At 37.1% G+C, this 72,089-nt stretch overlaps 3 protein-coding genes across 3 annotated transcripts in view; 1 reads left to right on the forward strand and 2 right to left on the reverse strand.

Annotated features, from left to right (window-relative positions):
- Window positions 1-341: 341 nt before the first annotated feature.
- Smp_067250.1 (putative fms interacting protein) lies at window positions 342-30,939 on the reverse strand. The gene is made up of 18 exons (XM_018794840.1): window positions 30,904-30,939; window positions 17,509-17,557; window positions 17,319-17,468; window positions 17,184-17,282; window positions 17,039-17,136; window positions 16,936-16,999; window positions 16,834-16,901; window positions 16,681-16,795; window positions 16,503-16,635; window positions 14,514-14,662; window positions 13,629-13,749; window positions 12,825-12,957; window positions 11,216-11,543; window positions 5,079-5,195; window positions 4,511-4,601; window positions 3,947-4,095; window positions 1,985-2,289; window positions 342-760 (listed from the first exon to the last, which is right to left on the reverse strand). The coding sequence occupies exons 2-18, from the start codon at window positions 17,551-17,553 to the stop codon at window positions 697-699; spliced, it is 2,229 nt and encodes a 742-aa protein (XP_018649212.1). The 5' UTR covers window positions 17,554-17,557; window positions 30,904-30,939; the 3' UTR covers window positions 342-696.
- Window positions 30,940-45,636: 14,697 nt separating this feature from the next.
- Smp_067260 (putative transforming growth factor-beta receptor type I) lies at window positions 45,637-60,793 on the forward strand (the record flags this gene model as incomplete). The annotated part of the gene is made up of 13 exons (XM_018794841.1): window positions 45,637-45,673; window positions 45,789-45,902; window positions 45,938-46,065; window positions 46,097-46,194; window positions 46,227-46,333; window positions 46,378-46,557; window positions 52,022-52,329; window positions 53,653-53,695; window positions 54,975-55,135; window positions 56,665-56,848; window positions 57,918-58,023; window positions 59,746-59,929; window positions 60,581-60,793. 13 exons carry the CDS (start codon window positions 45,637-45,639, stop codon window positions 60,791-60,793), a joined length of 1,863 nt encoding a protein of 620 aa, XP_018649213.1.
- Window positions 60,794-62,609: 1,816 nt separating this feature from the next.
- The window catches only part of Smp_158550 (semaphorin 5-related), a gene marked incomplete at both ends in the record, with an annotated part of 24,300 nt that continues 14,820 nt past the window's right edge, over window positions 62,610-72,089 (reverse strand). The window contains 5 exons of the mRNA XM_018794842.1: window positions 62,610-63,673; window positions 64,564-64,716; window positions 65,083-65,376; window positions 66,864-67,079; window positions 71,343-71,540. Coding sequence (XP_018649214.1) covers window positions 62,610-63,673; window positions 64,564-64,716; window positions 65,083-65,376; window positions 66,864-67,079; window positions 71,343-71,540 — 1,925 coding nt within the window. The remainder of the gene's footprint in view (window positions 63,674-64,563; window positions 64,717-65,082; window positions 65,377-66,863; window positions 67,080-71,342; window positions 71,541-72,089) is intronic.

The raw sequence follows: 72,089 nt of genomic DNA on the forward strand, positions 1-72,089 counted from the left end.
AACCTATCTTTTATATATTACCACCACTAAATTAACTACTTCTATGAATTCGGTGTTTATCTTGTTGTGCTAACGAGGTATGGCAACTTGGACCGATGCATATATGTGCCTAGTCCTACGTTGTAGCTGGCTGGCTGACTGATTAGATGGAATTTCGGGGGGTTATTTTAAACAATCACCTAAGTGAATTTCATCACTAACCCATCATCTAATAACAATACAAAAATTCGCAGTTTGACCTAACTCCAAAGGTCATATGCGGAAAATTTATTAATTTAGTTGACAACAAAAAAATAGTAGTTAACTGAATGAACAAATGTTATGAAGAAATTTAAAAATTTCGTAAAGGATATTTATTGATTTAGAAACCACCTAGTAGGAATAAAAAAAATTTTCAACTTTTCATTTATTTCTAGTGTTGTTAAAAACAAATGACACGTCAATCAATTTTCTATCAAAATGTTATGTACAAATAAATGTATATTTAGTTCATATTAACTACAAAATGAAATAAATGTTCCCTAATTTAGAGTCTATCAGTACAAAAGTTGTAGTTTATACAAACAAACAAAAACTAGACAATGAGGAAAAATTACTTTCTTTTTAACAGAATAAAGATTTACAAAAATATCCTTAGTGTTTAAGTACACTTATACAAACAATAAGAGATGAATGAAAAACAATCTATCAATATTATTAACGATGAACAAATGCACCGGGTGAAGGTAAGTAACGAAGAGGACGACTTCGTGTTGGATACCTATGAGAAGAAAGAATTTTTTTAAAAAAATAGTTACAACACAGAAGAAAATACTATCCATGAAGTATTCTGAATTCAATTTGATAAATAGAATATAGGTCATACATACACATATAAACAAATAAAATTGACATAGTAAACTACCAACCTAAAATGTGGAACAAAAAAGAGATTTCTATCCATGTATGATCAATTTAAATAACAGATTTTCTTTTTTAAGATAATAAGTAATTCTAAACCACAAAACCTACCATAGATAAAAAGGACATTAATTGGAGTACAGTATATAAGATTGTTTATTAAAATATAAATAGAGTAGGCTTTTTACACCCGATACATGAAGTCATAAAAATAAGTTCACAACTTTAACCCTCAAACACGGAAACATAAAATGCTTTGGACAAAAGTATACATTCAACCTCATGGGTTGTTCTGTTGAACTCAGGCTTCTTACTGTCATTGGTTCGTAAGAAAGGGAATATTGTTTAGCAGTAACTAGATGTAGTCTCTGCCTTCAACTCAAAAAGTGAATTCTGACTACCAGATTCTAAGGTATGTCTATACGTAGTGAAGTTGAGAAATCGTTCAAGGAACATTAAAGTATAATTTTAAACTTAAGAGTTACCACAGAGAAACTGACTGGTTAGAAGGAGAATATTCTGTGAATCAACGAGCAACTCTACTCGCTATTTTTAGAGCCACTTGTAAATGTAACGAATATTTACCAAATCTTTTCAACAGGCTGATAACAATCCTTGAAATTAGCTCCATTTAACATATTTTGGGAACAACTTTATTTGGAAAGCTACTAACAACTGTTTTGCTTTAATATAGTATATATATTGTACAAATGAACGGTTAAATAAAATAAAATTAACTAATCTTGTTCCATAAACGTGTTAGATTGTACCTAACAGATTAAGATACAAGATCCGAAGTTTAAGTGTATAACTTTCAGCCAACAGGCTGAAAGGTTCGAAATCAAAACTACCTATGAAATTTTGAGTAACCAAACAGTACTATCAGTCCTAAGACAAAATGTTGGACTAACAACTTCATTATTTAATCACATTCAACATGAAATATTCAAATTAATCTTAGACTTGATCCATAAATATCTAGGCTCGAGGAGTGGTTAAACAATACGAAAATTCGAAACTTTATCCCCATATCACCCAGAAGATATGCAAAATACCAAACAGAACAGAAAAAATGTTTACTTACCTAACAGAACGAACAGATGAACTGTTTGTTGATTTCAACGAATTTTTCCATATCATTTGATCACGATATAATGCATCGATGCAAGCAGCACATCTAGCTAACTGACAAGATAATATATTTCGACTCCATTTACTTAATCCGACGCATGGACTACCACTATAAAACGATTTATCGGAATTCACCATATTATTAGAAGTAATATCATTAGTATTACCAACATGGTTTACAACAGTATGACTATCATTTTGATTCATAGATGAAGTGAAAAATTCTTGCCAATAACAATTGACTTCAGTTTCTAATTCCTAAAGTAAAGGGATTTTTTCGAAAATAAAAAGGTTAACTTAATTATTTTAACAGCTTGAAAGTATTAGCTGGTTTTCATAAAAGAAAATCATAGAATACATTTACGAGGTGAATTCGTTCGTTTTTAAATATGTGCAGATTACATGAAATCACTTATTAAAAGCACATAATCGGCAATAATTTCCTTGATTATGACTCTTATTTTCAGCTGTTCATTTTCTACGTGATAGGTCGCCCTATCTTAACTGAATACTTCATACAAAAATGAAAACTCATATATATGGATATATAGAAATTATGTAACAACAATTTTTCCATAACTTTTACACAAATCGATCTATACTACTTGGATATACATGACAAACATTTACTTAGATATATGATAACATTTTTTTAACGCATGTTATCGCAAAGAGGTAATTCATAAATGGTAATATTAACTTATTCATTGGGGTAGTGTGACTACTGGCAAATTTCATTTAACATCACACTGAAAATGCAAACTTTATGAAGAAAGTATGTAATTGTTATTGGTGATTAACTGGAACTTTGAGACTTTGTTAACAATCTTAAGTGAGTTTAAAAACGTTGTGAATTTCTGTTTAACTCATATGTAGTTAGTATGAAAGATTTGTGAACCAACATCAGTTCATTTATTTTATTTATTTATCTAAACACATAAATATTGGTACAAAAAGCACCAGATAAATATGCGCCGCACAAATCTCATTTGATTTGTGTGAGGGCTGTGATACTGCCCAGGCGCCCAGACTGAAGCAGGTGGTTTTCTTAGGGAACCACACCCGGAGCCTTTGACCTAAAGGTCTGATCCACAAGGCAGTGGAGCATCGTGAGGAGATGCAGTCCCATGGTAGCCGGTGACCAACAATAGGTTCATACGCCATTCGCTCCATCAGGATCCTGGAGCCCATGTGCACCATTGGTTTGGAATCAGGGTTTTCCAACTCCCCTAGGTGGACCCTCCATTTCCACCAACCCGGTTAAAGCGCCGGACATTCGCTTTTCGTCCTCTCACTTTCGTAAACAACACCCCCGCCACGAGAAGGCAGTGAGTAGGACTTCCCTGGCAGAGGCTATATATTCGCGTGGCCATATGAGAGCATTTCGAGAGGGAGAGCAGACTCTCCCCACTCTCGGCCGTACCAGGGCATTTGGGGGCACATCAGTTCATGATTTCAACTGTAAAAATACTACAATCTCTGCAAATCCCTCATACTAATAATAACATCAACAACGTCGGATGTCGGCTCAGTGGTCTAGAGATCGAGCGTTCGCACCCACGATCGAAGGTCCTAGGGCTGATTCTTGCGTGCTAGTCCGTGAATGAGCACTGCTAAGGAGTCTCACATAATTGTCCAGATATCTATTAATGTGATAAATATACAGTCTTAGATTTATTTCTGAGTGTTGTAAGCCACATAAATGATATTGATGTAGCAACATATAACATAACAAAGGATGTATCAAATACGTAGGTAATAATTATTTACCATCCCGGTGACTAAGTATATAGAAATACAAATTTTAGTGTTCTGTTGTTGGGTCGTTTTGTAAAACATATTTTATAAAAATGGACCTCAACTGAAATGATATTCAGTCAGATTTAACAATAACTAATAAATAATTAGAAATTACCTGTACATGAAGATCAGATAGGTCAGTGACAACATCCTCCGTATTATGTGTACCATTGGGACTGACAAAATTGATTAGGCCATCCATAATTAGTAATGGCGCTTTATGTGGATACTGAGGTGGGATACAGACCCATACAGTGACAAAACCTGAAAAATTAAGCCAAAAAAATACATGCGCTACGAATTAAGAATAAGTTTTACAAATAAATTGGAGAAAGTCATACAGAAAGATCAGTTAAGATGAAGCTCAATAACAACCATGTAATACTCAGCTACAAGACATACTTATGTGAGAAAAAAGCGATAATGTTTTGCTTAACCCTATCAAAGTTAGGTTTCAGCCGAGAAGACGAGCGTTTAATGTCTTACGTTATCTAGTTAGATGTTCAAAGTATAAGTCTATCCGTTCCAATCCAATCAGTGAACTACGATTGTCAGCAGACAGAGGACTGTGACCTACACACTAGTGCAGGATTTAAATTATATGATTAAAATTCCTTAGTAATGAAAATTTTGGAAAAATATCACACGGAAAATGTAAAGTAAAATCATGTTGACCTACAGTTTTCATCTCTTCCAAAGTGACACTGGAATATTGAGTCTTCAGAACGAATTACATTTAAAGCTATCATAACCTGAGCACGAGGAACAGACTATAAACAAAAAATAAAAACGAAGTCTTAAAAGACGATAAATGTGAATTGACACTAACAAGAATGACGAATAACAAGTTAACATTTACATGTTGGACAGTCAGTTTCATCGAAATAATTCACGATAGTAAGTGCTAGTATGTAGCTATTCAAAGTTCTTAATCACATGAAATGAGTTTAAAAGTATGACCAAATGTCCGTAAACCGTACTTTGAAAAGTTAGTTGCAGTTATTTAACAATAACGAAGGTTACTGTTAGGATACTACTAAACAAGATTACAGTACTCTGAATAAGAAATGAAAATGTCTTAATTTTTGTAATTGGAGTTAAATATATTATAATTGATACTACCAAAACCAACACACAATGCAATACTATACACTGAAACAAAACATTTTTTCACGCAAAGTACTTAATACTTGGTTAACAGACGACTATCAAACCGAATATACAACAGCTTCATAAAAACAAATCACCTGTAATGTTTGAAAATCAGAATTCTTCCACCGAATAATGTGAAGTTCAACATCAGAAGGGACCAACTGTTGTTGCTCCGGTGATAACATCAAGTTGCAACGTTCAATTTCTGAAAGCTAAGTTTGCAAACAGCAAAATCAGTAACAATGAAGGCTTGAAGAAATATGACGTAAAACATTTTTATCTGAGTGTAGTGAAAGTAATTACAAAAGTCTAGATTTATCAGTATTAGTTCCTATTTTAACTCGATTGTTAAGTTTACATTTAAAATTTACTCTCAATATATATGGATTCGAGCTCCTAGTTTAATACCTCGAAATACTTATGAAATCATCCTATTTTAATGAAAATTTACGAAAAGTATTATCCTGAATCTATTGTATTTAAAATAACTCCACCCTTCAAAAAATGATGTTACAAAGTTAATTTAACAAGCCCGATAATGTCGTATTGAGTTAAATACCTTAATTGGCACTCCAACGACTAAATTAAAGTGGTACCTCAAATATAATCTGACCGCATCTCAGTTAATCATACATAAATAGTTTTTAAGCACTGAGCTACAATGTTTTTGAATGTCCAAGTTATTTCTAACTGTTAACATATGATTTCTATGATAGACCGTTCAAAATCGAAAAATATTATCATGAATATACAATAGTTTGTAGTGATATCTTAACCACAGGCGAACTTGTGAATCATATATACTACAAACATTTAACAATTAATGAATTGAATAGTAAGTAGCTACTCGTTTTTCAAGAGTCCGACATTCATCAAAAGCGAGAAAATCGACATACATGAATAAATAGTGAATTATTGTAATGATGAAAAAATATATCTAGTGGCTGGGAAAGCTCTTTAATTTTAGTTATTCATTTAGCACTTTAAATTCTTAAGTCTTCCGACCAAAAGTCTGTCAAAAACCAGAAATCAGAATTGCCTAAACAATGTTCACTGTTCTCTAATTAGCTGGTGAACTTTTCAACATGTTAATTCCCGAAGGTTATGCATAAACTACATAGTAGTTATGTAATTATTTTTCGTACCCATTAAACGGTACAAGCTTCCATGCCTTAATTTCTTACTACATGCATTGATATAAATACGATCCAAGTGGTGTAATGGTGAAAGTACTGTAAACTGGGTGTGTATAACCCAGACATCCTCCTCCAATCCTCTACCTACTAAGACGGAAAATATCACTAATCAAGTAGTAAATAACAAAAATAAGAAATAAAAAGTGACAGTAACACTTGGCCAACTGAAAACTTGATAAAATTAGATAATAAACTAACAGCTGTGTTTATCTCCAGATAATGCCAATTGAAATAAATTTTCAAAGTACTTGAGGTCCCTACTCACCACTTCTGTATATTTTAATTACTAATGCTCATGATTCCCTCTTAGGTTTAGAAATACCTTTGGACAGATAGAAACTACGTTCTGACAGTTATAATAAACGTGAATTTTAGTCATTAACGAATAAATGACTTCGTAATAAGCATAGTTTGATATGATACATTTCCGTACTACTTACTGTTTGATAGTAGCTTACACTTCGTGAAGAAAAATATTTTTAGCAGACTAATAAATCCCTGACTCCGCCTGTAGCTTTTCTAGAGTTATTGCCGGTCCCAAGTCTGAGTGAAGGAGGAGGGTTAGGCATGGGGTCGGCAACCCCAGCCCGTGGGAAAAAAATCTTGCTAGAAAAACGCCAACCAGAAAAAAACAATTTAAACCATGTGAACTCTGCCCTCTCATTTGAAGGAAGATTTATGACGCCTCAGGATGAAAGCCGAGATTCTTCACAAGTCACGAGACCGATGCCCCTTCTAACAACCACAGCAACAACCAGTATAGGTGTATGGAGTGTTTGAACAATGAGGGAGATCGGCAGGTTTAATCAAGCAGCTAGGGAAATGAGGAGATACAACTTGACGGTGCTCGGAATAAGTGAAACCCATTGGATCCAAGCTAGACAGGAAAGGTTAGATTCGAGAAAGGTGTTGCTGTACTCTGGCCACATACAAGAAGATGCTTCGCACACTTAGGTATTTACTCTGATGCTGTTCAAAGTAGCACGGAAAGCATTATAGGATGGAAATCTCATGGACCCAAGATCATCAAAGCATCATTCAAAACAAAGAAGAAATCACAATCAATGTTATCTAGTGTTATGTACCCACCAACGATAGCACGACGATGATAAAGATCAGTTCTAATCGAGGCTACAATCAAACATAGCGAAGTGTCTAAGGAAGGATCTCACCATCCTGATGAGAGATATAAGCCCCAAAGTTGGAATGGACAACATCGGATATGGAGATATCATGCGACGACATGGACTAGGAGAAAGGAACAAGAATGGATACAGATTTGCAAATCTACGAGCATTCGATAAATTGGTTATAGACAGCACTATATTCTCAGGAATTGCATACATAAGGTTACATGGGTCTCACCAGGCCAAACCACAGAGAACCAGATAGATCACATTTGTATCAATATGAAATTCAGAAGGACAATGTAAGATGTGAAAACAAGGAGAGGAGCTAACATACCTTCTGATCACCACCTGATTGTGGCCAATATGAGACTGAAGCTAAAGAAACACTGGAAAACTGGACAAACAGTATTACAAAGGTTCAATACAGCCTTCCTTCGAGATACTAACAAACTCAACCAATTCAAGATAACTCTCAACAACAGGTTCCAAGCTCTACACGATCCACTGAAAGAACAAGAAACTACGATGGAGAATAACTGGAAAGCGATCAAAAAAGCATTAATTTTAACGTGTCAGGAAGTTCTGGGTTGCAAAAAGCATCACAACAAGGAATGGATCTTTGTTGAAACCCTGGACAGGATTCAAGAAACGAAGGACAAGAAACTAGCAATTAACAACAGTCGAACACGAGTAGAGAAAGTCAAGGTACAAGCACAGTACGCAGAAGCAAACAGGCAAGTGAAGGAGAGCGTTAAAGCCGACAAGCAGAAATACATGGGAGAACTAGCAACGACGGCGGAAAAAATTGCAACAGAAGGGAATATGAAACAACTATATGATACAACGAAGAAACTAGTAGGGAGATATAGTAAACCGGAGAGACCAGTCAACGACAAAGAAGGAAAGACAATTATGGAAATTCAAGTACAGAGGATGAGATGAGTAGTATACTTTGAGGAACTGCTGAATAGACCAGCTCCATTGAATCTACCGGAGATCGAATCAGTACACACTGACCTTCCTATAGATGTCACACCACCAACGATCAAGGAAGTCAAGATGGCCATCAGACAAATCAAGAGCGAGAAAGCCACGGGACCTGACAATATACCAGCTGAAGCACTGATGTCATACATAAACGCAACTGCAAACACGCTCCCGTTCTTTTCAGGATGATTCAGGAGGAAGAGCAAGTGCTACTGACAGACTGGGAAGAAGGGAACCGCATCAAGATATCAAAGGAAGAAGATCTGAGCAAATGTGAGAACTACAGAGGCATCACACTGTTGTCGGTTCCAGGAAAAGTTTTCAACAGAGTGTTGCTCAACAGAATGGAAGGCTTAGTAGACACCCGACTTCGAGATCAACAAGCTGGATTCTGTAAGGATCGGTCGTGCACAGACCAAATTACGACACTACGAGTCATCGTTGAACAATCAGTTGATCGGGACTCGTCATTATACATCAGCTTCATTGAATATGAGAAAGCATTCAACAGTAGGGATAGAAGAACCTTAAGGAAACTTCTTCGACACTGTGTAGTTCCTCAGAAGATTGTCAACATTATCCAGAACTCATACGATGGACTACAGTGCAAAGTCGTGCATGGAGGACAGCTGACAGATGCATTTCCAGTAAGGACTGGAGTCAGACAGGGCTGTCTACTTTCCCCCTTCCTCTTCTTCTGGTGATTGACTGCATTATGAAAACCGACACATCTAAGGGAAAGCACGGAATACAATGGACATCTCAAAATCAATTAGATAATTTAGACTTCGCAGATGACCTAATCCTTCTACCCCATACACACAAAAAAATACAGATGAAAACAATAGATGTTGCTGTAACCCTTGGATCAATAGACCTCAACATACACAAAGGAAAAAGCAAGATTCCCAAATACAACACAGAGAACGCCAAGTCAATCACACTTGATGGAGAAATTCTGGAAGATGTAGAAACATTCACGTAACTGGGAAGCATCACTGATGAACAAGGAGGATTTGATTCAGATGTGGAAGCGAGGATTGGCAAAGAAAGAACAGCATTTCTACGAGTGAGGAACATATGGAACTCAAAACAACTGTCAACTAACTTCAAAGTCACAATCTTCAATACGAACGTCAAGACAGTCCTACTGTACGGAGCTGAAACGTGGAGAACTAATACATCCATCGTCAAGAAGGTACAAGTATTCATAAACAGTTGTCTACGCAAAATACTCAACATTTACTGGTCGGTTACTATCAGCAAGAGCGTTTTATAGGAGAGGACAAACCAGCTTCCAGCTGAAGAGGAAATTAGGAAAAAACAGTGGAAGTGGATGGGACGGAAACCACTAAACTGCATCACGAGGCAAGAGCCAACTTGGAATCCTGAAGAAAATGGAGAAGAGGGAGGCTGGAGAACACACTGCGTCGGGAATTGGAAGCAGACATGAAAAGAATGAATAACAGCTGGAAAAGATTGTCCAGGACAGTATTGAATGGAGAGTGCTGCCTATGCTCTTCCACGAGGGGTAACATGCGTAAATAAGTAAGTAAATGATAAATCCCAAAAAATAAGTTGGGATCCGTAGGAGTTACTTAGTACAATATATATTTAGCAATTAATAAAAGAGAGTTAATTTTGCCAAAACCTTAACATGGTACTTGCTTTTTTAAATTCAAATCTAAAAATAACATACCTCTTTAGTGCGTTAATAAAAAGTTTGTTGTAGTATAAAGATAAGAACCCAAGTAGTTTTACATTATTTTTATTATTAATTCGTTGCTAAAGATAGCCTTGTACACAGGAGCTAACATTCGTCAACCAAAAGATTGAATAGAATTTATGAGCTTCAGTTCCAATTTATACTTATCTCCCAAAAGTATCACCAACACTGAATCAACGTAATGTTAACTTGATTGCATCATTCTGTTCAATTGACTTGTTTACACTAAATCATTGTTCCGTACTGTATCCCTACAGTTATTTACAAAACGAGTAATAAACTATTCCAAATGTGATACACAGAATTTTCTATGTTTAATAGTCATGAAGCAGCTCAATAAGATCGTTTCCCAGTGACAAAATAACCAGTTGATAACTTTGAAGAGACAAATATAAATCTACTGTTTGAATGGAGCAATTAAACAATTTTATAGGACTGAGAAACAATATGCCAGTACCAAATATTTAAATTAGCTCTACAATAAACCCATACTTTCAGATTCTATAAGTCGGAACAGATTAATGAAACTTTCAATTCTAGACGAAATCATGTAAAAACTACATAATAATTAAAAGAAACAAGATCGTAGACAAAAATTCTTCATATAGTTAAACTATTGAGAAAAAGGTGGTATCCATAAAATGAGGATAACAAAAAAAACACCAGGGATGCAATTAAGTGTGAAAATATTTAAAATTTTATAAATTCACTTCAATTAATTATTGTTATACAATCAGTCTTAGTGAGAACAATGAACTAAATAGACAACTTCCCTGTCCATATGACAATACTAAAGGAATCATTTGTTGGAATCAACTAGTGTGTGCAGTCGACCATGACGAAAGTTATTAATTATGTTTCGAAAAGAGTTCCAGATTACATATTTGACTTTCACCAATATTGTAATAAGGTTGAATCTTAGTCACTGATCAACATGAATATAGCATTATTAGTTATCACTAAGATCTAACTTACAGATAGTATATACAATTATTGAATTATATTTAAACCACTATCAAGACTAATATTATAGCCAAGCAGTTACTGAGACCCAATTCGAAGATCAGAACTTTCTAGCTTATAATGCTCAGATTTTTTCCACAACCCCAACAAAAATCAGTAACTCGTAATATAAATGAAATTGAGATGAATAAGAAGTGCTGTGTGGTAGATCCGCAAAAATGTACACTCACCTCTTCAATAAGATATAGTCTGTCAATAATTCGCGATTGGAGAGATTTTAACCAAGATTCAATTTCTCCAAAATGTTCTGACTCAGTAGATTTTGATGATTGTTCACATAATTTATTATCAGATAATCTATCTGGAAAGCAGTTAATGCCTGAGAGTTGTTGAGCCCACGAATATGGTCGTCCAATGGATTCGCATGCATTCCATGTAATCGATTTTTGTGAGTTAGGAAGAAATAAAACAGGTATATCTGAACTACAACCACCGAAACCAATTTGATCACAAGACCATTGTAAACTGGACAAAAGCTGTTCAGAATTAAGCAAGCTGCTATAAAAATACAGTATAAAAAAGTGGATTTCAGAAAAAAGAATGAAACTAAATCTAACTTCGCTTTAAATTAAACAAACAAGGTACACAAACAAATCGTAACACTCTAGGCATGGTTAAAAAAGATCAGTTAAACATTACAGTTCTTTCGAACTCATACCTGGACACTAATGTTTAAGGAGAGAACATTGTCAGAAGATTCCACCATTCTCAACTCAAATTTGAGTTTCATTTATGTAAGGAACAGAATGAGGGCTTTCTGGAAGTGGCAAATACAATTAATTTTGATATGGTATAGAGTTAACAGATGAAAGGCTCAGAAACATACACTCAATAATAAACCAAGTTATCTCGTCTCCAGAAAACAATTTTAACTGGTTTCCCACATGATCGTAAAATGTTACTTAAACTTCCGTTGTCGATTTGATTTATATCGATTTCCCATCAAGGGGTGATTTGGCCGAAAATTACAGTAGGTAAAAGATATAGTAATGTCTGTAGTATTACTTAAAGTGGAAAATGAAGAAATATTTGGGAAAAATTAGTCTAATTTTTCTGTTAGTGTGAAAAATATAAACTTAATTAAATGAACTTTTGGTAAGTTTTCCACTGTTTTGTCTACCCTTGCAAGTCTATCGACCCTTATATTTATTAAAATCTTTCTTGCGAACACAGAAGTTTCAACTAGGATTTGCCAGCCAACTCCTTAATTAACATTCATGAGATATTCAAGAGTACGGAGCACTATTTTTTACCATACAACCATGAAACATAGACAAAGTTGATTATGTGTCAACCGATGTCACTGATAATGGCGTAAACAATATTAACTGTGAGGTTTAGGTGGGTTCGTGAAAACTTATGCATCAAGACATCTTGGGGTTTGCGTTAAAAATGCTAAATCAGTGAATAATCGAACGCCCAATGGTGCTTAAGTAGGATAAATATGAAGGAAGTCTCAAAATAACGATATCGAAACATGGTAGTAGGCAATGAAGTCTTGACAAGATCTTAAACAAAATCTATAAAATACTCTAGTCCTGACGAAAATTAAACTCATTTACGTAAAAGTACCTAACCTTTATTATGCTCTCCCGTATATCTGTTTTAAAACTAACAGCATAAGGTGTGTAATTGTTTCCCTCTTGTTAACAGCTAGAAATTACAGTTATATTCAATGTCTCACAAAATAATCACTCATACAAAATATGACCTGTATACACAACAAACATGAATTAGAAAAGTTTACTATCCAATGATTACATGCCGTTAGCCACTCACTTTCCAGTTTTTGATCGGAGAAGTGAAGCAATTTTGTCTACTGAAAACTGTAATCTCACCGTTACCAGATGTAAATCTAACATCCAAGCAAATGATAATCTGATACTAAAACCACGTTCACTCAATGGTATATCTACAGAGAGAAGGAAATTAATTACTTTTATAGAATAATGTCAATATATTTGTGTGAAATAAGACTTAATTAGAATGAAATTGTAGATTTTTCTCTCTTTTCTAATTGAAGAGAAGAGCGCAGTGTTCATATAGACGTTTCTCACGTTTGAAATGTAAACTTGCGTTAACCATGTAATTTGACCCTATAGTAAAGAAGCACTGTTTTTCATAGTTCTTACGATTGATGCAACTTCTATAAGTTTATAATCAATCAAAAGGTGTATTTTGACAAATTAATCTTGTCAAAAATCTTCCAACCGAATCATAATAACAGGGTAGTTTGAACACTAATATTATCTTTCCCTACCAGGCGTACTGGAATGAGAAGGGAAAGGTAGGAGCATATAACTAAATAATAGGTCATATTGATTATTACTTGAAGAAACAAACACATTATTTTCTCAGTTAAAAGAAATCTCATTTATCTGTTTATTGCATAATTTTTTAGTGTACAACGATATCCTGAAATATGAGTTGAGTTTCATTTTAACTGTGAAGTAAATTATATCGAATTCATACAAATTGCCAATCACGATAATTCAAGTTATAATTCTTGTTTCTTGGAAAAACTATCTACGAGTATAATTTCATCAGCAACAAAAACAATAAAGAATATGAAACAAATCCCACCTGAATTTTTCGGGACAGAAACCGTTAACAAAACAGTTAATGGATGGAATTTAATAGTCTTTTCATTGGTAAACTCTTTATCTGTATCATCGATGCCTTCTGTTGCATAACGTTTCTTTTTCTAATAAAAAGCAGAATCAGAGTTTTTGTAAAAAGAACAATTACTTAACAAGTAGTAAGATTTACATTTTCAAATGATTTACGCTCATAACTATCATTAGTATAAAGAATTATCTTTACAAAAAAAGTAAGAAATTCAGAGTACAACACAAATGCTAATGACATTTTATTCAGTTCATTAAAGTTATATCGGTCTATTTCTGTATATCGATGAAAAGCCATCGAAATAATAGTTTCTATTAACTGTTAGTCAGTCAGAAACAACGTAGAACTTCGTACGCACGTAAGTACATCAGTTCAAGTTACCATACCACATTAGCACAGAGATACAATTGTTGATTCAAATTTCCTAGTGGTAGAGGTAGTAATGCATTATTATGGTTGTATAAACCCTTAACTAGTCTACTGTGATAGTGCACGTAAAATACAAACAAGAACACAATTTACCATAAACGAAATCATTCCTTACTTTAAACTCAAATTCTGAATAGCTTGATAACATACACATATTAATTTTATAGTCCTGATGTGTTTACTTCTCCTTTTAACTTTTATTCAGTATTTTATTTGTCTTCTCGGAACATATTGTATTCAAATCAGTCAGTTACCTCAACACTCATAAATATTAAGTTTATCTAGGTAACGAGAACCTCAAAACATGTAGCCACTTACATATATCAGGTTAACAGTCGGTGACTTCATGAACTAATCCTATAGTATTCCGTTTTAATTCGAATGTCGCATATAAAAAAAACTATAACTAACGCGTTTTTTATTCCCCTCTCCATCATCTACATCGGAATCATCAGCTTCCTGTGGTGAAGACTGGGATTCCGTTTGTTCTGTCGTTTGATTAACAGCTTTGGCCAATTCCGAATCACCTTCGATCGATACAGAAAATTCTGATTTTTTTCCTACAATAAGAAGAACAACTCAACAAAATAGTTTAATTAGAAATATATTATCTGCATTCACGTAGCTAATAACGGCACTATAAAAAATATAATTAAAAAAAACTCCAACTCATTTTAGGACGAAAACCAGAACCCATTATATTTTAGCCAAACACACCAAAGAAATGAAATTGTAGTCGAGGCATTTTAGAAATACTAAGCTGTCACTTTTCTTATTAGTTAACACATCAATCGGTTAAATTCACAACAAATAACTTGCTTCATCGATCATACAACAATGTTCAAATATATTTATTAAAACAACCTATAAATTACACATAAAACTACATTTCTCTTATTACAGAACTGAAAAAGCCTATCAAGAAAACAGAAAAAGTGGATGAGCGATGGTAATCTCAAAACAGCGAAAGTCAATAATAACTGTTTATATCCAATTCCATTTTTTGCCCAAAAATTTAGCTCAACAAGTGTTTAAATATTTTAGCTTTATTGATACACGCATGTATATTACATATATTAGCTTTGTGAAAAAACTGACTCTATAAAAGCTTAATATTCAGTGGGAACTTGTGGTGTCACAGTCATTACTGTCGGTCGCAACGAGAGCATAATTTATGGTGGAAAACATACAAAGTAAGAAGTACTCAATCGAATAGGACAATTAAAAAAAGGTGTATCAGAGCAAATGCATAAGGAGTCTAATGATCAAAAACGCGACTAATGGGGAATTAACTCTATATTATAATAACGCCTTCATGTTTAAACTTATAAATAATGCGTTCAAGTTTTAGTATTAGTATGCAGGTAAAAGGCCTTAAACAGAATGAGAACCACGTCTAAAATTTCATTAGCTACCGAATGACGAGCTGTCAGCCACTAGCAAAACCAAAATAAACCCATATTACATACGAAGAAGAACAGTGGACACTCACTGACAAATACAGATGAAGCTGACTTAACTAACAATGGTGGAAGTACACTACACTGACGGCCCTAAGTGAACCAATTAAAGTGAAAAGATATTACTTTCATGATTTCTCCGCGAAATTCAATGCACAGTGAGGGGTAACATGTATCTTATTACAAACTAAGTAAAAATTGCCAGTACTTGGTCCCTAAAATACCCGTAGTCAATGAACATAAAGTACTTTACATGCAATTATACAGTGAATGTACGGTAGCGAGAAATACCTGCTCAAAATCCAGATAGTTTATCGGAGTACTTAATGTGATTCAATTCACAGTCAAGGATGTTTGTGTAGCTAAACAGTATTTTCCCACTCGAACTCCCGGCTCTAAATCTCCAACCTAGCTTTTGTAAGTTTATAAACAAAAGTTTGGCAGAGTATGATTGGATTATACCTGAGTTCAGTCAGTGATGAAAACTCACCTTTATTCATAACCACAGCCCAACCACTAATACTTAAATTTCCTTCGTTTTTTACTAAAAATAATGTAACATATAAGGGCTTATTAATCATATAAAAGTTATTTAGCCAATTTAATTAATTGTTAATTCTTTTATGTCTAAACACTTTTTAGATTGGCTAATAAGTAGCCCAGAGTCATCAGTATAGTATATTTCTAAGACGGTAATTGATCAAGGAATGCAGGACACAACAACCAGGGTATGTAATACTCCCAGTTCCAACTTCGTCTTACCTACTACTGTCTAAACAATCAAATAGTATTACTAATCGTCATATTACATCTCAAAATCGAAAGCACGAACAAATGAATGGTTACTGAATTACATCTAAATGACTGAATACGCTACCCTCTTTTGGTTCCGGAATTAGTAAAATTCATCCAACTCAAATAAAAAAGTTTTCTAAACTACCTGACATAGATATGTATGACTTTAAGAGAGAATACAGAATATACAGTGGTGAAGGTAGGAGAAATGCCAAATTATACTGTTCATTCTCGCTTGTAAATGGTAAGTCCATTAGTTCCTGGACAATCAAAGTACTCTAAAAATAGTTGATAAACTTCAATGTGGTAAATAAACAACTTACTTCAGCAACATCCTTCAACTTTGGGCCAAAACTAGCCAAATAATTTCGTTTCTTTTTAATGGTTTGTGAAGTAGATTCAACAGCACTTTTCAGCTTATCACAAGAGTCAGACAAACTGGAATACACTAAACTATTTAATAAAAAGAAAATTACGCCTTTCGTTGTTCAAGCTCCCAATGAAGACGCTCCAAAGTCTCCTGATGTTCTGATAAGCTTCCAACCTATAGATTTGTAAAATATAAAGCAAAAAACTACTCTGCGCCCAGTTTTCTCATAGAACTCTTCTACTGGAATTAATTTTATATCTTCATGTCGAGACCTATTGTGGTAAATAAGCAAACACTAAAATACAACTCACCTAAATTCTAAACATGTTTGAATTTCATTTTCAAGGTGAGCGACTTCATATAAAAGATTCTGCAAACCTAAGTGCAACTGATCCACTTTATTCTTATTCTATTAGAATTAAAATATGAGGTAATCTTAGCACATCTTCAAGTTACCTCTGCAGTTATTTCTCGAGATTTTCGAATCCTAAACTGAGTTCTTCTGTTCAACTCCTTGATAGATATCATCAGTGAGGCAAACTGCGAAGCATTAATCTGAAAAAATTATCCAGGTAAGTGTATTCAGTATACCTTCTCCTGTGATTTTTTACGCTGCCATGTATTTTTTATGAACTCGCGTAAGGATTCACAACAATCTCGGAATTGTAAAAGATCGTGAGCACTTCCATCCAATTTCACAGAATTCTCTTCATGATAGAATGAATTTATTGACTTTGAATTCTGAATTAAGTGGCTGAAATACTGATAATTGAATGCATACTTCGTTATTAAGAGCTTCATCTTGCGATTTGCCTTTATTAGACATTATCCTACAATGCAGCATACAATGAATAATGAAAAGTTATAAGTGTTACGTAATGAGTCACTAATATTAAAAAATAAATTTAGAACCTATGAACAGAATGTAAAACATCTTGTTGTGGAAAATTATTCTTCAAGTCCATATCTAAGTAGTCGATTTTGAGTCACATTGTTTATAAGAACCAATGAAAGTCCCCGTGTTCTCAAATCAAAGTAAATGAAAACGGATTCAAACCTGAGACTTGCTTATTGGAAGCCGATCACTTTAACTACTAAGTCATCACAGTAAAATATAAAAAAACGTAATAAAACCTGATTAGACGATTCCATTAAATTCACGTTAACTAGAACGTATATCTAAATAAAATACAACATGTAGAAACAAAAGTAAAATATGACAATAGCACACATGATTTGCTCTTGAGTTTTCTTATACACTGAAATAAGATCAGTAGTTTCGGACCTGAAACAAATGAGTCCGGTATTTTTGGAAAATTTAACTAAAACGTTTCTTATGTGAAGTAAGTTCTACCGTATATTTTATGACTCATTATCATTAAGGAATACCACTGGACTTTGACTACATTTTCCTTTTAAGACGCACAAATAAAGTTCAAATTAGCAGAATAGAACAACTTAGTGGTGAAATAACATTTTGGAATGAGGCGGTCACCGTCCTCACCTTCGAAGGAGACCTACATACTTTGAGTAACAATTACCAAAGCACAAATCCCCTCCTTATTCCCCTAAAACTGCTGTACCCGTTATACTCAGCAAGTTATGCGAAAGCTTGTGAAAAAAATGACTCGTGACAAGCAAGCCCGTTTTCCACGTAGGTAGTATATGTATTGACTACGTTTCCATCCCCTGATAATTGCTAGAACACCATTGCGATTATTATAAGCCAATAACAGGCATTTCTTGACGTCAATTCTGTCTTAAACTCAGTAGAAAAAGTTGTAATCTGGGATTCAATGCCAAAAAATGTTTGAAGATTTTATCAAAACACTAAAGACTGCACACAAAAACAGAATAAAACCAACTCTCTGTTACCAAGATTGGGGATCAGTAGTTAGCATGCAATACTTAGTTTTTTTAGGTTTACCAGTATTTGTCATGGGTTCATAAAATATAGCCCACGATAAACTAACTAGTCCTACAAGCAAACACTTAGCTAATATCGAAGCAACGCTATTTACATAAAGAATGATCTCGTTTGAAAAATCTCTTAATTGAGATGGAGGACTGGATGTTAGCTTAAAATAACAATCCGTTTAGTTGAGAAGTCCTTGGTAGATTCACATTCTGAGTTGCAGATTACTCTGCCAAAGACCCAAAGTAAGACAATATTTAACCCTACCGCAGATGGGAAAAGTTTGGCATCATCAAACATTGTAGTGAGTCATTCGCTCGACTTCCACAACTTTGTTACAAGTAAAACTAACGGTAACTACTTCTATGAATTCGGTGTTCATCATGTGCTAATGAGGTGTGAAAACTTGGATTGATGCATATATATGCCTGGTCGTACGTCGTAGCTTACTGACTGACGAAGCTACCAGTAGTTAACAGGCAAGATCTGACATCACGGCCGAAAGCCATGAACACGACTTTCAAAGAAGTTAAACCCGTTCCTAGTTTATTTATTTGGAATCTAGAGGTGTCAAAAGACAATGACCCTGATAAAAGATATGCACACGACCTGGAGTTAGTGGAATCCGTCATCAGAAATTTACTGCCAGAAGAGGTTTCAGGGGTACATATCACCAAAGTAATGACTCAGTAAATAGGTGGAAGGAGAGACCCAACCAAGAAGAGTCTTGAAGTCGGTACTCGGAGATTTTGATGAAAGAGACGTAATATTGAATAACACACAAAACTTGTGATTCAAATATTCGTATCCAATCAGATTGGTCACTTGAAGATCGAATCAAGTGGAAGCATGCTCTAACGGAGCTAAATACTCGAAAGCCAAATGGCGAGAAGAATCTTATGATCAAGGGTTTTCGGGTGGTCAGGTCTTGGAAGCCAATGCTTTCGAGACCTGTATGGGTAGAACGTATGATTCCCAAAACACCTTAAATATGTCGGTCAGTCAGCTACAACGTTGGACCAGGTACATATATGCATCGGTCCAAGTTGCCATAACCTCGTTAGCACAAGGTGAACACCGAGTTCGTAGAAGTAGTTAATTTAATGTTGGTAATATATAAAAGATTGTATATAACGATATAGTACAGGAAGAAAGAAAGATATGAAGCAATTTTAATCTCATAGTTTAAGGGAAGACAGGGAGTGTATACGCTTACGCCAATGTGATCGATTCTGAGTTATGTCACACGAACGCCCGTAGTCTTCGAAATAAAACCTCCGAGCTAAGTTTGATGATGGATGAATTATGTTTCGACATAATTGTTGTCACAGAAACTTGGCTCATCGTAGATATAGACTGTTCTCCCACCATTGCAGGCTACATCTGTATTAGAAGTGATGTACTCAAAGCAAATTATTTGCTTTGAAACAAAAGCAAATAATTTTAGCCCCTGAATGCCCTGGTACGGCCGAGAGTGGAGAGACTTAGCTCTCCCTGTCGAAATGCTCTCACATGTCCATGCGTAATAGCCTCTGCCAGAGAAGTCCTACTCACTGCCTTCTCAGGCTGGCTTCAGACCTGGTCGTGGCTGTATCGACCACATATTCACCATTCGTCAAGTTTTAGAGCACAGACATACTTGTCGGCGTCCGACAATGATAGTTTTTCTTGACTTGAAAGCAGCATTTGACTTTGTAGACCGAGAGGTTCTGTGGCAGTGTCTGCCATTGAAAGGTGTACCTGAGAAGTACATAAACCTTGTGAAGGCTCTTTACTCGAACACTACCAGTCGAGTGAGAGCTTATGGCGAACTGTCATATGATTTTACAACCTCAATTGGTGTCCGTCAAGGGTGTCCACTATCCCCATTTTTGTTTAACTTCATTATAGACCTGTTGCTGGAAATAACACTCTCTGCGACTGAATTTTCAGGAATTGATCTTCTACCAGGAGGTTCATTTATCGACTTAGATTACGCAGATGATTTAGTCCTGTTTGGTGAAGACGCTGACAAAATGCAGAGTCTTCTGTTGGAACTGAGTAATAATGCCAGGATGTTTGGGATGCGTTTCTCCCCATTTAAATGTAAATTGTTACTCCAGGACTGGCCTGTGTCAACATCCGAACTAAGGATAGGGAGTGAAGTAGTCGAACGCGTGGACAACTTCATTTATCTTGGAAGTCTGATCAGCCCTAATGGGTTGGTGTCCGACGAAATCTCAGCACGGATTCAAAAAACTCGTTTGGCTTTTGCCAACTTACGTCACCTATGGCGAAGACGAGATATCCATCTATCAATTAAGGGACGAGTATACTGCGCAGCAGTTCGCTCTGTTCTACTTTACGGCTGTGAAACATGGCCATTAAGAGTAGAAGATACTCGTAGGTTACTAGTATTTGACCACAGATGCCTTAGAAATATTGCTCGTATCTGCTGGGATAACCGGGTAAGTAATAGTGAGGTTAGACGCAGGGTATTAGGGAATGATGGTAAATCAGTTGATAAGGTCATGAATCTTCATCAACTGAGATGGTTGGGCCACGTGTTACGTATGCCTGAACATCGATTACCACGACGCTCTATGATGACTAGTATTGGGGATGGTTGGAAGAGAGTTAGGGGCGGCCAAACCGAAACGTGGCATCAGTGCTTGAAGTCACTAACTTCTAGCCTGATCCATGTTGGTAGATGCAGACTACCTGGTTGGGGCCCGCGTGACTATCGTAACCAATGGTTGGAGACTGTGGGTGACATGGCTCAGAATCGATCACAATGGTGTAGGTGTATACACTCTTTATCTTCCCTTAAACCTTGAGATTAAAATTGCTTCATAACTTTCTTCCTTCCTATACTATATCCTTATATACAACCTTTCTTTATATACTACCACCACCACTAAATTAATTACTTCTATGAATCCGGTGTTCATCTTGTTGTGCTAACGAGGTATGGCAACTTGGACCGATGCATATATGTGCCTGGTCCTACGTTGTCGCTGACTGACTGACTGCCTTCTCGCACCAGGGGTGTTATTTACGAAATTGAGAGGACGAAAATCGAATGTTCAGCTCTTTAATCGGGTTGATGGACACGGAAAATCCACCCAGGGGAGTTGGAAAACTCTGATTCCAAACCAATGGTGCACATGGGCTCCAATATCCTGAGGGAACAAATGGCGTATGAATCAAACGTTGGTCACTGGCTACCATGGGACTGCATCTCCTCACGATGCTCCATTGCCTTGTGGATCAGACCTTTAGGCCACAGGCTCCGGGTGTGAACCCCTAAGAAAACTACCTGCTTTGGTCTAGGCAGCCGGGCAGTATCACAGCCCTCACACAAATTAAATGAGATTTGTGTGGCGCATATATACCTGGTGAGTGCCCCTTTGTACCAATATTAATATTTAAAATAAATAAACAACACTGAGATATCAGCCATAGAATCCGTACATGTGATTAAGGAAACTGTTCTTCCATTGATCACTAACCTCAAACATAGTAATATAACGGGCCCTGATGGGTTACATCCACGACTGCTGTCATCTCTTGCGGACATTATTTCAAGGCCGCTCGTGACGCCCTTCAACATGTCCCTTTCACCCTCTCAACTACCTACAGATTGGAAAGATGCTATAGTCAGTATTATATTGAAGGATAGTCAGACTGATCGTATCTAACTACCGGTCTGTCAGTCTAACCAGCATAGTCGTTAAGTTACTTGAAAAGATAATTCGGGTTAAGTTACTAAGTCACATAGATTCGTACAATCTGTTAACTTTCGAGCAGCATGGGTTTCGTAACAAGCATTCATGCTTGACTAACTTGCTTATTGCGAGAGGATTGGACAGCAGCCCTAGATAACGGTCTGTCGATGTGACATTCATAGACTTTAGAAAAGCGTTAGACAAGGTTTCACGCTTAAGTCTTATGCAGAAGCTCTCGCGCTTCGGAATAACAGTTGCTGTACAGGAATGGATAGGAAGCTTATGTGATCGCAGACAAAAAGTGATGGTCGATGGAACGCTATCCGAATGGAAGCCGGTCAAAATTGGTGTGTCCCAAAGTACCATATTGGGTCCCCTTTTTTATTTTATTTTATTTTATTTAATCACATATATATTGGTACAAAGGGCACCGGATACATATGCGCCACACAAAATAATGAGAATGGGAGAAGGAAGAAGATGCGTATATATGAAAGAAGGAAAAAAAAGAAAAGGAGAAGAGTAGTGATGGGGGGAACTGAATGTACAACTAGAAGAGCTCTCTCAGTTAGGATAGTTATAGCCACTCTTTATGAAGAAAGTAGAAGAAGGTTACAGCAGGACCGCCATTGGCTTCTATTCTGAGCCATATCTGATAACGTCTCTAGCCACTGTGTTGCACCATCTCTCTGACCCCAGCCAGGGAGTCGTGAAGGACCAACAGAAGCTAGCCCTTTGCAGCTTTCTTTCATGCCACGACACCATGTCATACACTGACCTCCTCTCCGCTTTTTCCAACCAGAACCAGCGTCGGCAAATAATGCACGACGTGGAAGCCTCTGGGACGACATTCGTAGAACATGTCCAAGCCACCGAAGTCGGTGTTTCAAGATGGTGACACCAATTGAATTATTGTCTCGGCGCCCGAACACACGATGCCGGACCTCTGCATTACTAACATGGTGTTGCCACTGAATGTCAGCAATCCTTCGGAGACAACGATGATTGAACACAGAGAGACGTCTAATATCCTCAACTCGGAGAGGCCAGGTTTCACAAGCATAGAGCAAAACTGCTCTCACCGACGCGTTGTAGATCCGACCTTTTACAGCCAGACTAACATCACGAAGGCGCCAAAGATGGCCCAGATTGGCATAAGCCGCTCTGGCTTTCATTATACGTGCATCAATCTCATCACTCACGCCACCACCAGCACTTATATAGCTACCTAGATACACGAACTTCTCAACTACTTCAATCTGCTCACCATCTAGGGTGAGTACAGGATGAGAATCCTGCCAGTCTTGTGGGAGTACCTTACACTTGGAAGGTGCAAAGCACATGCCGTACCTGCGGACACTGATTGGCAACTGATTAAGTGCGGATTGCATGCCTTGGGCATTATCGCACAGTAAGACAATATCATCCGCATACTCAAGGTCGAGAAGTCGTTCTCCAGGCAGCAGATCCACACCGCCATTACTTACATCCATCAGAGCTGTTTCCAGGATGTCGTCGATGGCAAAGTTGAAGAGGAATGGTGAGATCGGGCAACCCTGTCTAACCCCACTGCTCGAATGGAACAAGGGATAGAGGTGGTTGTATGCCCTCACTCTGCCTGAGGTGTTCGTATACAGGGCCTTTAAGATGTTAATGAACTTCTCAGGCACACCCTTCTTCAATAGACAATCCCAGAGAACAGTCCTGTCCAACAAATCGAAGGCAGCCCTGATATCAAGAAACACTACGATTGTTGGCCTGCAATAAGTATGACGGTGTTCTAACATTTGGCAGAGGGTGAAGATGTGATCAATGCATCCTCGACCAGAACGAAAACCAGCCTGCTCCTCGCGAGTCAATCGTTCTCGGGTTTTAAACAACCTACGAAGAATGATAGAAGCCAATAGTTTGGACGCAGTCGGAAGTAGACTTATCCCCCGATAGTTATTACAGGAACAACGTGAACCCTTTTTAAAGATAGGGACGACTATCGACTCATTCCATGATGTTGGAACACTTTCTTCCTCCCAAACCTTTGCAAACAACGCAGTCAGTTCCTTAGCCAGAAAGTCACCACCATCTTTAAAAAGAGCTGGAGGTAAGTCATCTGGGCCCGGTGATTTGTAGCGTTTCAAGAGTTGGAGTTCCTTGTGGACTTCCGCCTCGTTCGGTGGATCAGTCGTCACCGGCCATGGGGGGCAGGACAGACTGGTTGATGTTGCCGGAGCAGCAGGCCAGTTGAACTGCCCTTCGAAAAATTCCGCCCATCGTCCAAGACGTCGAGAGATGTTAGTGATTGGCATCCCATCATCCTCGTAGATTGTTTCACTCACACCAGACTTCTTGCTGCCAGTGGCTCGGATGAGTTGGAAGAGCTTCCGGCAGTTACCAGATGCAGCTGCTGCTTCCATCTCATTAGCACGCTCCGACCACCAGGCTTCTCGGTCCTTACGCAAGCTTTGCCCAATTTCATTACGTAACAGCCTTCGTTTGTGGTCATACTCACGGTCACCCGGAGTAGACTGACGGGCTTCCATCAGTTGTAAGGAGCCAGAAGAAACCCAGTGCTTGTAAGCGGGACGTTTCGCGAAGCCGCAAGCGGCTTTACTCGCCATTTTCATGGCGTCGTGAAGATGTAACCAATGCTCATCTATACTTTTCGGTGGGATGGTAGCTAGCCTAGAAGCTAGCTCCGCTCGATACTTACTTGCAACAGAAGTTGCAGCCAGTTTACTAACATTGATCCGTTGGTGGTGGTCAATCCTTCGGCCACTGAAAAGTAAGGTGAGATTGGCGCAGACCAGGGCATGATCAGACTCCAGATAAGTACTCCAAAAGGAGCGGCAGTCTTGTACACAACCACGCCAGCGGTAGCTGATCGCGATGTGATCAATCTGAGTCCAGGCTTGGGATGCAGAAGGAGGACGCCAGGTAGCACACCGGCGATGACTGTGCCGGAAGTTAGTGCTGGCCAGAAACAGGTTGTGGTCTGTGCACAGTTGCAGCAAACGGTCCCCGTTATCTGTCCTGCGACCAACAAGTCCCCATCGGCCACCTAAACGACTCTCTTCTGTGCCTAGACGCCCGACCTGTGCATTCAAGTCTCCGGCTAGTACTACAATATCTGTCGAACGCGCTTTCTGGAGAAGAACTGTTAACTGATGGTAAAACTCATCCTTGATTGCATCCGGGCTGCAATCTGTCGGGGCATAGGCGGAAATGACGAAAAGACACCGATTCTCACGCCGATTTCTTCTCACTTTGATGGAACTTTCTAATCTAACAGCACATAACCAACTGTTAATGGGGATCCAATCGATTAGTACTGCCTCAGCTCTAGCGCTTAGTGCGATACCGACGCCAGCAAGACCAGACGAAGATGCCACAGGGTCCCCGGATAAGCGCACGTGAAACAAGCTTTTCGAGGCGACAGATGGAGAACGAATTTGTAGTACTTCACTAGAGTCTTGAATACGGGTCTCGGATAGACAACAAACGTCAACATTAAGACCTTCCAAAGACATAGCCAGCCCTATCTGTTGTCTGATCTGCATTAGTGTGCGAACGTTGAAGGAAGCCAGCTTGAACGGCGTACGTGGTTTCAGAAAGACTGCTTCAGTATTCATAATCGGTGGAAGCGTTCACTTTCAACCAGACAGTGACTGGAGATCGTTTAGATAGGACAGATTTTCCACCAAGAGCGAGCTGCTGCATAAGTTGAAAAGTAAGGTTACACAAATTGGGGATAAAAGGGGGTGAAAAAGCGACGTAGTAAATAATAATAATAATAATAATGGTAATAATAATAGTGTAAATTGTCTTGCTTCTAATATGAGCGAGAATAGTATCGTCAATAGAATTCATCATTTCATTTATTTGTGTGTGGGCTATGATACTGCCCGGGTGCCCAAACAGAAGCAGGTAGTTTTCTTAGGGGGCCACACCCCGAGCCTTTGACCTAAAGGTCTGATCCACAAGGCAGTGGAGCATCGTGAGGAGATGCAGTCCCATGGTAGCCGGTGATCAATGATTGATTCGTACGCCATTTGTTCCCTCAGGATACTGGAGCCCATGTGCACCATTGGTTTGGAATCAGGGTTTTCCAACTCCCCTAGGTGGACTCACCTTGTCCACCAACCCGGTTAAAGCGCCGGACATTCGCTTTTCGTCCTCTCACTTTCGTAAACAACACCCCCTCCACGAGAAGGCAGTGAGTAGGACTTCCCTGGCAGAGGCTATATATTCGCTGGCCATGTGAGAGCATTTCGAGAGGGAGAGTGGACTCTCCCCACTCTCGGCCGTACCAGGGCATTTGGGGGTTGCCGCTATTGCTTAAGTCGTCTACATTGTTGTTCGCGGATGTCAAAATCTAGAGAACAATAAGAAGTGAGTTTAATCATTTTGATCTCCAAGCTGGCTTAGACGAATTAGTTAGACGGGATTGACGTTGGTGCTTAGAAGTTAATTCTAGGAAGAGTGTACTCATGAATATCGGACACAGACAAGCAGCTAGCCAATGTCTGATCAGGGATACTAACTCACTTGAGCGTAATCAGTGTGTAGGAACAAAATTAGTGAAGGGTCTTTCTAAACTCCCTTACAATGAGCGCTTAACACGCCTAAACCTTTTCCCCTAATTGCATCGTAGGACGCGAGGTGACCTTATATTGCCATTTCGTATCTTTAATAACGATTCAAGTGTTAATGTCTGATCGTTTTACTCCCTTTAGCTCTAATAATCTCCGGGGTCATAGCGAGAAGGTTCACAAACCGCGATCTGATAAACCTAAAGTGGGGTTCCAGTTTTATCAACGACTGGTCAATGACGGAACGCCTTACCCGAACAAGTGGTATCAGCCCCATCAGTGGACATTTTCAAGGAGAAACTGGACCTTCAATGAAAGGCAAACTGTTAAGATTAACACAGGTCCACCAACCTACTACGTTCAATCTTCATTAATTTAGTCTTAAATAGATTAATACGCTAAGTTATGTTTTCCCAATTCACTACACGATTGCCAGAAACACATTTCATTCTCAATACTTTGATGACCATGATAATGTTATTGTAGTAATTTTGTAAACAGGAGGTTACAAACTGTTTACCTCTAAATTCACTGGAATTCTAGATATTCGGTGTAGGATTAACACAGGTCCACCAACCTGCTATCCTTATCACTGAAGACTATGAGGTAGCTTATTTATTTATTTATTTAAACAAATAAACATTGGTACAAGGAGGCACCAAATAAATATGAGCCACATAAATCATCCGATTCTGTGAGGGCTGGTCAGTCAGTCAGTCAGCTACAACGTAGGACCAGGCACATATATGCATCGGTCCAAGTTGCCATACCTCGTTAGCACAACAAGATGAACACCGGATTCATAGAAGTAATTAATTTAGTGGTGGTGGTAGTATATAAAGAAAGGTTGTGTATAAGGATATAGTATAGGAAGGAAGAAAGTTATGAAGCAATTTTAATCTCAAGGTTTAAGGGAAGATAAAGAGTGTATACACCTACACCATTGTGATCGATTCTGAGCCATGTCACCCACAGTCTCCAACCATTGGTTACGATAGTCACGCGGGCCCCAACCAGGTAGTCTGCATCTACCAACATGGATCAGGCTAGAAGTTAGTGACTTCAAGCACTGATGCCACGTTTCGGTTTGGCCGCCCCTAACTCTCTTCCAACCATCCCCAATACTAGTCATCATAGAGCGTCGTGGTAATCGATGTTCAGGCATACGTAACACGTGGCCCAACCATCTCAGTTGATGAAGATTCATGACCTTATCAACTGATTTACCATCATTCCCTAATACCCTGCGTCTAACCTCACTATTACTTACCCGGTTATCCCAGCAGATACGAGCAATATTTCTAAGGCATCTGTGGTCAAATACTAGTAACCTACGAGTATCTTCTACTCTTAATGGCCATGTTTCACAGCCGTAAAGTAGAACAGAGCGAACTGCTGCGCAGTATACTCGTCCCTTAATTGATAGATGGATATCTCGTCTTCGCCATAGGTGACGTAAGTTGGCAAAAGCCAAACGAGTTTTTTGAATCCGTGCTGAGATTTCGTCGGACACCAACCCATTAGGGCTGATCAGACTTCCAAGATAAATGAAGTTGTCCACGCGTTCGACTACTTCACTCCCTATCCTTAGTTCGGATGTTGACACAGGCCAGTCCTGGAGTAACAATTTACATTTAAATGGGGAGAAACGCATCCCAAACATCCTGGCATTATTACTCAGTTCCAACAGAAGACTCTGCATTTTGTCAGCGTCTTCACCAAACAGGACTAAATCATCTGCGTAATCTAAGTCGATAAATGAACCTCCTGGTAGAAGATCAATTCCTGAAAATTCAGTCGCAGAGAGTGTTATTTCCAGCAACAGGTCTATAATGAAGTTAAACAAAAATGGGGATAGTGGACACCCTTGACGGACACCAATTGAGGTTGTAAAATCATATGACAGTTCGCCATAAGCTCTCACTCGACTGGTAGTGTTCGAGTAAAGAGCCTTCACAAGGTTTATGTACTTCTCAGGTACACCTTTCAATGGCAGACACTGCCACAGAACCTCTCGGTCTACAAAGTCAAATGCTGCTTTCAAGTCAAGAAAAACTATCATTGTCGGACGCCGACAAGTATGTCTGTGCTCTAAAACTTGACGAATGGTGAATATGTGGTCGATACAGCCACGACCAGGTCTGAAGCCAGCCTGATTTTCTCGTGTTTGCAGTTCACGAGTCTTAGTTAGGCGCCTGATAATTATTGAGGCTAGTATTTTAGATGCTATGTTAGTCAGACTAATCCCTCTATGGTCATCGCAGGATGATTTTGACCTCTTTTTATATATTGGGACAATCAGTGATTGTGACCAGTCAGATGGGATTACGTCCGTCTCCCATATTTTAGCCAGAATATTAGTCAACCTAATCGCTAAAATTGGACCACCATATTTAAAGACCTCTGGAGCCAATCCATCAGGACCAGCTGCTCTTCCTCGTTTCAGATTAGTTATAGCCTTTTGAACTTCAAGTAGGGTCGGGGGACCTACTTCAATGTTCCATTCAGGTTTTCTGGGGATAGTGGGTAGTTGTGCAGTAGCTGAAGGCTAGTTAAACTGCTCCTTAAAGTGTTCCGCCCATCGTTCTAAACGTTTGGGTTGAGAGCAGATAAGGGTTCCGTCTTTTTCCGAGATTGTCTCACTTACACTTGACTTCTTAGTTCCGGTTTCCTTTATTAGGCTGAATAGTTGCCTGGTGTTGCCTACAGCCGCTGCCTTTTCCATCTCTTTTGCTTTCGTTGCCCACCACTGCTCACGATCGTTCCTTAGGCTTTTAGTTAACCTAGATCTTATTTGTTTACGCTCTTCGTCGTGTTCAGAGCCTGATGGGATGAGTTTACGCGAATCCATCAGTGAAATAGACTTAGAAGAAATCCACTGGTTTTTTGGAGCCTTATGGTTTAAATAACTAATAGATGTTACTGCTGTTTCCACAGCTGTTCGTGTGTCTTTCCAAGCAGCATCTGAGTCAGTCTCGTTTACAGAACTGCCTAGATGTGAACTCAGTTGTTTCTGGAATTCGCATTTGGCTTTCTCGTCCTCCAGTTCAATCCTAATGGGTCTTCTTAGTGTACTTTTCCTGCGTCCATCGAGGTGCAGACAAATGCATGCTCGTATTAAAGCGTGATCAGAGTCTAAACAAGTATTCCAATACGAGCGACAATCTTCTATTGAGCCTCTCCAACGATGACTGATGACAATATGGTCTATTTGAGTCCATCGTTGGTTTGGTGCAGGTGGTCGCCATGTTAGACGATGTCTCTCCTTATGCTTAAAATTAGTGCTTGCTGAGGGCTGGAATACTGTCCGGGTGCCCAGACCGAAGAAAGTGGTTTTCTTTGGGAGCCTTTGCAGTCCCATAGTTGCCAGTGACCAACGATCGGTTCATACGCTGTTTGGTTCTTCAGGATACTGGAGCCCATGTGCGCTATTGGTTTGAAATCAGGGTTTTCCAACTCCCCTAGGTGGACTGTCCGTGTCCACCAACCCTGTTAAATAGCCGGACATTCGCTTTTCGTCCTCTCGATTTCGTAAAAGACACCCCGCCACAAGTAGGACTTCCCTGGAAGTGGTTGTATTGTGTTGCATCAGCAACACCCGGTTGAGAAACAAGCTTAGTTCCCAACAAAAAAATTGACGAAATGTAGTCCGAAGAGCAAGATAATCTACATGACTGACGCATTTCAAGATAAGTCATGAAGAAACTAATGGCCTATTAGTCCAACGACTAAATAAGACGAAGTGATTTATATTGAAACTAGAAAGTGATGAACTTCCACCAGTACTTGTCAATGCAGCTATTACATGTCTTCCATCTACGGGACATGAATCATAAGACAAGCACAAATTCAGTCTGTTCGTGTCGAAGTACGCACAAAATAGGCTGCACCCATTTTTTAAAAAATTGTGAAGCTATTGGGAAACACAACGTACCCGAAGCAGACTAAGTTTATTATGAGAAGCTTACTCTGTGACGCCGTAACGCTGCACACAAACTTGACGCTTCGAAACTCAAACGTTCAAACACTGCTGAACAGAAATATGAAACTGTTTATTCCTTAAACTCTGCATCTTAACAAAATAGACGTACTTCCGGCCACAGAAATGCATGTTTCTCATTGCGTTCCGTCTGAATATCAATGTCAGAATCATTAGCTAACAGTAAGAGAAGTGATCATGGAATTACACCTAAAGTGATAGGAAAATGAAGACAAGAATAATATAGCTCGAAGTTTCAGAACATTTTGATGAAGATAATCATATTTGTTTCATCAATAAGCTCTAGCTGAGCGGTATCGAGTCACCAATTATAGACCGTTTAAATGACATTACAATAACCGACATTTATCATCACTTTCAGTCTTAGTTCGGAAAGAACAAGAGCTAGGTGGTGTGTGATAGCCCAGAAAGTAGGGGCCTGTTAGCTGGTTTAACTTCCTCTTGAATGATATGACAGATAGAGCTTTGATCACTTGTTGAGGTAACGAGTTCCAATTGCCAATTATTCGATGGGGAAGTCGATAATCATCTGACAAATAATTTGTTCTGGGCTTGTGAACTATTTTAAGGTGTCCTTGTAAATTATGTTTTAAAAGAAAAGAATAACAGAGGCAAGTGGGATGCAAATTTATCATTAGGCAATTTAAAAACTGTGGTCAAGTCATATCTGATACTTCTATAAAACATGTGGTATATGTATAGTTTATCCTATCTATTGTCACCCGTCCGTCTACTGACACCCTCCTAGCATACCTATATAAGCCCTGCCCTGTAGGTGGGCTTATTCTTTATGCGTAATGAAGTCCTGGAGTTCGCTGGTGGCAATGATTTAAGCTACTTCTATATAGGGCGCTTGATATATACTTGAGGACTCTGAACGCTGTTATTTGCTAATAATGCTCTTTTTCCTGCCAAATATTCATGGGTCCCTGGATGGGAGCATCAGTCTTCCCCAGCTTCTAGGTACGAAAACATGATACTTGAGCTGAAGCTCGTGTTTCGTTTTCAGCCACCCGAACCGTTCGATCCTTCGTAGTACTTCAGAAACGGAAATAAACATCGAGTCTTTCCAGAAGAGTGAGGCGATGAAATCACTTCCAGGAAAGCATTATACAGACGACTTAATCTTTCTGAGAAGACGTTTGTCTGAATTTTTATTCCTATCTCTTACATCCGTTTTGAATAGATATCATTTTAAGTGAAATTAAGAAATGAAGTATATCAGCAACCCGTTCATTTGTAAAGAATGATAAGCAATGAGTAGCGGTAAATAAATCCCCAAAATGAATAGCTCTTTAAGTCTTCAACATTTGATATCGACCACACTAGTTTTAATGGATTTACCTAGCTGAAGGTTCTCAGTCATGCAACCGCACCAGATCACTAGTGGGAACTCCGTGCTCAACTTCTCCTACGATCACTAGCCAGTTTAGATCAGTCACTCCTTTAAATATTGGTAACCTATCAAATATAAATTTGAACCTTTTCAGTTCTGACTTTTGATTTCACTGGGTGGGCGCGATTCAGTTATAGGTGTTGCTGGTTAAAGTGTTGTCAACTTACAAATACCTGTGACATCTTCAAATGTAATGCACATTTATCACTTCCCCTTATACGTTGTAAATTGAGAGCTTACGCTGACGCTGACTCTTACTTCTAGGTGGATGACTAGATTATGAAGACCCACACATCTGAGGGGAAGCACGGAATACAATGGACAGATCGATATCAACCAGACGATTTGGACTTCGCAAATAACCCGGACCTTCTATGCCATACAACTCTGCCTGTAGCTCCTCCGGGGGCTACTGCCGGTCCCAAGCCCGGGTAAAGGAGGAGGGTTGGGCATGGGGTTAGCGACCCCATCCCGTAGAAAATCAACTCGCTAAAAAAGGCTAACCAGAAAAAATTATTCAAACCATTTAAACTCTGTTCTGGGAGTAGAAGGAATTAATATGACGTCTCATGATGAAATCCGAGTTCCTTCGAAAGTCATGAGGCCGATGCACCTTTTGACAACCAGAGCGACAGTTTTTATAGGTACATGGAATGTCTGGACAATGTGGGAGACCGGAAGAGTCTTCCAAATTGCTGCAGAAATGAGAAAATACAACCTGGAGGTGCTTGGAATTAGTGAAACACATTGGACGCAGGTTGAACAACAACGACTGTCTTCAGGAGAACTTCTGTTATACTCCGGTCACGAAGAAGAAAATGCCCCACATACACAAGGAGTTGCATTGATGCTGTCCAGAAAAGCACAAAATGCACTTATTGGATGGGAATCTCATGGACTAAGGATCATCCAAGCCTCCTTCAAAACAAAGAGAGAGGGCATTACAATGAACGTCATCCAATGTTGTGCGCCTACCAACGACTACGGTGAAGACGCTAAAGATCAATTCTACGATAAGCTGCAGTCGATCTTCGAGAAATGCCCAACCAAGGACCTGACCATTCTGATGGGAGATCTCAATGCTAAGGTTGTAATAGACAACATTGGATACGAGGACGTCATGGGACGACATGGACTGGGAGAAAGGAACGAAAATGGTGAGAGATTTGCAAATCTATGTGCATTCAATAAACTGGTCATAGGTGGCACCATATTCCCACACAAGCGCATACACAAAGTTACATGGGCCTCGCTGGACCACACCACAGAGAACCAGGTAGATCACATCCGTATCAACGAAAAATTCCGAAGGTCAATGGAAGATGTGAGAACCAGGAGAGGAGCTGACATATCTTCAGATTACCACCTGGTTGTAGCCAAGATGAGACTGAAGCTAAAAAAACACTGGACAACAAAACGAACAGCACTACAAAGGTTCAATACAGCCTTCCTTCGAGATACTGACAAGCTCCATGAATTCAAGATAACTCAACAACAGGTTCCAAGCTCTACACGATCCACTGAAAGAACAAGAAACTACGATGGAGAATAACTGGAAAGCGATCAAAAAAGCATTAATTTTAACGTGTCAGGAAGTTCTGGGTTGCAAAAAGCATCACAACAAGGAATGGATCTTTGTTGAAACCCTGGACAGGATTCAAGAAACGAAGGACAAGAAACTAGCAATTAACAACAGTCGAACACGAGTAGAGAAAGTCAAGGTACAAGCACAGTACGCAGAAGCAAACAGGCAAGTGAAGGAGAGCGTTAAAGCCGACAAGCAGAAATACATGGGAGAACTAGCAACGACGGCGGAAAAAATTGCAACAGAAGGGAATATGAAACAACTATATGATACAACGAAGAAACTAGTAGGGAGATATAGTAAACCGGAGAGACCAGTCAACGACAAAGAAGGAAAGACAATTATGGAAATTCAAGTACAGAGGATGAGATGAGTAGTATACTTTGAGGAACTGCTGAATAGACCAGCTCCATTGAATCTACCGGAGATCGAATCAGTACACACTGACCTTCCTATAGATGTCACACCACCAACGATCAAGGAAGTCAAGATGGCCATCAGACAAATCAAGAGCGAGAAAGCCACGGGACCTGACAATATACCAGCTGAAGCACTGATGTCATACATAAACGCAACTGCAAACACGCTCCCGTTCTTTTCAGGATGATTCAGGAGGAAGAGCAAGTGCTACTGACAGACTGGGAAGAAGGGAACCGCATCAAGATATCAAAGGAAGAAGATCTGAGCAAATGTGAGAACTACAGAGGCATCACACTGTTGTCGGTTCCAGGAAAAGTTTTCAACAGAGTGTTGCTCAACAGAATGGAAGGCTTAGTAGACACCCGACTTCGAGATCAACAAGCTGGATTCTGTAAGGATCGGTCGTGCACAGACCAAATTGCGACACTACGGGTCATCGTTGAACAATCAGTTGATCGGGACTCGTCATTATACATCAGCTTCATTGAATATGAGAAAGCATTCAACAGTAGGGATAGAAGAACCTTAAGGAAACTTCTTCGACACTGTGTAGTTCCTCAGAAGATTGTCAACATTATCCAGAACTCATACGATGGACTACAGTGCAAAGTCGTGCATGGAGGACAGCTGACAGATGCATTTCCAGTAAGGACTAGAGTCAGACAGGGCTGTCTACTCTCCCCATTCCTCTTCCTTTTAGTGATTGACTGGGTTATAAAGAATTCGACATCTGACGGGAAATACGGAATACAGTGGACAGCTCAGAATCAATTAGATGATTTGGACTTCGCAGATGACCTAGCCCTCCCCTCTCATACACACGAACAAATGCAGATGAAGACAGCAAATGTAGCAGCAGCCTCCGCATCGATAGGCCTCCACATTCACAAAGGAAAAAGCAAGATTCTCAAATGCAACACAGAGAACACCAACCCAATCACACTTGATGGCGAAACTCTGGAAGTGGTGGAAAAATTCACGTACCTGAGAAGCATCGTTGATAAACAAGGAGGATCGGATGCAGATGTAAAGGCGAGGACTGGCAAAGCAAGGGCAGCATTTCTACAATTGAAGAACATTTGGAACTCAAAACAACTGTCAACAAATTTCAAAGTGAGAATTTTGAATACGAACGTCAAGACAGTCCTACTGTACGGAGCTGAAACGTGGAGAACTAATACATCCATCGTCAAGAAGGTACAAGTATTCATAAACAGTTGTCTACGCAAAATACTCAACATTTACTGGTCGGTTACTATCAGCAAGAGCGTTTTATAGGAGAGGACAAACCAGCTTCCAGCTGAAGAGGGAATTAGGAAAAGACGTTGGAAGTGGATAGAACATACATTAAGGAAATCACCAATGTGCATTACAAGGCAATCCCTAACTTGGAATCCGAAAGGGAAGCGGAAAAGAGGAAGGCCAAAGAACACATTACGCCGGGAAATAGAAGCAGATATGAAAAGGATGAATAGCAACTGGAAGGAACTCAAAAGGAAGGCTCAGGACAGAGTTGGATGGAGAATGTTGGTGAGCGGCCTATGCTCCTCGACGAGTGGTATCAGGCGTAAGTAAGTAAGTCTATGCCATACGCACCGGCGAAACAGCAGCCTCTTCAGCAGTAGGCATCAACAAACACAAGGGGAAAACAAAGATTCTCAAATACAACACCAAGAAGAACAACCCGATTGCACTTGATGGGGAAGTTCCTCGTAACTGGCAAGCACCATCGACAAACATGAAGGATTTGGTGCTGATATAAATTCAAGGATTGGTGAAGCAAGTGCAGCACTCCTACAATTAAAAACATTAAAAACTCAAAATAACAATAACAAACGAAACCTACGAAAAGAGGCAAAGCAATCAGTTTGCAGAACCTTGGAGCAACGCGCGCTACGAAGGGGACGTTACTTTTTGGCAGTGTCCTACAGTTTTCTTTTTCTAGGATTCTCACTGATCTGGATGGATTATCTTTTCTTGGAATTACAGAAGATAACTTAATTCTGTTCTGTTTACGTTTTAGCTGCAAATTTCATGCTATACGATAAGATCTTAATCTTAACTTATTGATGGTATATATGATCATATTCATACAGTAACTCATGATCAAATATTTGTATATTCATTTTGGCTATACGATATAACCTTCCTCTGTCATTCCTAAAACCGTATATAATCATATTCGGCAAGGAATATAATTTCATATTTGTATTTTATTCATCATAACGTTTTTGGATGCTACAACACACGTACATTATGTATTTACAGGATCTATTCGGATCTCTACCTATTATCTAGAAATATATATAATCGTGTATGACAAAGCACTGTAGTCACTATTCCATATACTTTCATTAAAATCGTATTTGGATATTATAACTCACTTAATTTCCGGAATCAAATGTCCAATTCGGTGGGTCTGTCATAGGTTTATTTATTTATATTTTTAAAACAGTATATTTTGTCATCACTAATATCTTCCTGCTATTCTCATCCATTGTTTTTCGACACTTTCACCGATCCTCACGATACATCCACCCTTGTGTTAAATATAGGTTTTGATTACTAGACTTCAGTCCTCGGAATTGATTTTTTTTCTTCCATCTCTATTTCCAAAATTTTGTTCAGTCCATCTACTATACGTCACTTTGTTATCATGCAACAAAAGAAAATAAAGGCCCCTGCTTGTAGGCGTCCGGCCAAACGTAGGAAAACTACACAATCTAAAATTGCTACTGACAGTTTCAACGAGACGAGCTACTCAATTCATTCGGAGGCAGACAGGCTTTTACCAGTTGTATCCATTCCAGACGTGTTGAAGACTCTGCTGGTAAACAATGATGATAATCACAACTGCAACCATGCGAATGATATAAAAAGACTACTAGTTGACATGAACATTCTCAATCCCCTCAAGTATCTCATCAACCCTAACCTCACAGACTCCAGATCAAATGAATGGCATAAATGATTTCCTGGATCGTGTTGTATCAGAGGTATTTGAAAGAATAAGGCGATCTAGCAATGCAATTGTGTTTAATATATCGGACTCATATGCCCTTAAAAATATCAAAACTAGTCTTCTTAGAGCCAGCAATATGACATATGTACCATGTATATGCACAAGATTAAAAAGAAGTCACCCTGATATGCACTCACTGATCTTGTTCAAATTCAACTCATCTGTAGACGCTAGTGAGTTTTTAAATTCCTCCAATTCATTGAAACAGAAACAGATTTTCAAAGATATTAAGATTCTACCAGACAGAACACCATGCCAGCGAAAAGCAGGCCGAGATAACTACAGACTACCAGCATCAAACTCCCAAGCGTATCAGAATCCTAAAGGTCATAAAATTAAGTCAGATTCTAAGAGGACATCTAACTTTACGAATATGCAACCACCGAAAAACTACCCTGAATCTCCTAGAGTTCAAAATCCGAAAGAAAGTAGTCCCAATGTAGGTGAGATCCATCCTTTTAAGAATGTTGACTTAGATTCAACCCTAAGTAGTTGTACTGATTACGAATGGGATAACACAGTCCAAATCGCTGTTAGTGAAACGACCAGTTACAGATAACGGGAAAACTGGTCATAACAATTATCTGACTGACCACACACTTAACGTCGATATATTCGAACCTTGTAAACCATCTCAAGCATGTTTAACAACACACGACCCTCCTCAAATTACGAAGGAGACAAAATCAACCACAAACCTTGGAAATAAGCGTCTACAACATGTTCCCCATATGTCAGGTATAATTAGTGATCTGAATTGTAAATGGCCACTTGGTCGCACACATAGACCTGCTAGTCTTCTTGGTCCGGCTCCCAATATGTATACTATTCCTTTACTAAATGTTAAATCCAATAACAATGAGACTTTTCTCGTACTTCCACAGGCTTTTTTGTCGACAACAGTAAAAATATTTCATATGATGACAAAGTTGTTGAATCTATTTCCGATCGCAACACAACTCTCACCTTAGCCAATCCTACGATTATTCATGAAAATACCAATTGTGATTTATACTCTAACCTGATTCACCTTGGTAATTCTCAATTTCTTATTCTTTCGTTCAATGCCCGCTCTCTGCCCAACAAAATTACTCACCTCAAAACCCTTTTATTCCTTGTAAATCCAACTATTGTACTTATTACGGAAAGATGGTGCAATTCATCTACATCCGATCACTCCCTGCATATAGATAACTATGTTTTCTTTAGAACGGATAGATGTTATGGATTAGGGGGCGGTACAATTATCTATATCCGTTCGGATATCCAGGCCTGCAAATTTGAGGATAAATCCCTTGATGCTATAGACGACTCCACCTGGGTTACTGTAAACTGTGGATCTCGAAATTATCTACTGGTGGGATGCATATACAGACCACCCCATGCAGACTCTAGGTTTGAAAGATTACTAACAAACATCTTTTTCATTGCTTCACACCAACCACATACTTTTAAAATCATCGGAGGTGATTTTAATCTGCCAAACATTACATGGGATTCGACTCCGGTACCAGGTCGACATGACAAGTTAGTTGAAACGCTAGAACTTTATGGATGGGTCCAACAGGTCCGACAACCGACTAGAAGGAATAATATACTTGATTTACTATTTACAATCAACTTAGATTCTATCTCAGTGCATATCAATCATGAGTTTTTTAAGAGTGATCACAGAGTAGTATTGTGTATCATTCATTCTTTCGACGCCATACAATTGAATTCTAAAGCTGCAATGATGCACAAGAGTAAACATTTTGATCAACAAACCTGGAAACGGACTGAAAGTCTTATTCGTTCTTTACCATGGGAAACTTATTTTACCACAAATAATATTGACGTTGCGATCTCTGATCTATACCACAACTTGATACACTGTCTCGACTGCACTGCGTCAATTATTAGCCATGTGGTTTATAACGCCAAAAGGGGCCAGAATAATTTTAAAACTTTTAAAAGAAAGCTGAGGAAATTAAAACGCCGCTACCACGAGCATAATGACTTGTATGCACTACGGAGTATACTTAAGTTAATTGACAGGAGTGCTCCATCTAAATGCAAGTATTTTATGAATATAGAAAATAAAGCCCTAGGTAATAAAAGCCCAGAATTATCAATACTTTTGCTTTTTAAATCGCGCGTAAAGTCAAATTCTCTTGGCGCAACCAAATTCTTCATAGTTAACGGAAGAAATGTTGATGACATCGGTATTATTTGCGAACAATTCAGTCAGCATTTCTCGCAGTGCTATAACACTAGAACTGAAAGCTGTATCAATACATTTCCAATGCTAACATGCAGACACCTGTCGAAAATTGATTTCGTACCATCCAACATCAAGCAGGCTATAACTGCCCTGAAAAAGTCCTATGACAGTGGACCTGACGGGATTCCTTCATCATTTGTGAAATATGGTAGTAGAGAATTCCCATTATTTTGTTTAAAGCTTTTCAACCTATCTATGGAATATGGGGCCTATCCATCTGTATGGAAAACATCTCTTATCACTCCCAGATTCAAAACCGGATCACGCAGTGATATTGTTAACTACAGACCAATTAATTTGACATCCGTGCTGTCAAGAACTATGGAAAAAATCATCCACAAACGGGTATTATCATTTTTGCTTTCGGCTAATCTGATTAGCCCATCCCAACACGGGTTTATGACCAAACGCTCATGCTTCACATCGCACCTGGGGTTTTTTGATCAAATTACCCAGAGAAGAGATGTTGGTCAGTCAGTGATAATTATGTACTTCAACTTTAGTAAGGCCTTCGACAGCGTCTCACACAAACTTCTTATAAAACTCTCTTCATATGGAATACAGAATCCCCTTTTATCTTGGCTCAAATCGTTTTTAGAAGAACGTAGCCAAATTGTCCGCTTTGGATCTTGCTACTCCAAACCTGTGAATGTAACCAGTGGGGTTATACAAGGAAGTGTAATTGGTCCATTACTATTTCTCCTTTTTATCAATGACGTTTGTTCCCTCTTTCAATATGGTAAACCTTTTCTTTTTGCCGATGATCTAAAAGTGGTTTATTCATTCTCATCTCCCACAAAAGAAAGCTATATTTCAACAGTAATCCAAGAAGAAATAAACAAGTTGTACGAATGGACTATTTCGTGGAATTTGCCACTTAATGTTAACAAAAGTGGATCTATTAACATTGGCAGTTGCCTTAACTTAAATCTGGCTATACACAAACATACACTGAAACCTCTCAACACTGTTCGTGACTTGGGTTTAAGATACAGCGACAGTTTGAACTTTTCGGAACACATTGCATCTCAAGTATCCAAAGCTAGGAAGCTCATCGGATTCATAATGATTAATTTCAATAATACCGAATCGAGATTATTATTATACAGAAAATGTATCTTACCAATTCTTGAATATGGTATTTTAGTTTACAGTAATTGCAGACATAATGACCTGATTAAAATTGAAGGTGTTCAAAGAAGGTTCACCAAAGCTGTTTTGGTGTATTCTGACAACAAAGACTATCACCCAAGATGTCAACAACTCAAAATAGAACCTCTCTGGATCAGGCGTATCAAATTAAACCTTATCTTTCTCTACCGACTTCTTAACGGTATTTCTTACTCTTCACTATCTACCCCTTCATACTCTATGATACCGTCCCACAATCTACGCAATAAGGAAAATATTCTAGTGATTCCAAAAACTCACACAAATTTACGCCAGAATTTTTTTCGTTATTCGCTACTCAACCATGTGGAATAGACTACCAGTGAGCCTCCGATGCAGCGTAACTACAACCCGGTTCCGAAGTCTTCTTGATGATTTTCTTTCCGAAAGTGGATTGTTTCACCTATTAAATATCAACGTGCTTAACAACGATTCATACAAAAAAGGTCCGTCATCTATCTAACTGGCTGAAAAGCAAAGTGAAACCTTTGAAACTTTTCATGCCTATTTTATTTCATTTATATTCATCTTAATATATGAAGTCTGCTTATGTTCGTATTTATAATCATTACTGCTAATAATGTCATTATAGGTCCCTCGACAATTTAGATATTCTTTCAATCTCCTATTGTCCTTCTAAACATATTTTTTCCTAAACATCCAAAGTCTACAATTAAAAACAAAAAACCCTATGTTACACTTTAACAAATAAAGTCTCAGATTTTTTCTAAATCTTCACAACATATATATAACATATAGAACTTTATATTTAATTATCCTTTGCAATTAATCGTGACTATCATAGCATCATTCTAAATTATTATTATTGCACTAATGTTTATACCAATACCCGGTTTCACTCTGTATACTGTTACATAAATCCACACGTATATATCCGAGTGCAGTAAAGGTTTATTATTGTTGTTACTATTGTCGTTATTATTATTATTATTTTTAAATTATTCGTTTATCTTAAAAGTCTATATCCATTACACTATTATGATCATGGTTGGACCCTTTCACTATGTGTTCATTTCTTTTCTCTCTCCTTTTTTTCCTTCTAAATAAATATTATTCTTAAGATTACGAAGTTTTGGATTAAGACAATAACTTGTGTTACGCTGAATTCAACTTATCAGACTCGTTTTATCTTCACTATGCATATACACCTCATACATACTGATCATCTTTTGCACTTAATTGAGACTTTCATAGCATCACCCAAAACTATGTCTGCACGAACAAACACTTATTCTAACGTGACATCTTACCGCAATAATAAGTTATTTACTTATTAATTTACTCTGTTTTATTTAATTTTTATTACTCGTTTTGCTATACATACACAGTTGTTTATTCTTGTTCTGAGTTGAGACATTTACGTATTCCGCGTCTCCTTTATTTCTATTTCCTTAGTTTCTTCCTTTCCTCCTTCAAAATCAATTAAAACTTTTTGCCAATTATGCAGAACCTGATTTATTATTACTATTCTATTATTAATATTTTATTTTCCCTTTCCTTCCTTTCCCAAACATGGCAGATGTAATGCTAACATTATTGAAAATTGTGTATTATTGCGTTTTTGAAGAAACCCGAAATGGTTTCTTCACAACACTTATGTACCCATAAGATGTTTGTGAATATTAATAACAATAATAATAATAATAACTTGATCTCCAAAATCCCTACCAAATCCTCTTTAATGCTGAAACACCTGTGTTAAGTATGTTTTACATTCTGTCCTTATTCACTTCTTTTCCACTCTTTCGCGTATTGTTTTATAGTACTTATTTTTTTATTCAGTAAAAAGTTGCACTACCAGCAATTTTTACGCTTATGTAATATTCTGAAATATTTACGTATATTTACAACATTTATTGCATTTATCGCTCTAATTACTTTAAGTCATTGCATCAATTGTCCACAATTTTGTGCATTTGTTCAACCTTTGCTTAAATGCATCGGTTTTTACACTACTGGATGTTGTAATTACTCCTTACGTTTTCGTTACAGGAAGCCCATTTTATTTCATACAAAAGACGCGTTAAACGCCTTAAACACCTCACAAGTTGAGGTTTGTGACTGATTTTTTTATATTATTCAATAAAAAACAGCTATTTTAGATAAATCTTTGTTTTATTAACTTCAATTCTGCATGTTTCTCAATTGAGTGATTTGAACGCTTCAATAGACCTAGCAACCTGAGTCAGCAACATTCAAGCTAACTATTAATTCAATTCAAAGTCTTCGGTTAACAACCCAAGTATTCGAACTTAGTTTGTAAAATCTCAAAACCTCTGCCACGTTGGTATTTCAGAATTATCGTCTAGTCTTAAATAAAACGATAGCACACATTACGAGGGAAAATCCCCAAAGGATGGACAAACTGTAACCTGGAAGATCTCACACATAGAATATGCTGATCACCTGTGCTTGATAACCACCCGTAGAGAAGAGGCTACGGGACCCTCATGCACATAACAAAGACGTCTAAAACCCAAAGGTATGGAAACATCCGCAGCGAAAACCAAACTTTTAATTTAAAAAATGCCAAACAACTATCCAAATGTCACCACAAAAAAGATCAGTTACAAGAACTCAACACTTTCAGCAATTCTGGTCCAACAGTCAACAACAACGGTAACCTAATGGTGCAGCAACAACCAACACTGCTAGATCTAACGTGGCTCTAACCAGAATTCGGTCAATACTAAGACGCACAACTGTTAAACGTAGCACTAAAATTAAATAAGTGGTCTTCTTGGAGATCCCTAACCTAATATATAGACTTGAGTCAATAGAGCCAAGAGGGAAGGACTGAAATTAGTCTTAAACAGCATATGATGTATGATACTTGGCATTTAAAATCGCCTTACACTAACCAAAGAACAACTACACACCCAAATCCTTCTTTCAATCATGACAGTAAAGGTGATAGGAAACAGGCTCAACGTGCGGTACATCGCATACGAAAGACTGATAACCTAATGGTGCTGCCCTTAAGCAGTCACACAAAAGACTCAATCGGTAATTGTAAACCACATACTAAAAACTGGTTAAGAAAACTCAACCTAGACATAGGAAAGTAGGAGGAACTGCAAACTAACTTGATATACAATGAAGCCAAAAGAAAAATCAGATCAACTGAAGAATACTGCTCAAGAGTGATAGAAGCGTTACAACTCATCTATAAGCCTATTAATGAAAACTGCAGCCGAAGATTAGCCACCATAATAGTAATGACTAGTTACTCTAGAAACGGTTGATAGTGAAATGCTTCAATCGCTACCCATCTGATCGACACAAAAATTCCTTTGTAGGGTTTCAACCAAACGTACAAAGCTGCTGGTTGGCTAAAGCGAAGTATTCAATCTTGCCACCCACAACACAAACAAATCAATTCCACCACACACTACAAACCATACAAGTAACAACCAACAAAAGACACAAAATCACATGACAGACAAAACAAACAATCAACGTCAGTGACTCCTTAAAATAGTCCGAAAAATATCCTACCAACACGCGAATATATGATTAATTACTACTATACGGTACACTGTTGATCAGCAATCACAAGACGGGAACTAAAGTAAAAAATTAAGGTCTGCCACGCAAAAAACTATTTAACAACGGCGTCTGTGTCATGCTTCTATGTATTTCACATCCCTAGAAGGCTCTACCTGCTTCACCTACTGTGGTTAATTCGAAGTAGTACTACAATAAATTACCAATAGACGTGTTACTGAAAATTTGCACTCTGTAGGTTTAACTGGATCGGTTGTTCAGATTCCGTTAACGATCATTACCAAGTAACTGGTTAAGTGACTAAATGTAACTATGGTACTAGTCAGTTATTAGTGGAAATGACTGCGGAATGACATTTAAAGTAATTACTCCATAGAACTAGAGTAACCCCTAATCCTTTCCTGCAATCTTGTCCGTGTCCTGTCCTAAGTAGATGTTTTTTCGATGTTATTTGTCACTAAAACGAATAAGTGATCTGTTAGGGCGAAGAGGATAAATCAGAAGCATGTACCCCAACCCCTATACATTGCATACGTTGCAAATTTAGAGATGCCAGGAAATTCAAATGGAATTTATTTTTAGACTTGGCACTTTTAGGATTTTTTTTAGTCAGATTCAAAGAGCGACATCCTTCTTGAATGCGGAATAGTAGAGGTGTTTGTTCCATATGAATCCTTAACCAGGGACTGAAAATATTTTAGAATAGTCTCGAATTCAGCCTGCTAAATATTGGCGAAAAAGACAGAGAGACGAGACATGTTTGTTTTTTGCAGAACCTCAAGTAGTAGGGATATCCGGAGAACCACATAATGTGATGGTCAGGTTTTTTTCAGTGGTCGAGAGTATGACACTAGTCTTCCAAAGAACTACGAGGTGGATGGAGCATCACTGCCCTTCCCCATTATCACTGCGCACCTAATGGTATTCAGGGAGACCAATTGGACAGTAGAGAAAACCATGATGGTTTATAATTCCTGGTTTGGTTGGGTGACAGCAATATCTCCAAACACTTAATTATACTTAAAACAATCAGTCCCTTTGATAAATTTCGATGATGTTATAAGAAGACGAAGATTATTAGAACTATGAGTTCTGATAATCTTCGTCTTCTTATTACATTATCGAAACTTAAATATACGCTTAGAAATCGGTTTTGAATACAATGAGATGATCAGCTCTATAGACTGCCTTGGGGAAGTCCGAGTAGCCAATAGGCACCGGATGGTCACGTCAAAGTGAGATGGTCTAGGTATTCCAGGCCATTAGCTGGCTTCCAATACGGGACCTATCAAGTACAAGGTAACAGATTTCTTGTCTATGGAACGCTCGAAGAGAGTAGCAAGAATCAATAAAAGTAAATATGGACATTGTTTCAAAGCTCTGTGTTGGATTTTGTCCATTCTTACAAGTTTATATGGGATTAAGTATCTCAAAATCTATTTGCGGCTACATTTGTTTTTCTATATCAGATATTAATCAAGAGGTTAGGAGCGCACTGTCTAACGCTATGGAGGTTGGTGAGATTGTGGAGGAGTTGCAAGTTTTCGGGCTTGTCGCTGATGATAGAGTCGTTCTTGAGAAATGTAAATTGCGTTTTAGAAATGATCGTTTGATCTAGTGAGTTTTTTGGGCGAAAGGTGGGGCTTAAATGCTAGTACTCTCGTGGAAAAATATGTTGCGTTTCAAAGGAATACCGATTTACCTGACCGTATTTCACAAAAAAATGTTGAACTTTTTGATAGAGAGGTAAATCTAACTTTAACATCTCGCACTACAGACGTCGGCTAAACTCGATACCTCTAAAAGTCGGACACCCAAATCACATGTTACAAAATCTGCAAAAAGCTTGTTGACAAAAAATATGTTGCAAGAGTTGTATGTTCATTTGTTTAATCCTCATTTTCTAGGATGGTTGCGGAAGCCTGTAGCGATCAAAGAGATCTGTTGAGTTCCTACGGTGTATCAAAGGAATTAATTCCTGTTTCAACAGCACGATTAATTCCATCAAACAAAGGTATTTATAAAGATTACGAAAATGTAGCCTTGTTTTACTCATAGAAAATGAACCTGAAATTGAGTCCCGTGAAACGCAGCTAATAGCGTCTTATCCTTCAGAAGTTGTTGCGTCGCTTATCTGTAATGGTATAACTGATTTCATTGACTGGACTCCAACTCTGCTGACTACCGGAACCCATGGAAACCGATACATGAACCAACACACCCTAGAAAATGCAGAGAGTAGGTTTGATTCATACAGTGGGGTTCTAATGTTATGCACATGTAATTTTATTTGTCATTACTAAGTCTTTTCGTGTCACCTGTTCAAGTTTAATGCATGACCATTTATTATTATTACTATTACTATTATTATTTTACTAACTTGATTCGACATTCCAGAAATGTAGATTAAGGATGCTGTTATTAAAATCACGAATATTTGGATTTAACTAACTACTTAATAAGTACATGTTTATGCATTTCTCTGAGCCATGCTTTCAGTTCATGATACAACTACTACCTAACCTCTCAGACCGTAGTTGGTAGACCTGTGGTTTAACGTGTAGTTTAGTAGTCCTGGGTATTTTTCACACGAATGTTTTCTGTATGCTCTTAATCACATTTCCCAGAATATCTGCTAATGCATATCACAGCAACTTCCTTAATTCGCTGACCATTTCTTATGCTATATCATCTAATAATAGTTTCCGACTGAATAACTTGAAGTTGAAGTGAACAGTGGTGGGTAACGAAAGCAAGAGAGATGAAAAAGGCAGCGGCAATAGGTAACAGCAGACAGCTATTCAGACTTGTTAAAGAAACCGGTATTAGGAACCCAAGTATCAGTGAAACTATCTCACATAAAGATGGGCATATCATTCATTCTCAATCCAGGAGATTGGTTCGATGGGCAGAACACTTTAGGGATCAGTTCAACTGGCCTTCAGCCACACTTCAGTTACCCACGATCCCTAGTCGTCCTGAATGGCAAATTGATGTAAATCCTCCAACTCTCTACGAGGTTGAAAAAGCTATAGGAAATCTGAAGCGAGGGAGAGCCGCAGGCCCTGACAGGTTTACTCCTGAGATTTTTAAGGATGGTGGTCCAGTACTAGCAGCGAGATTGACTGAGGTCTTAGGTAGAATCTGGGGACTGGACGTAATTCCATCTGACTGGTCACAATCACTGATTGTGCCAGTCTATAAGAAAGGACAAAAGTCCTCTTGTGACAATCACAGAGGGATCAGTTTGACTAATTTGGCCTCTAAAATATTAGCTTCAATAATACTTGGACGCCTAACCAAAGCTCGTGAAGAGCAGACTAGAGAATAAACCAGTCTGGTTTTCGACCTGGACGTGGTTGTATAGACCAGATATTCACACTACGTCAGGTCCTAGAACATAGACATAAATTCAGACGTCCCACAATCGTAGTATTTCTTGACGTTAAGGCGGCATTTGACTCCGTTGATCGTGAGGTTCTATGGCAGTGTTTGTCACTGAAAGGAGTACCAAAGAAGTACATTAACCTCATAAAGGCTCTCTACTCGAACACAACTGGTCGAGTTATAGCCTATGGCGAACTGTCATCAGAATTGGTTACCTCAAGTGGTGTTCGTCAGGGCTGTCCACTCTCCCCATTCTTGTTTAACTTTGTCATTGACATGATTTTAGGGATATCACTTTCATCATCTCAATCTCCTGGAGTTGAACTTTTACCGGGAGATTCACTTGTTGACTTAGAATACGCCGACGACATAGTTTTATTCGGTGAAGACGCTGACAAAATGCAGAGTAATCTGACCACTATAAGCAACAATGCAGGCATGTTCGGGATGCGATTCTCTCCCTCGAAGTGCAAAATGTTACTTCAGGATTGGGTTGCATCGACACCTGAACTAGTGATAGAGAGTGAAGTAGTTGAGCGTGTTGACTGTTTCACTTATCTTGGGAGTCTCATCAGCCCTTGTGGTCTGGTGTGTGACGAAATCTCAGCACGGATACAGAAGGCTCGTCTAGCTTTCGCCAACTTGCATCATTTATGGCGTAGGCGAGATATCCGTCTAGAAACAAAAGGACGAGTTTACTGTGCAGCAGTTCGTTTCGTCCTACTTTATGGCAGTGAAACATGGCCGATTAGAGTAGAGGATATTGGTGGGCTACTAGTGTTCGATCATAGGTGTCTTCGAAGCATTGCTCGTATATCCTGGGACCACCGGGTAAGTAATGCAGTTGTTAGGAAACGGGTACTAGGTAAGGATGGCAAATCGATTGATGAAGTAGTGAAACTTCATCAGTTGAGATGGCTGGGACACGTGTTACGTATGCCCAACCACCGACTGCCCCGACGTGCAATGCTTTATAGTGTAGGAGTAGGTTGGAAGAAAGCTAGGAGCGGCCAGACCAAAACGTGGCATAAATCCATGAAGTCGCTGACAAGTGGACTGAGCCATGTTGGTAGGTGTAGACTACCTGGTTGGGATTCGCGAGATGATAGCAATCGATGGTTAGAGACTTTGAATGACATGGCTCAAAATCGTTTGCAGTGGCGTAAGTGCATCCACTCCTTATGTTCTCCAAAATTCTAATCTTCTGAACTATTCATGTTCCTTTCTTTTTTTTGTCTTTCCAAATTTATTTCGCTGAATTATACTCCTTGAATAACATCTTCAAACCCTAATCTTTCCGATTACTGCTTATACTCTTACTACTTCTACCACTATGGGATTTGAATCGACAACTGAATCTCTGGGCTAATGTGGTATGGCAACTCGAACTGATGTACGTACGTACGAAGTTCTACGTTGTAACTGACTGACTGAGCAGTAGCCTCAGTAGCAGTAGGTCTCAACATACACAAAAGGAAAAGGAAGATTCTCCGATACAACACAGCATGTGTCAATCGAACCACACTTGACAGAAAAGCTTTGGAGGATGCAAAAACCTTTACATATCTGGGCAGCATCATTGATGAACACCGTGGATCTGATGCAGACTCGAAGGCGCGGATCGACAAAGCAAGAGCAGCATATCTACGATTGAAGAACATCTGGAACTCAAAGCAATTGTCAAACAACACCAAAGTCAGAATTTTCAATACAAATATCGAGACAGTTCTACAGTATGGGGCGGAAGCCTGGAGAACTACGAAAGCCATCATCCAGAAGATACAAGTGTTTATTAACAGTTGTCTATGCAAAGTACTTCGGATCCGTTGGCCAGACACTATCAGCAACAGCCTACTATGGAAGAGAACAAACCAGAATCCAGAGGAACGCGTCGAAAACTTCATTTATCTTGGAAGTTTGATCAGCCCTAATGGGTTGGTGTCTGACGAAATCTCTGCACGAATTCAATAAGAAGCTCGTTTGGCTTTTGCCAACTTACGTCACCTATGGTGAAGGCGACATATCCGTTTATCAACTAAGGGACGAGTATACTGCGCAGCAGTTCGCTCTATTCTACTTTACGGATGCGAAACGTGGCCATCAAGAGTAGAAGATACTCGTAAGTTACTAGTATTTGACCACAGATGTCTTAGAAATGTTGCTCGCATCTACTGGGATCACCAGGTAAGTAATGGTGAGATTAGATGCAAGGTATTAGGGAATGATGGTAAATCAGTTGATGAGGTTGTGAATCTTCATCGACTAAGATGATTGGGCTACGTGTTACGCATGCCCAACCACCGATTACCACGACATGCAATGCTGACTAGTATTGATGATGGTCGGAAGAGAGTTAGGGGCAGCCAAACCGAAACGTGGCATCAGAGCTTGAAGTCACTAACTTCTGGTGTGAGCCATGTTGGTAGATGCAGACTACTTGGTTGAGGTTCATGAGACTATCATAACCAATGGTTGGAGACTGTGGGTGACATGGCTCAGAATCGATCACAATGGCGTAGGTGTATACACTCTCTGTCTTCCCTTAAACCGTAAGATCAGAATTGCTTTACGCGTTTCTTTCTACCAACTAATTCTTTCTTCCTGTGTTATATCCTTATACACAATCTTATATATATTACTACCATTGAAGCAACTACTTCTATAAATTCCGTGTTCATCTTAATGTGCTAATGAGGAGTGGCAACTTGGACCGATGCATACGTGTGTCTGGTCCTACGTTGTAGCTGACTGTCTGACTGTGATGTCAGTGTAGCCACCATAGTTAGAATGTGACCTGAAATCGTAACCTTGTGTCACAATGTGGCGGTTTCAAAGTTTTTTGTTGTTTGTATCCATTTCGAAACCTTCTGTAACATTAACAGATATTTCTCTGATCACTTGTAAAATAATCTACTATGCTGCACATAAAACAATCATAATGTTGGTCAGTACTGTACCTTTTAAAGGATTGCTATCCACAAGGTTATTATGGTGACCAGAACTACTCTTGTGTTAATTATTTTTCAGATTGGCTACTTTTATTGTTTCCATGTATTAATATTTCGTGCGTTGTTTTTTCGTATGCAGTTATTGACAACTGGACATGGGAAACTATCAAACGTGTTTTGAGTAACATACCTGAAGGATCATTAGTTGAAAGCGATCAGAATATTCAACAATCTTCTCAACCTACAAATCGGCAAGTTTTCCATCTATTATAGTAATGTTTTTAAAAACATGGAACGAAATTTAATCCTTCATCTGTTTCTCCGTAAATATTGAACCGTTAGTCATACACACTTGATAGAGCAAATGAATTCTCTAAATGTTCTGATCGAAAGTTGTCTTGCCTAATCTGTGGTGCACTATCGGGGATCTATCTTCGAAAAGTGTGATCACTAACTACTAATAATTTCTGCCCACTGTTGTATGGGTTAAACTTGGTGAAAACCTTCAGCAAGACAAGTATTGCCCCAATAAGTTAGTGAATGTATTAATCACTATTTTTAGGTTTATTTCGGCATGTGTCCTTAAATGTGAAATATGTTGGCGAGTGTTTATATTTCATTGGAGTAAAAAAAGGACTTTATTATTTAACCAACTATCAATTAACTTGGAGACGAATTCCTATATGTGTTGACAAATCCAATGACACCTAAAAGAGGTTATGAACATAATCTAATGACGGTTCTTTCGAATGGACTTCGAGAGTGAAAATCGAGTGATCTTTTAATTGGTTAATTGTTAATAAAACCTCACAAAATATCGATGTTACAACAGTAACAGTAGTATTGGCAGCGTTGTGTCCGTAATTTCCTTCAGAGGAAATTCTTAGTTAACTGTTACTAAGACAAACCATCCTAGTTTTACTCCTAACACTTTGATATTTTAACGAACTTTACTGTCTAGTTTCAATTCCTAGTCCAACATATATGCTAAAATTTAAAAGATGTATCTTTTGATTTTGGTGAAAGCAAATGTACATAAAGGACATTATCTGAATTTTGCTAGTAGTAATTATGAACATATCTCCAAAATTATATTTCTTTATGCGAATGCTGATTTTGTACACCTTTTAATTGATACACTCTGTTACCAAGCAGTCGTAAATTAATATTTACTGAATAAAAATTCCTTGGCTCTATGCATACTTATGATGTTACAAAATCGCATCATTTTTTAAAATCCAACTATCAATCTAGCGACTCGTTATCGTCACTAATCAGTAAAAATGAATGCTCTCAACCAACAAGAACTGAAACTTCTACACTGGAACGTACAACGGTGTTGAGACCAGTTTTTTCGCGTGTCCTAGCTCCATCTCTTATTTCTGGAAGAGTTTCTGCAAAATTATCAGTACCTATAAAAGGATCTAGTGAATCTTCTCAAATCACTGAGAACAATAAACCTATAACTGAAACCAAAACTCGTCTGCACGCATCAAATGTTGCATTAGTTGGACTTCGCCGAGTCGAACGCTCAGGATCCGAAACTGATGCCGTACCTTTGGACTTGGGATTTTCGAAAGATCTATCTTGTTATTCTATCTATTCAGGTCAACCACTTTTGATTCGTGGTGTCAACCCTACCGGTCATTCGCTGGGTGCAATGGAAATTTTCCAGGTTTGTCTTAACACTTTACCATGGTTTGCTTCCTTCCTTTTTACCCTATCAAGTCAATAATAGGAGGTCTTGAGAAGTGTAGTCTATGCTTATTCGTCTAACTTAATAAAGTATTAGTTATACTGTGATTGATTTCGACCACTTATCGTTCAAGTTTATGAAAATTATGAAACCCTCTTGTATGATAACTTGAGAAAATTGTATACAATTTATAGCAAATCCTAAGCGAGAACTTGAGAAAAATTAGCTTATCTAAGATTTGAAGCATACTCGTTATAAGTGTTAGGAATACCATTCACAATTACATTATCTACTTTAAATGAAGCCTAGTTAAGAACTACAACTCAACTTTTAAAATCTTTGTGCTTAAGTCAATAAAAGATAAGGGTTTGTGAAAGAAGACTGGTTTGGGAGCATATCTGAGATTGTAAACCCATAATTACATCTTAATAACAAAACGACTACTGCTAGTTTATTGGGCTTGTTCAGAATAATAACAATCCCCTACATACACCTATCAAAAATTTTTATGATAAATTTTGTATAGCTACCATCATAAAAAATATATGAGGACAAATAGGTGTAAAATTACCAAATAAAATTACATTAATTAGAGGTAAATGAGAAATCAAGGGACTTGGTACAACATGCCATTAATTTTTTTCCGATGTGCTTCAAATCATCCCAGCAAATAAACTAAAGCGAATCTAATAAACGTAAGATCAGACACAAGTAGATTTACACTATATTTGCTGTTTAGAGAAATCTGAATGACAAGTCCATGATCCCATCTGTAAATAATTCCCAAGCCACGTAACCTAAGCTGTCCAGTCATCAATTTCAACTGTTTTATAAGCTCTATTCAGGAGATGTTTATTTATTCAAATTCATGTTTCATACATCAGGAGCACCCAATGATCTGTAGTTACTTCTTTCACTTTAACTGTGATAACTATATCTTAGTCCTTATCACTGAGACTTCTGCCATTATTACAGTCAGTGTTAGAACTGGCTTATGGTTTACAAGCGATGCTTCTCTTAATACAGGTTCACAATCTCATTACTTGACTTACCTGTCTAACCTGAACATTAATGATCTTTTGTTTTTACCACACATGTTCACTACTTTGAAAACATCTGTAATGTATTTGCAATCTCTCATGCTTTCGAACCGTATAATAGAATAGCATACCACTGTGCTATATGCAATTCGATTTTATATTGATAAATGTTTGGTAAGTTTTTGAATATTCATCATTACTATATATTTCTAAGTCTTTTGATGTCAAAGTTGTATTCACTAAATTTTTTAAAATCTTTCAGATACCTATTTCAAAACCCCCTTTTATCAATCCAGATAAATGCTGTAAGTTTATGTTTATAATCATAGAGTTTTCATGTATGGTACTTAACGTGTTAGGCGGTAGTTATCCCTGGACATCAGTATATATATATATATATATATATATATATATATATATATATATATATATGGTTATTGTCACTGACAAACCTCAGTCTTGTTGATACCACTGAAAACAGCTGTTTTTTTCCAGTATGAGAATTCTCAGCAGCTGTCACCACCTCCACTAGATAATCGTTTCGGCACACCATGAACAGATTGAGATTGGAAATTAATACCACTAGATTGACAACAAATGATCTAATAGTTAAAGTTACTACGAGGTCTAGAGCTCTTCGGCTCGATCTCTGGTGGGATCGTAGGTGCACACTACTTTAAAGTCATACAACAGGATAAATAGATGTCCAATTTTCAACAGCACCCCAAATAAGCTCAGTCCACTATTAGTGTCGCCTACAAATTAAACTGATCTCTACAAAAAGTTTAATCTAATCCAATATGATATATAGAGACAAAGTTGGTAACTATTTCGAGCTTCAAACATCCTACTACATGCTTTACGCTGTTGCACACTGTATAAATATAACTTTCAGGTTTTTCTGACTGCACCCATTCAAGTATTTGTGAGTGATCGTTATTGTTATTGGATATAATGTTATAACTACTAAAACCTTTGGTAATGTTAGTGTGTATTTTTTTTACTCTTCACCATGATAACACTAGGTAATGCAAGCTAACTTACCAAAAGATGAGTTGCAGAGTTTAGTTAATTTACAATGAAACTACTGGTGGTTGGAGTCCATTGAAATATAATATTAATCTGAATCTGGTCTTTTGTGGCCATTTAGTATTAATTAGTCTACTTCCGCGTCTTCATCAACGTGTGTAAGACAAAATTCTCCTAAATCGTTGGTGAAATTATGTCTAACTTCATATGTTTACCCATCTAGTTCAGATGCTGTTTCTTCTTTCGCGGTTTGAGCAACTAGAAATTCTCTATTCCACACATCAAAAGTACGGCTCAAAGTCGAGTACGAGATCTTTATTAAGTTATATTTACTTCTGTGTCCGATACTGAAAAGCCTAATCATCATTTGATGCATCGTACACCAAGGATAGTAAGCGAACAAATCTGTGTTGACTATAATGAGTCAACACACGACCTTGATAATTATGTCACACTTGTTTCGGTCATAATAACTGTAATCTAACTAACTATAACTTCACTTTATTGTACATTTCAACCTCATGATTTTCACATTCGATAAACTTACTTTTGTAGCGGGGAACCTGCATATTATGGTGGCCTGTGGTCCTTATACTCTTTCAAATTCACATGATCCTACAGGCCTTTTTAATTTATTGCGTTGCGTCAAACAATGTAAACCCCATGTTCTCATCCTGCTTGGACCGTTTGTTGATTCAGAACATCCTGGTATTCAGGTACATTATAAGTACTACTTTTGGAGATTTTTATATCGTTCTGTGAAAGTAACTAGGATACTATCATTATAATAACCTGAAATTAGTATATATTTAATTATATGGATCATAAGGCAGTGAATAAGAACTTCATAAGTATCGAACGAGTTTACTTTGTACTGTCAAGTCAGTCTATGATGATAGCTGTTTTAAATTATCGTACCATCAACATTTTAAATTCACGTCATCCTCTCCTAATTGTTTTTTATATCGGACTGATCAATTCATGAGAGATTCGTTCTGAATCCATATATATATATATATATATATATATATATATATATATATATATATATATATATATAGACTTCTTATTTATGAAAAGATTTTCAAGCCAATTTCATTTATCCTAATCTTTGTTATCAAGAATCGAATAGAAATATTTGACCATGTTTAGCTATACAAGCAAATTTGAGCGATCGATATGATTATCTTGAAAAAAGGGAATGTTTGAGCAGAATAGGCGTTTACCGCTGAACCGAAGTTTCTAGGCTTAATCCTCGATAGGGTTGTGGATACACCGCTGAGGATAGGACGAGACATCTGTCTAGTGCTTCCTGGTTTTCAATGGATGTATAACCTAGGTCGGTCCGTGATACCAATTTCTTTATTACACCATGTAATATAAGCCATATAAATAAACATTTTGATTGTTTCCAGTGTATAAAACTGGCTAATTTGAACAAAATATTTGTATTTATCCCTCATACTGATTATTAAAATATTTTTCTCATGCATATATCGCTGTAGATCATGAAAATGAGGTTAGTGCAAACCATTCACTCAAATATATATTCAAATATTAATTCAGAGGTGTATTATTCGTGTAAATCATAAATGACCAGTAAAATTATTCCTTTCCATTGTAGTTCTCTGGGCTAGTCAGTTGGCGGTTTTTTTTCCAGTTGCATTTATCTCCTCATTGTCGCCAAGTTTTTGAAACTAAGCTAAAGCACTTTAAATCATATGCAGTTTGTTAAAGCAATCTATTTTGTGCATTATGACTACACCTTCTTGCTTACCTGGTATATTTGTGGCTGAGCTGTTTCGTTTCTTAACTTCTGTAAAGCTGTATACTGTTTGGCTATCAAATCTTCTGCAGCGTACTCAAAAATAAATAAGATCCATTAAGTACCTCCGTCACGTATTGTTTTTAAGTCGTTTCAGGGATAATAGCCTAAACTTAAATTCTATTTATCGTTGCATATTTCATTGAACGTTTTCTGAACAACTGTAAATTCTAGTAGATATTTGATAAAACTAAACCTATTATTGTAAAGCGTACGCTTTGAAAACGGCTCATGTGATTGTTTAGGACATTATCATGATCGAATTATGCAAACTGTGTAAAATTCCTATCTCGATTGTCGTAAGAGTTTTCTCTATTAAAATTTTAATTTTTTTTTAAGTTGGAATAAATGATGCTTAGATATTCAGTGGAATATATTTTTCCTACTAATCGTTATATTTATATTCCAAACCACTATTAGTCTTATTCTGAAACTACTTACGAAGAATTATTCCAATCTAGAGTGAATAGTGTCAGTGAATGGTGCAGTCATTTATCTATAAGGTTGATAATTATTTCCTCCTGGAGGGAATTACATCATGATCCAGTGTATCCAACTCCACCTATCGACAAGTCGTGGATAGAAAAAACACCACATCTGGTCAGTACTGTAAATGTGTTTATTTTTATGATTTAGTATCTAACATTATTTGTTTTAATCTACTTGTTATTTAGGTATTTATGCTATAATGTGAACTTTATCGACTAATTTAACATAACGCTAGTTAAATTTTTTGACAGATGTGAAGTAGCCCCAAACTATTAAAAATTGGTCGCGATAAACTAGATAATTATTAAAATATGTGAAACCTACTGTTATAAAAGTAGGATACTTGTTATAACGCTAGGGTTTCTTGTTATAACAGTCCTTTCACTTTTTACACGTATGTGGGACGTTAATTTACCTTAGACGAGTATCTACACTAGATTTCCCATCCAGTGTCTATCCCACAGGATTTCAACACAACTCAGATCAAGAACACGAGATTAGCCTGACTAGAACGTCAATATATTTCCACACCAAAATCCGACACAATCCAACAACAAGGAACAGTCAATCAATAGTAATCAGGATAGGGAAATATATATAACACATATAACACCTGTCATCCTATTTAATGTCTGACTCAGCAAAACAACCAATGATTGTCATTCTTGCCCACACATCACCTACTAAATGATAAAGTTGTAGAACGGAAAAATAATAGTTTTAAACTCCCCCATTTAATTTTTAGTCCAAATTTTTACAGTTGTATTAATTTTGTCTAACTTCCTAATATGAATGGAAGAGTATATTTGAATGCTTTAATTTTTACATCAGTTAGCCATCTTTATCATCCTGTACATTGCCAGTTGAAACTGGATCTGTTTGGCTGTGGTCTATTTATTTCCATGTTCGTTGTTCTGTATTCTTGACAATACAGTCTATATTTTGCTTATTTCAAAAAAATATGATATTGTCTAATTTACTCTACGAAATAGCTGTTAGCTTAGAAATAATGATGTTATGTATTTCTATCATAAATTATAATTATTAAGGTAACTATTCTCATTAATGGGAATAATATTATAAGCATTCCATTAGTCTAAATAAATACTCCTTGATTATTTAGTATAGTTCTTTTTTCATATTCAATATAATTTATTGTTTCTAGTTATCATCATATGAAAAAGTTCATTTCGCTCCTGATCCATGTCTTTTCCAAATTGGGGAATATGTTTTCGGTTTAACTTCGGTTGATATACTTAAAGATCTTAGTTGTGAAGAAATCAGTGCTGGGTAACCCTTGTTTCTCGTATAAAGTTTTTTTCTTCGAATCATTTATACTGTATTTGTTACAGTGTGTCCATAACATTTAACCACCGTACAAATTATTGCTTAGTTTTTAGCTATTTTGTAATTGTACAAAGTTTCAATGTGAACGTTTTTTATAAAGCATAAATCCAAGAAAAGATAATCAGTTACAGTGTTTCACAGACGTACCAGGGCATTTTGGGGCACAGACTTAACCACTTTTGGCTTGATCTTATATAGTTATTATTTTTCATTTTATAGTGTGATGCAGTCTGGTTTGCTTGTATATAAGCTACGTATGTCTGAAATATACGATTCATACAGCGGAGGTTGGTTGTCGTGTTGTGAACTGAATGGCGTGGGTTAGGCGAGAAATTACTATACGGAGGACCATTAAGGACTCAGAGCTGACTCAAAGCTGGTCGTGCTGGTTAACACATCATTGGTTTAGCACAAAGATGAGGTCATATAATTTGGTGTTCTGATTGGCGGTTTTGTCACGTGATATTTGACATGCCACAGGACAATAGGTTTGAGTTCCATGTGCGGGACCGTGGGCGCGCACTGTTGAGGGGTCCCATACTAGAACGAAACGGCCATCCAGTGCTTCCAGGTTTTCAACGGTGGTCTAACATTGATTAAATAGTGATCTCAATATGTCAATTTTGTTGAATGGACCATAACCTCCAAGTCTGTGCTTTACTGTAGAGCTCGAACCAGCATTTGTGGTTATACCTACTAAAGGTTTACCAGTCTATGCCACTTGTTAAAAAAGTAGTCAGATAGTTTTGTTTGTTCTGTCTGTTTTAAAGCAACACAAATTTTTTGTAAGAGATTAGTAGTGTTTGGACTCAGTAGTAGTAGATTCATATTACGTAAATACCTTGACATTTTAAAGTATATTTACTATCCTTCATATAGACAAATACCGCATTATATAATTTTTATCATATCAATCTGTTGGCGCTGTTTGTTAGATGGTTCCTACCGAAATTTGTCATGAAAACCTTAGATTATTTATTTATTTATACTAATAAATGTTAGTTTTGTCTTCTAAGAGAAATTGCGTTTACATTTTTCTGATTCACATTTTCTCAATGACATTGGTCTTGTGTGATTGATTGTTTCGATTTAAGTTTTCTAATTCTGTCGTCACGTAAGTGCATTGTCGGTTGTTGTTTCACAGTTTTGACTTCGTTGACTATCAATCTATTTCCTAAACTCCTGACTTCCTGTGCTCCATCTCATTGGGGATAATCGTCGAGGCATTGTAGGTCTCTTGCTCAACTTATTGATGTCACATAGGATTACATTCGTACTAAAAGTCACCTCGACCGTTTATAATTAGAAATTACGGTAATCGCGATCGTTCACAAGAGCTTAATCAAATTCTATATTTGATTTTAGGTTCTTCATAATGAATGCAACTGAAAGCTGAGTATTATGTTATCTAATTATACAATGTTTCAGTCTGTCTGGTTGAAATTAGTCCTAATTAAGTTTGATGATGTACACTAACTAAACATTTTTATCAGGTAAAACATAACAAATTAGAGAAAATATTTTTAAAATTTTCATTCATTGGTGTCTATTCCAATATTGTTTACTATCCTGTTAGTGCTAAAATTACTTCGTCGTTCTAAGAAATGTATTGCAACTGATACACTAAATGAAATTTCTATTCATTTTTTTCTTGCAATTTCATAGTTGCTCAGGTAGTGATAGAATTACTCGTTTATGTCGGCATATTCTTGCCTCATCGTCGTTTTACCCTGTACATCCCCCTGATGATGGTTTACCACTTGATTACCCTCTATGGAGTCAGTATGCACAGTTTTCGGTCACGCCACACTGTTTGATTTTACCGTCTAAATTGCGTCAATTTGTAAAGGTACGATCGCAGTTTTTGTGTTTATTTTATCATCGCTATTTCTGGTAGTTTTCAAGTTTGGTGGTTAAGTTGTAAACAAAGTGGAAGTAAACATCAAATTATCTTTTGCCTAAAGTTTCCTTCAAGCATTAAAGCATTCAGCTACCAGTTCCTGTCACTTAAGTGATTTTGAAGCGGCTTCGAGATATTTGGCTGTAGGTACACTTCTCAACATAATCGTCCATGGACTGGTTAAATGATATTTTCGGAATCAAGGATCATTGGAATGATACCAAGTGTAGTGGAATTTTTAATAACTTGAAAATTAGTAATTTGTGGTAAAAACATTAGTTACTTGCCGTTTCGCAACATCTTATCTTAGATTCATACGAAATCTGACGGCAGTTACATAGAAAATGGTTAAAATAAAATCACACCAAAAGTATATATGAAATTCTGTATACTTTTATTTCATCTAACCGATGAGTCTTGTACATTGTAACAAACTAAGCTGTCGCTGAAGGCTTTTGATTTATTAATTTTAATAGCAAGGAAGTGAAGTCGGTTTCTTTCGGTATTCTCATAATATATAATCTTGGTGACTTATTCATTTAGGTTTGGTTTTTTCCATTCCCTACACCCTGTTGACACATTTTTTAAATTAATTTTTAGAATGTAGATGGCGTGTTGTGCATCAATCCTGGATATGTATCAAGAGGAGAGGCCTTCGGTAGCTATGCTGAAATTGTCGTCAATGGGAATGAATTTTCAAGTTTAAGTGAAAATAGCAATGACATTAACTCATATATACCGGACAACTTATCACCGGAACATTCTAGTTCCAGTATATGTGGTCGTACATCTGTTTTAATTAAACGCCTTTAGCTCAACTTAATTTTAGAGAACATATTTATTTTTAATGCAAACTTGGTATCTGTTTTGAGTTCGTATTTTTCTATATGCTCAGTGTAAGATGCTTTCCTTGATAGAATATATTTCAGTCAGTCGTTTTATATCATCATCTCAAATGATTAACTTATCTTTATCAACTCATTTGTCAAAAGTGTTCTGTCTTTTCCATGTGTTTAAGAGAACTACAGATAAATCAAGAGTCCTTTAGAGATTTCCAGTTGTTTGAATACCCTTAAAAACAGCTCTTCATTATTGAATATAATTCATTATGCTGACAATTTAACATCGAATATAGGGTGATTTATTGCAACTATATGGTCTGGTTTTTAGATTAACTATAAAATCTGACTTATTTCCCTCTAGTTTTGTTTGTATAATGAAGTTGCTAATAATCTCTCTAATATTGTTAACTATTGCGCTAACCCAAAGCACCAACAAACAAATTGTCCTTACTTGCCTTCACCAATGTGCTCATTACAGACAACAGCATATAGCTTTTCTAAATATTTGCTTCGTTCTTTCCTACTGAGTGTATTTTAGTAATATTTTATTCTTACTTTCAAAATTGTAAATACGTAATACAGTTTAATGAATATATACGTATTGTTGGAAAATATTTTTCAATTTCTAAAACAATTCAGCAATTAAGCACTATGTTTATCAATATACAAATATCATATATATAATATCGTACATTCGTTTGTCTTTTGTGTCCCAAATCTTTGTTGCACCCCACCGTTTTTTTTATTTCGTTCAGTATCTCATAAAGTCTTGATACTATGAAGTTGCATTAGTGTAAATGTCTCTAAATCTCTAAGATTCACTTATGAAGAATGATTATAAACTCTTCTCACTTTTAATGTCTTAAACATCCTTTATTTGTGATCAGTTAAACCCCAACTCCGTAAGTTAAGTCGAAGGAACCAGATGGTCGTCATTTATCATCAATCATCTGTTGTCCTGACAATGATTAATAATTTTTACTGGATTGCTACCTAATCTCTCCACTTTGTTTATCTATTTATGTGATCTCAGTACTTAAATTACGCTCGTTGTCACCCGTGGAGCAGCATAGGCCGCCCACAAGCATTCTCCATCCAACTCTGTCCTGGGCAATCCTTTTCATATCTGCTTCTATTTCCCGACGTAATGTTCTTTAATCTTCCTCTTTCCCGCTTCCCTTCAAGATTCCAAGTTAGGGCTTGTCACGTGGTGCAACTCTAGAAGAGCTACAGGTGTGGTTGGTTTCAGTACGATCACCATCATTATTACCGTTGTTGTAAACACTTGCTATTTCACTATCATAATCATCCTAGTTCTGCATGATGGTTTATTTCATTTGCGTGTCTCTGTGTATATAATGAGATTATTTTGTCATCTAGTTCCCACTTCCCCACAACTCGTAAATTTCGGTGTATTATTAGACGCTTAAGTGAAGTAGAAATTTCGTATATCACTAGTTGGGGAAGCTGCGAATTCTAAACTTCACCACCATTAGTTTATTTATCACTGCTAAGGTAACTAGAGTCATAAAAATCGAATCTAGTTATGTATCCTTATTATTACTAATTCACATTCTTTATATCATGATAATTCTGTTCTTTTCTTACAAATTCCATTGCATATACCTAATAAATTCAAATTAAAAACAATTAATAAGCCGGATGGTAAGGAGGTGTAGTTGAAAAAAACTGGTTAACATTTGAATTTTCATATTTAATATGATTATTTAAAATTACATACTTAAAAAAAAATAATTTATTCATAAAGCAGTTGTAAAGTGTATTAGCTAATTGTCTGGAATGGTACTTTTAGTACATGTTGTCTCATCTAGTTCCATCAAGCTTATCTCATTATCATATCTACAATTCTCAGTGGGTGTTATATATACTTCATTAAAACCATTTTTATCCTCTGGAATGCCATTTTTCGTTGTGTCATTAATTGTAACATTACCAATCATTGGATTATTCACTGATATGTCGGACCATACTTGTTCTGATGGTGGTGAAGACGATATCAAAACGCTGACAATTTTTACTTGTGATAATCTAGTTTCTGATTTTGGGTCTACATATCGGACATCCGACATAGGTCTTTGTTTTGTTGTTGTCGTCGTTGTAATCTTGTTTGCTGTTGATTGTACACTTTGTAATAATACATCATCATTATTACTGACGTCATCATAATCTGGAGCTGTATTTTGATCATTACGTAGTTTCATTTCAACAACTGTTCTATTTTTACTTGTATCAAGATTGTACACAGCTACTTCTGGACGTTGTACCGATGATGTAGTATTATGTGCTGCTTTACGAGAAGCTGTTGCGTGATATTTCTGCTGAATTTGATTACTTCGATCATTGTAATCTTGATTTCTGTTATATTCTTTATCAGAGTTTATTAACAATGAGGAATTGGAAAAACCACCAACATTCTTCTCATGAATGTCCAACTTTTTCTTTTTCCTTCCATTATTTTTATCTTCAAGAATTCTTTTTACTAATTTACTATCACTGTTACTCTTAAAAGTTAATTGGTTATCATTGGTATTATCACTATCTAAAAACCATTCATATGGTAATAAATTTGATCGCTTTTTATTGGATAAACGTTCATTTGTTATTTTACGCCATATAGACGTTGACAATGGTGTAGACTGTTGATATTCATGTTTACCTTGGGCACTTTTACGATCTCTCATTGTACATGTAATAAATGGAATTATAACAATAGCGAAACCAGTTGTAAATGCTACCAGTGTAACAATTATTGCATGTAACATATCGTATTGTTCCGTTGAATCCTCATTTAAGATTGTTTCCTTATAAGACTGATATTTATCTCCCAATACTAGTTAAATAATTAGAAAAAACAACGTTTAAACTGGGAAACATCAATTATCTTTATAGATGTTTTTTGTTTCTCGCAATTTTGTATTTCAATTAATCATTCTGATCAAAGCCTAACGATTGGATAGCCATATTCCACCTAGTCATTCTAACATAGTTGAGTGTGATTTCTTGGAAGAATCCTAAACAATAACCATAAAGATTCTTAATTTAGATTCAGATAGCACATTTTATGTAGAAGCCTACGAAATGTTGATGTGTTTACGTCCACGGATGATTATGTAGAGAACTAATGACTGTTTGTACAGTATTTATATCAAGAGTGTTGTATACAGTATGATATAGAAATCTAATCCCTTGTGAAATTGATCAGTTGTCGATACTGAGATCTGGGGATTTATTTGATTTTGCTCTTCACACTTTTAGTCTTACGGGCATAAATTATACATTCAGGCTGATATAATGTGTAAGCGTTTTAAAGCCAACTGGATCAACATTAGTTAATACCTTGTCAAACATCGATACAAATGAAATATCTACATTTTATAACTTCTAGGTCAAACGAATGTATCTTATTCTCTTAATATAAATGTTTCGACTACGACGGACAACATGAATTCACTGTCGTTTAAACACTAATTTAGAAATATTGACATCTAAAAGTACAGCACAGTGATAACAAGGGAAGTTTGGTAAAAAAAAAAGGAAGGGTAAAGTTATGTGTCTAATCGCTTTTAATAAGTTTCTCATTAAATTCATTTAATTAACTCCTCATAGTTGAAATTATGAGTAAATGAAACTATCTACTTAGTTGATTAACAAACAGCACAATTACCAAAAACAATACTAGTTAAAATGCACTGACAGCAATAACATTTTGCTTAAATTTACCTTCTTGAGGTGCAACAAGCTTCTTAGTATCACATCGTTCAAACTGAATCCACTCACAGTTTTCACAGCTTTTTCTTGTTCTCATTCGTATAGGATACGACACATGCTCTACAGTTATACATTCTGACCAAATAGCCCATTCCAGAGAATCCACTAAAATTAGAGAGAAATAGTACGAGTGGTAAGATAATACATGTTATTTCAATGTGGTTTTCGTCACCTCAAATATTGGTTGTTCAATAACTGAATATTGATCAGAGGACTCAGTTGTTTGATTTTATTTTCAATCTGGCAATAAATATGTCAAATCTAACAAATGGCCTTCAGACTCGATCGTAAGCAATGTGTTGAAATTCAATGATAGACATCATAATTTTGTCAAAATCTTTTGATCATGGAGTGACGTTAGCTAGACTATCAAAGAAACTAGATGATATTAGACCTTAAGATGCTAACTGGTTCTAAAGAAAATAGTTACTGGTGAAATGCATATATATCGAAAAAAAGTTTTTTGCTTACAAGGTTTTCCTGTATCAAGTTGTCCAACTTCGACTGATCTCTTCCGATATCTGACTTTATTTAGCCGTTGTTGTAAGCAATTTATTTCACTGATTTCCAGTTCACATGGAACTGTTTGTACACTGTTTTCAAACCCACCATAACACAAGCTTGTATTATGTATCTGTGTCATTTCGCTGACAGCTGAATTAAATTCATTAATGCATGTTCTAAATCGACGTTGTATTCCTCTTGGTCGAGCACAAGGTTCAGTTTTTGAACATTTACTCCATTCTGACCAACAACTCCAATAACCTGTTTAAAAATATATCCACAGTTATATTGATAATCAAAATTCTGAATTTCGTACAAGATTATCCACCACATAATTAGTTACTATATTTTATGTTACTGGTAAACACGAGTTAAAATACATATAAATCCAGTCTCTGAACTATGAAGCTAGAACTTCATTATGAGCAATTAACAAATAGTGAACAAAAGCTAGATAAATATATTCAGTTAGTAGTTATTAGATATATAATTTTAGTTGCACCCTTAATATATATTTAAATGTCATAGTTGATCGAATAGGTAACGGGAACATTCCAACCAGTCGTCAAGTGAATGGTACAGAAATAGTATTTTGTCTTATTTTCGATGTTTACAAGTCTTTTTTGTAAACGGAAATGACTAACTCACTAGTAAATTGTGGGAAACGACTTATAAATGTGATTTTTCATAATAATGAGTCGCTTTGCATTAATTAGAAAGACGGCATACGAAACTTGCTAATGTATCGATAGTGTAAATGTCTAACTTTAATTGATGCATTATTTTGAACAACCATATCTCATTGTCTTGGATGTGTGCCTTCCTTACACTTAAGACGGTTGAACTCCACTGATCACTGCTTTAAGTTGAATCCCAGTTCAGTGGTTAAGAGGTTAAGTGTTCATGCGCAAGACTGAAGGTCCTGGGTTCGATTCCTGCATTCAGGGTCATAGATGGGTACCGCTGTTGAGTTGCGTAGGGTGAAATGGCTGTCTATTACTTTCAGATTTCCGACTGTTGCCCAAACTTGATCCGTTCGTGATTTTAATCAACTAAATAACCGAACACTATAAACTTGGGTTTTTCGACCAGAAAAGACTCGTCATTCCATGTCGTCTACAAAGTGAACAAAAATCTACCGCGTACAGTACACTTTTGTGGTTTTTGCACTGCTGAAACTTCTATTGAACATTCTGCAAAGCCAAAATTATGTATACAATAGAAGTTCATTCAAATTTCCATTGCCATTACCTCTAAGTTTCAAAGATCGTCACTAATCCTCTCTTAATCCACTGACTTCTTATAACTAATTGACTTACGTCTGTTTCCACTTTCTTTTTGATTACATTTCAACTTCAAAAGTTGTCATAGCTTAAAACTCATTTATGTGATAAGTGATTTTTATCTAAATTCTCAGATATTTTATATTCATAATCAAAATCTTCTTAACTACATATTCAACTTCTAAATACGAATAACATCCTTATCATTCCATCTATTTTTCCTCTGTTTCTATATCTGATAAATTATTGTTATCATCAACCCTGGATATTACTGATTATCATTGGAGAAGAATGTTTATTCTTACGATTGTACAGCTGTGAGAATGACTTCATCAAGAGAACTTTTCGCTAAATCCCTCTGTTTTTATTTAATTTCTCAATGAGTTTTATAACCATTCAGTTTCTAAACAAATTCTCTCTATAAATGAAAAATAGCAAGCTGAATATTTTCCCCTAAAAATTTACCTGTGCATGATTGCAGGTTACATAGTTCATGTTCTATCTCGTAATCATTTTTAGTAAGTTCATCCTTTGTGTTACGTAATAAAAACGGTTTAATTCTTTTACGATATCTCCTACCGCCGCCACATGGTTGTGAGCATTCAGTCCATGATGACCAATCATTGCTTATACTTTCTGACAAAACTGGTAGGAATTTTTCAAAATTTTCAAATGATTTATCTGTTGAGTGATACACAATAATATAAATATACCAAAGTTGTCAATTTTAATAGGTAATAAAATTTAACGGCCAAATGGTTAAATATAAATGCTCACACACTACTTACTATTAATTGATCACTGAGTAGTGACAAGTGTCATGTATATCAAGTCCTTCTTAGTGCTGACCAAATTCCATTGATCAGGTTTCAGTGTGGCCACTAGTCTAAATAACTTGACATTGCGTACAGTATGCTGAGATATAAGGTGGTGGTTGGTGGTAAATGACAGGACCTAGGTTTCGTGAAGTTGAACACTCGTCAGCAAGGTTTACCTGTATTCATGGGGGACTAATCAATTTACAGACAGATAAAGTTGCATAGGGTAGTCTCGTTATTCAGTCTAAGGATCTAGTATGCTTACTTATGTTAGAAAAATTTTAAATCTTGATATCGTTAATACATGAACTATTATGGCATCTTCCAGCCAAAATAGATCTCTTCACTAAATCATTTTATTTTCTTCTCAATTAGTGTTGTTGTTGTTGCATATACTGATTAAATGATTATCTTTCAATATATTACGAAATTGACCAAATAACCTACAACTTATGGCTAACATCCAATCATTCTAGAAATCTTGCCATGATATTGATGAAAGTTTTTTTTGTATCTATTACACCAAAATAGAAAAATATCATTCTTGCATGATTCTAAATCATTAGTTTGTAATATCACAAAACGTTCCGTCGTGCACATTATGTTTTTATTCCTACTAAGTGTTTTAAAATACGTATACACACCGATATTTATCTTAAAGTAAGTTGACGTGTCAAATTCCTGTTTCTCTGGTTCAATTTTAATATTTCAACGTATGTTAATACAAGTGTCTCTCAATTAAATGGCTTCAATGATCTAGGTACGTGTAACTGAACTAGATGAGGTGGTACGTATAAACATGCAGCATTACAATATATATTACATCTAATTGAATTATTGTTCGTTTACCATACTCCATCCTAACATAAAAAGCGACTTATATGAGAGATTCTAGTTTTAGTTCTTTGATTTTATACCGAAATGTCTTCCTCTGTTTTTTATCTATTATAATACAACTGAACAATGTTGAAAATCCTCACTGATCACTGTTAGTCACTGACATTACCACTAAAACTGTACTGGTAATATCGTTTAGCCTTGACGGAATTGATATTACTGTTTGCTATTCTGTTTAATCTTATGACAATATCTCTGAAATAATCGAGTCAAATATACTTTTCCAGTTTAGGGGAATGACTGACGTGGATTACCTTCTTACAAGAAAATCTAGGTGAAAACAAAGTTCGTGGTAAGAGACTTCACTAGATTTCTACATTTATCCTCTTTATTAGTCTGAATATCAAGCGTCAATTGATCAACTGGTTGGGTTATTAGAAACTTCATTACTTAATTGAATTACGCTGGTGTCATTATTTGAGGTTTACATACTCTTTTGAAACCAGAATAGTCATATTTCAAGTTCAGTAGAATGATATCGTTTTGGAATGGTGAGTAGTTGTAGAATAGCTGAAGGGCAACTAAACTGTTCTCCAAAGTGTTCCACCCATCTTTCTAAACGTCTAGGCTGAGTGCAGATACGAGTGTCGAGATCGTCTCACTTACATTTCACCTCGTAATTCCAGCTTCTTTTATTAATCTGAGGAGTTGCCTAGTGTTGCCGACAACCACTGCTTTTTCCATCTCTTTTGCTTTCGTTGCCCACCACTACTCACGGTCGTTCCTTCGATTCGTGGTTAACCTAGATCTGATTTGTTTTCGCTCTTCATCATGTTCGGAGCCTGATGGGATGACTTGACGAGTATCCATCAGTGCAATAGACTTAGCAGAAATCCACTGCTTTTTCGTAACCCTTTAGTTCAAATCACTAATAGATGTCGTTGCTGTTTCCACAGCTGTTTGTATATCTTTCCAAGTAGCATCTGGGTCAGCCTCGTTTACAGAACTGCCGAAATGTGAACTCATTTGTTCCTGCAACTTACTTTTGGCTTTCTCGTCACTCAGTTTAATTCTAATGAGTCTTCTTAGTGTAGTTTTTCTGCGTCCACTGAGGCGCAAACAAATGCGTGATCGGATTAAAGCATGACCGGAGTCCAAACAGGAATTCCAGAACGAGCGACAGTCTTCTGTCGAGCCTTTCTAATGACGATTGATGGCAATATAGTCTAGTTGAGTACATTATCGGTTTGGTGCATGTGATTGCCATGTCAGACGATGTCTCTCCTTATGCTTAAAACTTGTGCTTTCTAAAAATAAACGATTGTCTGAGTACAGTTGCAACAGACGATCACCATTATCTGTTCGCTGAGCCGAGATGCTAAAATACCCATCTAAATGTCTTTCTGTTTGGTTTAAGCTACCTACTTTGGCATTAAAGTCACCTGATATGAGTACTATATCTAAGTGTTTAGCTTAATGGAGAAGTTCATAGAGCTTTCTGTAAAAGTCATCTTTCACCTCATCATGGCTGCAGTCAGTGAGAGCGTAGGCAGAAACGACGAAAAGGCAACGACGTGTGTCCCTGTCCTTCTGAGTTCATACGGAGCCATTTGGCCAAACAGCAGATAGGAGACTGTTAACGGGGATCCATTCTAATAATGCTTGTTCTGCCCTCGTACTAAGTGCTATGCCTACACTTGCAAGTTCACGAGAACTAGTGATAGGGTCGCCAGATACACGGAGGGTGTATTTCGTTGGCTGTCCATTTTGGAGAGGTGAGGTCAAGTGAATGACCACACTAGGATCCTGTATGCGTGTTTCTAAAACACAGCATATATCAATGGTACGAGATTCTAGGGTCTTAGCTAAGGAGGCCTGTTGACGGATTTGACATGATGTGCGTAGGTTGAAGGTTCAATTGTGTAGTTTGGAACAAGGTTTCAGTAGACCTGGGACAGTGTTTCGCGCACTAGAATCGTAGGCTATGGTGATATTTGAGGAGGAACTCGAGAGAGGAAGTTTAGTGTTGAAAGTCGAGGTGTGAGGAACAATAGGTATTGAAGAGGGAGATTGATTATGAATACAGTGATCTTGACTACTGTCAGAAGTGTGAGGATGGTTATCACTTCCCGGTTGCCCACACCGTGAAAGGTTTCTTCCAGAGGTACCTGAAAAGAAAATTTGATTAGAAGTGGTCTTAATGACCTGAGAGCGTGACCGCAGTGCTCAATGGACAACTGCTTGAGGTCGGTCACACACCACCTTTTTGTGGGTAATTTTTGTGTCAGGGCGTACTTGTTGGAACCTTATCGCCGGAGACAGATAACCGTGGGATAAGGCGAGGTGTGCATTTTTAGGGTCGACCTTTTCTAACCCCACCCCTCCTTGTGGGAAGGCAGCATCTCTGTTATGCTGGTTGTCTGAAGAAAACACCTTACTGCTGTTACGCCTCTGTACAGTCAACAGCACGACTTCACCTTCGGACCTTGGGTTTGCTGCTTTTAATCTTACCGCTCTTCAACCGACCTGCCTGGCATGGTAGGACCTTGAGGAACGATTGTTCCAGCCAGTATAGCTCGATTGGTTCATCACGATAGGCAAACCCGACCACCATGTCAAGGTAGCAGCAACAGTCGGAAAAAAGACATATATTATCAGACTGATTTCAGTTGGAATCCACTCACTATAATTTCACATATGAACCTATGAAGACTGCCTGAGAGATAAGTAGATAAACTCACGTTAAATCAAATTGAATCAGTGGGCATCGTTGGTACCCACACTCGTATTTTAGAGACTAAGCAATGATTTACACTGTGTGATTTTGCTACTAAGTCCTGTGTTTTGATTAGATCTGTGATAAAATGTAATTTTAAGTGATCGCATAGAGAACGTATTTGAGGTATCAATGTTTCTACCCCTCAGTAGTACATTATAAGCATTATTTGCAAAAAAATTAGTGAGATCTCTTTTTGGAAGTACAACATTACCAATGATAAAAGAAAGTTATTAGAAGGTTAGTAATAAAACTAATTTATTCCGAAAATATGACTTCTTGTCATTGCAATGATGAACAACTATCGAGATGATCACACTAAAACTGCCAGACAAATACAAATTCGCTGTGCATAAAATTGTCAGAAAATAACTTTCTACAAATAATGTGTATTATTTAGAAAGGTTAAACCGAACATTTAGAGTTTATATTCAGTTAAAGTATTTGCTCGAATGTCAGAAAAGTACAAAAATGCAGTTGCGATATTTTGCTTCAAACAATCACACTACTTACCAAGATCTTCACAATTAATTTCATGACTATCTTTGTCGATCTTGCAAATACGAGTCTGAGTATCGATTTGAGCTTGAAAATTATCGGATTCTGGTAATTTAGCTGAACACTCCACACGATATCTCCTTTGCACGTTTTCTTTCCCATTACTCTCATCTGTTATATACCACTCACTCCAAGTAGACAGAACTTTTTTCGCTAAATAAATAAGTAAAATTCGCAACCAAATTAGATCATTTGATTATTCCGTCTTACAATTGTTATAAACGTAGGATACTAGTTATAACGCTAGGGTTTCTTGTTCTAACAGTCCTTTTACTTTTTACACGTATGTGGGACATTAATTTACCTTAGATGAATATCTACACTAGATTCCCACCCAGTGTCTATTCTACAGGACTTCAACACAACTCAGATCAAAAACACGAGATTAGACTGACTAGAACGTCAATACATTTCCACACCAAAATCCGACACAATCCAACAACAAGGAACAGTCAATCAATAATAATCAGGATAGGGGAATATATATAACACCTGTCACACTATCTACATGTCTGACTCAGCAAAACAACCAATCATTATCTTTCTCTCCACACATCGACAAATATACATTTTGCATAATATATCTTTCATAAGAAAATCATCATACTTCACCACGATTTTATACCAACTGACCAAATAGATTGGGATAGTTAAATTAGAGTAAGTTTTATAACTGACTGTTACCAACTTAAGAATTATTGA

Source organism: Schistosoma mansoni, chromosome 1, assembly GCF_000237925.1.
Source record: "Schistosoma mansoni strain Puerto Rico chromosome 1, complete genome".
Taxonomy (NCBI): domain Eukaryota; kingdom Metazoa; phylum Platyhelminthes; class Trematoda; order Strigeidida; family Schistosomatidae; genus Schistosoma; species Schistosoma mansoni.

Bases quoted from the DNA above. Each gene is read 5' to 3' on its own strand.
- Smp_067250.1 (XM_018794840.1), bottom strand. From the start codon at position 17,553: ATGTCTAATAAAGGCAAATCGCAAGATGAAGCTCTTAATAACGAA. The intron at 16,796-16,833 runs GTAATTTTCTTT...AGTGTATTCCAG, and splicing joins GAGCTTGAACAACGAAAGGC to TTTGTCTGACTCTTGTGATA. The intron at 11,544-12,824 runs GTGAGTGGCTAA...GTATTTTTATAG, and splicing joins CTCCGATCAAAAACTGGAAA to CAGCTTGCTTAATTCTGAAC.